Source organism: Amblyomma americanum, chromosome 2 (genome assembly GCF_052857255.1).
Source record: "Amblyomma americanum isolate KBUSLIRL-KWMA chromosome 2, ASM5285725v1, whole genome shotgun sequence".
Taxonomy (NCBI): domain Eukaryota; kingdom Metazoa; phylum Arthropoda; class Arachnida; order Ixodida; family Ixodidae; genus Amblyomma; species Amblyomma americanum.
In genome coordinates, this window is record NC_135498.1 from 141420095 (window position 1) to 141492183 (window position 72089).

Here is a 72089-nt window from a genome sequence, read left to right on the forward strand (position 1 = left end):
AAAATGTTTTCCTCTCTTTCATGGAAGGCACAAGTGTAAAATCAAAGGTCCGCGAACTGCCATCGACTCATGTTGCTTTCGCACTTCGTAAGATAACCTCTTTTCTATTGCTGGTTGTTATGTACTGCTTGTTTGTGTTAGTCTGCAATAATCAATGTTAGAAAATGTAATCGGTCTTGCTCATTCAGTAAGACCTTTGTTATTTGTAAAGCTAGTGTGGGATACAGAATAGTGTTGTCACAAATTGGGATAGAAGTGACCATTGATGAAACTAATTCATATCATTGGGCAGCTGCCCTCTTTGCATCCCCATGTGGAGGCATTTCTTAACTTTTCTACAAACTGAAAACACATCCAGATGAATGATCTTGTGCAGGTTCCAAGCTAGCACTAGATGCTGATGTACAGAAAAGCGGTCGTATTGCGGTCTTATTGAGAAGCGAATACAATGGTTCTCACTGCTTTAGATTATTATTGAGCCCTCTTTTAACTAAGGCATCCAGCTGTTATCAGTCACTGAAATAGTATGCAGCACTGATTTACATTGCTTATATTATAATTTCGCCAAACCAGGTTGCTTAGGTGAGTCATCTCTAATATGCTGGAAAACTATCAAGTCGAAGTGAAGCGCTCGTCCCGTCGTGATCGTTCTCCCTCGTTTTCCCCGTCTTTTTTGTGCTGCCACAAATTCTCGTATTACGCCAAACTGAGAAGCTTGCTTCGTGATCTCTCGCTTATATAGCTGTCGGTGTCCTCAGACGCTATCTGGCGATCAGGTGACTTGTCCAGGTAGTGCTTGCGCTGGCTAGTAAATACATATCTTGTACAGGGCTCTAGAAAAATCAAGGTTGATCATTTGATCTGCAAAAACAGACGGTGTAGGAGTAGATTAGTGTCGTTTCATTGATGCACACTGCGGCTGAACTGAGATTGCTGTTCTGACTTCTTTCTTCCGTTGCTTCTTGCTAATTTGCAGTTGTACACCTGTCTATGCTGTTGCTCTGTGTTTAAAAAAATGCAAATTGTTTTGATGCAGTTTTACTTAATGTTTTAATTTTTGCCACTGTGTATTGTTCTCTTTTACTCAATTTTATGGACCTAAACTACCTTTTGCTTTTGGCTCGGAAAGTTACTTTTGTAATTTTTCTACTGTCAACATACACAATAAATATGAAAACTGTCCCGCTGCTGCTGAGTTTGTGTAAACAAAAACTATGTGTGCCGTGACAAATAGCTGTCAACGACTGACAAGTTTTCACACCGTAGTACTCAACCGGAGTCTTCCGATAATTCACCTATTGTGGACGGGCTCAGCACCGACTTCATTACGCATAAGGTTCCCTGGGACGGTGGGTCTGCGGCGGCACAGTGCGTCTAACAACTGCTGCACATTAAAGAATCATTATTGTGACTCTCTTCGAGGGTTTGGCCGTGAAACCAAGCTGCACACCGTCTTTTATCTCCGACATATATATCCCCCTCCCTAGGCTTTCGTTATGTACAGTGAAACAGTCGTCGAATCAAAACGGTAAGAATACTTCGTGGAAAAGGAAAGGGCAAGGCAAGGAGAAAGCACTCAACACAGCAGTCATTGGAACTAACCCATGGACCACCACCAACGAACGGACCACGAGGATGAACACAAATTAGCATGGCCTATGAGATGCATTCACAAAATGTTAGAGATCACTGCTGCGTCCAGCATTGGGAGAATGCGAAAGCATTGACGCTTCCTCGGGACTCGTCGCCTTTCTTCACATTTACTCTGATTACATCCCATTCTCCTCAATCACACACTCTGGTTCTTCAAGTTTGGCGGCACTGCTGCTTTTCTGTCCCCCCACTATATCCCCGTCTAGCCTTCCTAATTAGCTATGTCAATCCAACTTTGTTGTTCGATTAATTATCACTCATCAAACACATTTGAACCTATATCAAACTTTATTTCCACTTCTTTGCTTATTTTTTCCACTATTTTGCCGTCCAAGGTTGTTTTGCCGTCCACTGACTTTATCGACGTCTGCGCTATTTCGGCGGTTTTTCGACATTTTTTACTGTAATCAATTAACGAATCATCCTATCGACATATTTTTCTGCATCATCCCCACATTATCCTCTATCGATTACAGCTATTCGTTTAATCCTATCTCTTCTGAGAACGCCAGAACTGCTGCGGACACGTTTTGATGACACGACCTCACCAACACTGCAAAGTATTGCTTTCGCATTAATAAATAAAGCTGCAGATACAGCTCTCGGATGTCATCTCTTTTTTTCTTGTGGAGCGTACAATCAAGTAAAAGAGGCCTTCCTTTGGCAGGGTACCAGCGCAGCCATCATCGCGGGAGCCGTCTTAACACTTGGCCAGCGCTTCTGCTTGCCGTGCATGTCATGGCGCAGCCTCTGGTGCCTCCTGGGTCGGAGACTGGAGCTTCTCGGGAACGATGAGATCGACGATGTTTTGGGCAGCATTTAAGACGGTTTTGGAAAGGTTGGTCACAAAGCTGCCGAGTGCTCCGAACACGGTGCCCTCACGATCTTCCAGCCAGTCTGCCGTGTGCGCTGCCGATGCTGTTGGGAAGAAATACGGTACAATAAGTACGACATTCATATGTATTCGTAGGATCAGTTTTAAAGTGGCGGATTTCCTCAAGCGTGAGTCAGTACTAGGGTTTGTTGCTTTTGCTTATTTAAGTTTTAAACAGTTTTGTTTCAAACAGCAGCGTAAATCAGTCAAGACTAAATTAAATCAATATAAAATTATAGCGCTAAATTATAACAAATGACAAAGCACGCTTGAATATTTAAGATTGCTCGTAGCGCTAACTGCTAACACTTTACCATGCCATGCTCTTTCAAATGTCACCGCCCGCTGTAGCAAGCGACGAATATTATCACAAGTGAAAGGAAGCCTGTACAAAAACGTTGTGCGTGTATTATACAAGTTGACAGTTTTCATTACTCTTTAGTGTGTTTAGTTTTGCATAGCCTACCTACTCGCCGGTCATTCCTGCCGATCTTTTGCCTCTGCATCAGAATCTACATTGCTGTCGAGCGCAAGCAGCAGGTCTGGCATTCTGTGGGTCTCCGTCAGTTGGAACCTATCAGAAGTTTTGACATTGCTTGTGATCCGAAACCTTGAACCTAACGTGGTGGGGCCCACCTGAAGCTGACGAGCCTCTGCCACTCAAGTGCTGGTGCCATGAGGCGTGCCAATCTCCGCCTCTCCTTGGAAGTAGTTCAAAGTACCAGATTTGACCTCAGAAAAGGAAAGAATAGGTACGCTGCGTTACAGTTTACATTGACGGCTGTGTATTCGACTCTTTTCGAGGTAAAGGCCGTCTCCATCCATGTTTAGCGATGCTTCTGATGCGGACCAGGCTAACTGGAGGGGTAAGGCAGAGGCATCTGATCTGCATTGGGCGTAGTTGGGCTGATCATAATGATTAAGATTTTTAGATCCCATGGTTCTACTTAGCATATGTGTGGTATTGGTCGTAAGTCGTTTAAATTGCTCCAGCTTGGCTAAATTAAAAGCTATTCGGTATTTTTGGATCATGAAAGTTCATCCCTCTTGTCTACCAGTTGTGGTGTCCCGCTAGAGAGTGTAGAGGGGTGCCGTTTTGTTTAATGCGTATATAAACGACATTGTAAATAAAAGTACTTCAGTGGACTTTATTTATTTACTTAAAAAAAGAATGAAAAGCAAAATACAGACAGTAAAAAGTACAGACATAAGGCAAAAATTATGATGCCGGCATTTGTTCGACGACATACTTGGTGATAAGTGGCTTGAAGGACGACGCGTCTTCAATGCGACCGATATTGGGTGGAAGGAGGTTCCACTCGGTAAGAAAGAATTAAAGGCACATTCGCTTTAGAAGTAGGGATGGCAACTTTATGCGGATGATCAACACATGATGATACGTATAAGGGTGTAGAAGAAAAAAATCCCTGTTTTAGTGTCTCATTATGAAAGGAAATTGTGTGTAAAAGTCTGAGGCGTGAAATATTTCTACGAACTGGGAGATTAGTCAGACCAAGTTTAGATTGCATAAAGAAACACTAGCCCTGCGAGAAAAATTGGAAAGGATGAAACGAGCAGACCGATTATGAACAGATTTATCGCCGATTAAAGTGAGCTGCGCGTGGCCCCATATTCATGATGCGTATTCTAACTTTGGCCGTATTAGTGTTTGATATAACAGTAACTTAAAAGGGATGCGGCCTGAGAGAAGTTTCTGCGACTGTAACCAAGGGCATTGATTGCATTGTTAATGACATTTTATTTGCGTGCGCTAGCATCAGTTGTTATGTGAACGCTCAGATATTTATAAGATAAAACGTTCTCTAATTAAACTTCATTATTCTTGTAATCGAACGTTTTAGATCGGTTGGACTAGAGTGAGATTGACATCATTTTGCACTTTGATGGACTGAGAACAAGAGACCATTGCTGGCATCAAATTAAGATGTTCTCAAGATCGAACTGAAGGGGGGAACTATCGTTAACGTTATGTATTGCACGAAAAGGAACACAGTCATAAAAAAAGCATAATTGAAGAGTTAATGCCAATCGGAACGTCTTTAATATATATCAAAAAGAGTAAAGGACCCAGAACGAAGCCTTGGGGAACACCGGATGTTAGAGATTCGTTAGCTGATAAGAAGTTGGTGCGGTTAGTCAAGAAACATTCAATCCATTTAAGACGATTAGGGTCAATATTCAGGGAACTCATTTTAAGAAGAATTAAGTGATGCGTTACCTTATCTAAAGCCTTAGCGAAGTCAACAAAGATGCAGTCGGTTAGTAAACCACTGTCTAAAGACAACAGTAAGATATTAGCGAAAGATAAGATTTGCCACGCAAGAAAATGTTTTCGGAACCCTTGCTGACAGGAACTTAAGAAAGAATTACTTGAGGAGAAAGAAGTGAGGTTAGAATATATAATGCGCTCTAGAAGTTTGCAAGGAATGCTTGTTAATGAAATAGGTCTGTAGTTAAGGGGAGAATTTGGATTGCCTTGCTTGAAGAGTGTAACCACCCTCGCTAACTTCGTCAGCTGGCATTGTGGCATGTTCGACAGACTGGGTGCAAAGGTGAATTGAAGAAATGCAGGAATAAACAGACCAGTTCTTCTAAAAACATCGAACTTATGTTGCCGACACCGCAACTAATTGACAACTTGACGCTCTGGATTAACGTCACAATGCGAACCAAATCGATGACAATGGGGTCCATTGGAAAAAAAACGTTCGTAAGCACTTCTGGAGCAACATCGAAGGAACAATCGAAAAACGATTTTGCAAAGGCGAGGTTTAAGGCAATACAACATTCAGCACTTGTTATAGTATTCCCAGCACTATCAGAAAGTTGAATGACTGTTCGTTCTTTGGGCCTGATAGTGTTCTAGAACTTAGAAGGATTTTATTTATTTACAGTATACTGCAGTATACTGCAAAAAGGCATAAAAAATACAGCAAATAACATCACATAAAAAATATAAATAATGGCACAGAACAAGAAACAAGCACTCTGCAACTGTCAACAAGCAATTTTGTCAAAGGCATTGATGTTGTTTAGTAGGTCGGGCGGGAGTTCATTCCACTGCGTTATTTTGCGCGGAAAGAATGAGTATTTAAAAACATCGACCCTAGCGTTGTGCGGTGTTAGTGACTCCAGGTGATGATTTTTTGTTAGCCGCGTTGTGCTGGGTTATTAAATGGATCAGGCCTCATGGAAGGTTTGTTATTTTTGAGTAAGATAGGTAGCTTCAACCTTTGAATTTTTCTTGGTGTTTGCAGTGTCTGTAGGTTGTGTTGCGCCATCAGAGCGGTTGGCGAGTCAGCGGAACGGTGTTTGTTAGAAATGAATCTAACAGATTTTCGCTAGACCATTTCCAACATGTCGATGTTACGTTTTGTGTATTAGTAGAAAGGAGTGACCGCATGCACTGTGTTATTTAGGAACACGCACTTGGCTTCTTTGATAGCTAGTCGGTAAGTTCGGAGAACATCACCGTATGCGGATCAACGTTCCGCAGTGTTTGCAGGCTTTGCGAGCCGAAAGAAGCGTTTTTGTATTCAAAAGGCGCTTCATGGCGACGGTGAGCCACGGTGATCAGGATTTTCTTTAAAATTCGGAACATTGGGACGCACTTATCGACTAGAGACGAGACTGTATTCTTAAATGAGGCCCAATTTTTGTCAACTGTTCTCTCGAAGAAAGTAGGCATGCAGTTATCTATGAATAGTGCTAGTTAGCTGCAAATTAATGTGCAGTCAACCCTGCTAAAGTCTCTAACAGTCTTGATGCTACTAACTTTCTTAGCAGCAAGCGCTGTTATTTTGATGTGAATAAGACAATGATCACTCAAACCGGCCATGCAAGTTGCACGATGTAGAAAATCAGGAGCAGTGGTAAGAATTAAGTCTAGCAGGTTAGGTGTACTACAACCAAACTTTGTAGGCTCTGAAACAAGGTGTGTAAGCTTTAACTGCATGCATATGATCAAAAAGGATTGTCTGACTGCGGAAGTACCTCTGACAGTTGGAAAGAGACCGGACGAATCTATTTGGGGAAAATCAAAATCACCTAACATAAATAAAGGCAGCGAAGGGAATTGTGTAAGCAAAATATTCAATACATCGTGCAAGTCATCGCAAAAGGATCGCACCGCGTTCGGCGGCCTATAGCACCAACAGATTAATGCACTTTGGTAGTGAAAGTTTATGCGGACACAAAGCATTGCAAGGGCATTAGAGAAAATGACGATGTCAGATGTGCGGCAATCGGCAACGGCAATCACTACACCACCACCTCCGTGTTTTGCAGTCCGGTCTTGGCGTTAGATGGTGTAATTTTTTTCACAGTTAAGCAATTTTGCATTGCTTATAGCGTTTGAAAGTGTTGTTAGCGTTGACATCATTTGATAGCATTGTTGTATACGCTGATGATAGTACATTTTTTGCTTAGGCCCTGATCTTAATGAGATAATGTGAAGTATAATGAACCGCTTACTAAAGCGTCAACGTAGTCAGAGGTGAATAAATTAAAGATAAATCTTACAGAAACCCAAGCTATATTTTTCTGTGGAAGTAATAAACAGTTCAATGCGAACTGCATGCTCAACTTTGAAGACCAGCAAACAAATATTGGTCAACCGCACACTAATTGATTAATTTATTTATTAGATCATTGATTTCCCATTCTCAAAGAAGCAGGAGGTCGAGGAGAAAACAGTAATGGAAGCAGCTTGAGGAGCCATCGATCCCTGTGCAAGAAACAGCAGTGGAAGACATAGGCACATAACTTCTGGAGCAGTTACACAGTTTAACAGATCATAATGGCTACAATGTACGGAAATCAAAAAGGTTTATACCGCAAGGTTCAAGATGATATGATAGCATCAAAATCAAACCATCGAAAAATAGGTGAAACTATCATTTCACATCAATGCAGCGCTTAAATGTCTTAGCGCGTGGTAGAAAACGCTGATTAGGGGTGACTCTTCAAGAAAATTTGAATTCTTATGGAATTAAGTTGCAAGTTTCTATACCTCTGTCACGAAAACTGCTTACAGGCATTGTTAAGCGATACTGCAGAATTTCCTCACCATAATAAGTACAGGATCAGCGAACTTCCGATATTTTTGTGCGACCAGTAAGTCGTGTAGTTTGAGACTGTTAAAAGTATGCTAGTTCAGCGATTGTCTTGGAAGATCTTCGATATAACATAGATAAAATTGTTTTAATATTATCTGAACTTTAGAAAGATTATATTTAAAAAGCAAGGTTCACTGTGCTCTGTATAGGCATATTTCAGCAATACGCAAGAATTTTTTTGTGAAGTAGCAACAGTTTGTTAATATGAAATTCAGTTGTTGAGCCCCTTATGAAATGGCAGCACTGTATATGGGAGGCGAAAAGTACATTAGAAACCAAGAGTTTTACTGATCTAGCAAAGGTATATCTTTTTCGACTCAACTGAACCACAGTACGGCTAAGCTTCTGGTTGATGAATTTTACTGACCGTTGGAATACATTTTCTCGACATTTAAACTGGTATGGTCATGTTGATCACACCTATAAAATTCTCTTCCGCGGCTATTTCGTGCTGCCGAGGCACTATACATTGAAGATGTAAATTAAAAGGTTATAACGCATTGTTGTTTTGCAACCCCCATTAAAACATTTTAGCATGGGCTAGAAACCCTAAACTTGCATAAGGTTTCTTTTACAAAAGAAAAATTTTCGAAGAATATCTACCTTTGATATTATGACCACCTCCTAAGATGCTTTCCAAGCACATGTCATGGTCCGCGCTCCCTATATGATTTTAAGTTGTTGCAAAAAATGTGTTTATCGACCTTCAATACCAACTTTACTCTGAACTGGCATTCATAACTACGCGCCGTTCTTACAGGCACTGCTGATACATGGGATATATTGCACTTTCGCACTAGTCACCAACAGCAAATGTTGTATAAGTACCGAGTGCTCTAAACGTATATAAACGTATAGGTTATAACAAAACGAAGGTACGAAAATATTTGACTGAACTATAATATCTTGTCTTCGCTCATACATAGAGGGCTGTTTGCCCATATATTACTTGTTTTTTATGTCTGTCTGAAGATTATTTTAATGTTTTTATATATTTATCCTCTTCATTATACAAGATCAATGGGCATTTTGCGTAAAAAATATTTTATTGAAGGTGGCTGTCGTATGTGTGACACGTCATATACTTTCATCTGCCAGTCGTGTGCTACTGTGTGTAAAGGTTTCCTGCGCTCAGTCAAGCTGCATAGGCAACTTTTTTTTTCTTTATTGCATGGATATACACATCAATAAAATATCGTAGTTGCCATGCCCCTTGGCAGACAACCGTGTCTAATGGACTTTCATTACAACAAGTTGGTCCATCAGACTTAATACATTATCCGCATTGTCCTGCTGCTGCTTCAGGACTTCTCTTAATTTATACATATGTTCGACAAAATAATCACATACCGATCGTGCATCCAAGTCACAATGTCTAAAAGCCATTCTACTCCTCCAAATGCTGTGAAGGCCCAGTAACATAATCTGGTCATACTGTGCAACATCACTTTCAGTGGTCAGGTACCAATTCCACGCGGTGTCAATGGCAAGTCTTTTTTTAGGGTTCTTTGCAAAACATCCCAGTAGAACACCGCATCCCAACATATGCAAAAGTTGCATAGGCATGTTTCCTGGCAATTTTTCGCCAGGAAAAGCTCCAGCTCTGCCTGGAACTGCTGACTGTGGACTACACGTCGTAACCGTGACCTTGCCCGCTAGATCCTCACCCCTACCCGCTTTCGAAGGCAATGACACACATGTCATCCTCATGCTAATCGAAAACGAGGGCTCGCCCGAACGTTCAATATGGGATACCATGTTTGAAGTGGACGAGGGAGAGCTAGCGTGTAGCGCAGACTTTTTAGATAGGTGGTGAAAGAACTTGAAAGGCAATTACGCAGAAGTATGTGACGAGGGATGCATACGCTCGAGAAAGCCTTTTGTGCATCTGTTCAGTTCAATGTAGAGGGTCGTCCACTCTAAGTACGAACACGGCGCAGCGTGGCAGCGCTCCGCGCAGCGCGAGCGCATCCGGGGCGGTCGCGCATCGAAGCTCTGCGGCGCAGGCGCACACGGGCCTGGAGGCGGTGCTTCGTGTCGTCTGCTACAGCCGGGGTGCGCGCAGTGCTTGCTCTGGGTGACGCGCACCTAACTTTTTGTCTGATTGCAGGGCTCGTGTGCACCAAGACAGCACGGCGGGAAAGCGCACTAACTACAGCGCGCTGTCGCTAGTTGCGGATACAACTCTGCGGCTTCTCTTCTCGGTGCCACAATCTCGAAGAAATGCAAGTATTGCTGCAAACTTCTCACGTCAGGTTTGGATTGATTTGCTGTATGGGGTTTAACGTCCCAAAGCGACATAGACTACAAGAGACATTATAGTCGAGGACCCCAGATTATTGTCGACCACAGGGGGGTTTTTAACGTGCGCTGACTTCTACATGTGGTCGACAGTAATCTGGAGTCCTGGACTATAACGTCCCTTGTAGTCTATGTCGCTGTCAGACGTTAAGCCCCATACCAAATCGATTCAAACCTGAAATGACAAATTTGCAGCAATACATGCATATCACCGAGATCGTGGCACTGAGACGAGAGGCCGCTGAGCTGTACGCGCAACCAGCGACAACGCGCGGTACTTAGCGCGCTTTCCCGCAGTGCTGTCTCGGTGCACACGAGCGCTGTAATCATGCAGAAAGTTAGGTGCGCTTCACCGCAGAGTAACACTGTGCGCCTCGCGCTATATCAGACGACACAAAGCACCGCGTCTAGGCCCGTGTGCGCCTGCGCCGCAGAGCTTCGAGCGCGACCGCGAAGGATGCGCTCGCGCTCCGCGAAGCGCGGCCACGATGCGCCGTGTTCGCACTTAGAGTGGACGACCCTGCACATCGCGTTTGCATTATTACTTTCCAGGAATGATATACGAAAAACTTTCAAAGAAATCTTCCTGCATCACCATTTCACAGTCACTGAAATTTTGGGCCCATGTTTGTACACTGGAGATAAAATATCCACTGTTTTCCCCCAACGTTGCTGTTCGACACCGATGTTCGGACTGGCACGCGACTTGACCCAATTTTCTGCTTCTTTTTATGTAAATGCACATTTCTCAAGGCTGGTTTTGCTATTCAACATTGCGTTTTTGGTTTAAGCATTTCCTTTCTTTTTTTTTATATAAGCACTTCGCGTAATGCCTTTATGCCCTTGCGTGTAACAAATTCTATAAATATACAGGGAGATTCAGAGGAGCTTCCTAAGTCCACGTGTTTTTGCGCTGTCTGCAGTTCAACTAGCCCAAGCGTCTCTTTTATCCTTCCATTGTAGCCTATTATTCTACAGCGTCTTTCAAAGAGAGAGCTCGCGACCGGCACCATGCACTATAAACAAGAATCCACCAAAATGAAAGTTTAAATGGTCGGCGCCTCCCTTTATACTCCATATGCGGGAACATTTACTCCACCAATATGGAGTAAAATTTGCTCAATTACCTATTTTACTCCCTGCCCTAAATAATGGGTATAAAGGAGGATTCTTCACCTTATAACTGCAATTTTTATATGGAGTTTGTGACACAGTGGCCGATTATTCTGTGATGACTCGAACATTCGCCGCGCAAACTAAGAAAACTCACGATCGCTTGGGGCGGCCCCAAAATCTTCAGCGAAGGAGGTCACATTATTACGCCATCGAGATGATGCACTGCTCGATTTATCGTCAACGAATATGCCTAGCCTGCGACCTTCACCAGGTGGTCGTCGACCGGCGATCTAAGCGGATCAAGCTTTCGACGGACGAGCGCATTCTTTCGATGACAACCATGAAACATCACGTTGGCCTGAGTGTTCTGGAGGAGCAAGTGAGCGTCCCAACCAGCTAAAACGTCATCGTCATCGGATGCGTCATGGAAGCCGAGTACATTGTAGCATCATGGAGGGGAACACGCAATTGCTTCGAGACCGAGGAATCGAAATCGCAAGAGGCATCGCACATTTCCGCGACGGACAAGCTTAAATGCTGCTGAAGAACTTCATCAAAGAGTACCGACACGCTTGTAAAATAACGACGATTGCTTTCGTCGACAAACTATCCTAAGTACGAGACGCCCTCTCAGACCGATCCAAGATGATTCGCCTAACGAGGATAACTAGACTTTCCACTCGACCCAGCTCTGCCCCGGAACAAGTAGTAGGATCAAATACGCAACCTTGTTGAAACTTGAAGCCGCCTCCTAAAGAAGGTAAAAAAGAACAATATAGACCCTTTCCTCCTCCTAAAGAAGGTAAAAAAGAACAATATACACCCTCTCCTCCTCCTCGAAAACACACTCGACAAGATCTGCAACACCAAGCACTTCTCATGGATGGACCTCAGGAGCGGCTACTGGCAAAAAGATGTTGGTGAAAGAGACCGAGAGGACCGCGTTCATCACAGCGTATGGTCTCTTCGACTTCAAGGTGATGCCATTTCGACTTGTGTTACCCGCCAGCAACCCTCCAACGAGTACTTCCAGGTCTGAAGAAGCAGATTTATCTCGTATACTTATATGACGCAGTTGTCTTCGCCTCGAACCCTGATGAACACCTGAAAAGGCTTCGAACAGTGCTGGAAGCATTCAAGTCGTCCGGGCTTACCTTGAAAACACAGAAGTTCCACTTCACCTACCAAGACCTGCTGTTTCTAGGCCGCATCGTAAACAAAGATGGAGTACCCCTAGACCCGCATAACACAGCCGCTATTGCAAAGTTTCCGCCACCGACCGGCAACGCTGTGTACAGATTCCTTGGACTGTGCCCGCATTACGGATGATTTGCCAAGATATTTTCGCGCATAGCCGAGCCTCTGGCCCAACTTGCAAAGGCAGACGCGTCATTTAAATGGGAAGCGCCGCTGGCAGAAGCCCTCAGTGAACTTCTGCGCTGTTTACAATCCCTCCTGTCCTTGGGCACTGATGAAAACGTCGAGACTGAAATTCATACCGACACAAGTAGCGTGGGCCTTGGTGCCGCCCTCGTTCAGAAAAGCGACGAACTGAAGAAAGTGATCTCGCATGCAAGCCGTTCTCTGTCGAAGCCGGGGCTAACTGTTCGATCTCATTTCAACAGAAAGAAAGGCAGACGCCGACCAAAGGTTTAAACATGTTTTGACAAAAACCTTTGGTCGGCGTCTGCCTTTTTTTCTGTTGAAATGAATTACTACCCGAACAGACGAGATTTCGTCAGACCTAACTATTCGATGACGGAGAAGGCGTGTCTCGCCATTGTGTGGTCTACGTCGAAGTTCCGCCCCTACCTGTACGGATGACCAGTCAAGGTGGTCAGCAATCACAACGCACCACGTTCGCTTTTCAATTTGAAAAGCTGGCCGCTTCGCTCGGTGAAGCCTGCGCATCTTTCCAGGAGTTCGACATCACCGTTGTCTGCAAATCTGGACGAATTGACGAAGGGTGGTGATTAGGGGTTTGTTTGTTCATCACAGGAGAGGAAATCTGTATCGCAAATTAACGCACGGATGACAGAAGAAACACAAGCACAAGCGCTTGTGCTTGTGTTTCTTCTGTCATCAGTGCGTTCTTTTGCGATGCGAATTTCCTCTTCCGTACCTGGACGAAAACACCGATGTGGACTGTCTATCTCAAGCCCCTGTCGACAAGCCACCGGAAGAGGACGCCTTTTTGGGACCGATAAGAACCATCGAATTCGCACAGCACCAACGCTGGGACCCCGACCTACAGCTTCACATTAAGTATCAAAGGCAAGGCTTTTTCCCCCCCCCCCCCCCCCCCCTCCAACATTCAAGTGTGGTTTGTTCTCTTTGTGTCTGCGAAATGAAAAGCCCGTGAAAAAGAATTTCGCCCCCAAAAATACCGCGTACCTTCGCGTCGTTCCGAACAGCTTACGACAAAAACTTATGCAGCCTTCGCTCGACGAACCAAAAATTGGACACAATGGGTTTACCCACACCCTTCTCGGCATTCACTATAAATACTACTGGCCCAAATTATCCGCCGACGTCGTACGTATGTTAAAGCATCCCGTGAGTGCCAACAACGAAAGACGCTGCCAATTATGTCAGCTAGAGTTCTGAAGCCCATATTTCCACCAAGCAAGCCCTGTCAAAAGATTGGAATGGATATTCGGCCCCTTCCCAAAGACAACATCGGGCAACTAGTGGATCATCGTAGCGACCGACTGCTTGACCCGCTACGCCGAAGCAAAAACCCTGCCGAGTAGCAGTGCGGTTGAAGTCTCAAAGTTCTAGAACGCTAGCTCTACTGGTCGCGTTTCGAGCCTCCGAGTTATGCTGACTCCACGCATAGAATTCAAGATGCCGACCCTCATAGCTACGATACTGTATCCCAGTGGTTGCCATGGTGACCTACATGGTTACATTATCGAATAAAGTAACGTCAGGTGGCACCGTCATGCCTGAGCACCAAAACTCAAAGCTAAACTGTCAATCCGTTATAGCAGACGTCAAAGTCGGGCCACTTAGTCACTACATCCGTGTAAAATTTGCGGGCCAACCGTTCGCCGCACAATGTTCCGGATGATGTCATGCGTTGTGTGCACCATAAACTGGTGATCTATGTACTTCCAATTTCACGTCTTTACTATTCTTAAATGAACATTGCGGCTCAACCGTTTGTTGCAGTGTTCGGGGTGGTGGCATACGATTTCGCGTTTTGTGCAGCGTGAACTAATTAGTGAAGTTAGAGTATAATTCGTTGCAGGGATTCGAACCGGTGACCTATGTTAGGTGTGTTAACGCTCGATATTCGATCGCCGCCTTAGTGTCGGCTCATTATTTTGTCGAGCAGATCCTTTTTCATTACGGCGCCTCAAAATTTCTCATCGCAGATAGGGGAGCAGCATTCACAGCCGAGCTCACTCAAGGCATTCTGAACTATAGCCACACAAGCCACCGGTGAACTACTGCGTGTCACCCGCAGAACAACGGTCCTGCGAAGCGTCTGAACATAACTATCGCTGACATGCTCTGCAAAATCTGTGCACGCCAAACACAAGACCTGGGATGCTATCCTTCGCTAAGTCGTCTTCGGCTACAAAATGGCCGTGCAAGAGACCGCTCAGATGACACCGTTCAGGCACGTCCATGTTAGGGAGACAACGCCACTCTCGAGGCTAAGCTCCCGAAGGTCACAGAAGACAACGTCGACGTCGCCGCCTATCTTCAACGCGCAGAAGCCCGACGACTTGCCTGATTGCGGATCAAAGATCAACAGTGCACCCCGCCGGTAGTTCGGCCCACACAATTTCATTCGTGGACTTTCAGAGCTTGACTACAAAGCGTCCCTCGATGGAACAACAGCATCGCAGCGGCGCCGTTCACGCCCAAAAGTTGTCCATCTCGTGCGCCTGAAGCCTTATTATGGATGTTAACGGACGCTCTATCTTTGAAGTGTGTTTCTCTCTTCTGTATTTGCTTCATGCACTTTGCATTCCTTTTTTTGTTGTTGTAAAGCATCCATTTGATGCTTATTTGAGAGGGATGTACTGCCACGCATTTTTGTACTCTTTGTTCTTCACGTTCGAAGCCTCCGGGAGACAACTTTATCATTTTGTTCGTGACGCGAGATGCGACCATACTTATATGGATTGATCGTGGCGACGCGCAACTGTTTCCACAATTTTCCAGATTGCTGTAGTTGACTTTGGTTCTTTATCTAGAGAGTTCTTTGCCAGCTTTAAATTGAACGCGGCAAGAACGGCAGGGATTCTATTCCACGGCCGCCGAGCATGCTTGTTGCTTTAGCCTCTACGGAGTCATTCAGTTCTTTGTAGGCGCAGGTCCACCCTATAGACATTTCGGTTGGAAGCCTTTTGGCTGTTTTCCTTCTCGGCGGACAGCCGTCTCCACTATTTGACAATATTAAAGGTGCTCAAACATTAAACGTTAATCACCTCAACAAAAAAATCCAATTTTAACTCGAAAGCCGGGCTTTATCATGCTTAAATGTTGTCTGCCAAGTGGAGTGTACACAATTATTTGGAGCAAGCAAAAACGACCGGCAGAAAATACGTGGACGCTGCTGTGATGATCGTATTTTAGACATAGTTTCGGGAAACATGAAATACATGAAGTCCGCATTTTATGCCGCTGGTTTAAGATAGAAAAATGCGAAAAACATTGCCAAATCTAAACTATTTAGTCCAAGTATTCTTACCGGAAATAAAACTGAATGCACCGATGAGGCAGAAAACCCAAATTTTCATCATCAGCTTCGATGGGAGCGCTCGACTGTGCACGGATGCCTGTTTGCCGCTGCCGCACAGGAAGGCTGGAGTGGTACGGTGCCTCCTTTCTCGTTTAGCCCTATAGTAACCAAGAAGAACGAGCTCAAGTGTTCCACTGCAGGCCACGTGACCTGACACGCGAGTCTGCATGTCCCTCTGACAGCGCTTGCTTCATCTTTCGCCGTTCGAACTACTGCTGGCAAGGGCACCTGCATTGTGCAGATTATACGCCAGGTGCCGTGGGCTTCACAAAGGGCGTGTGGGTGGGGATTGCATAGCTTTAGGCCCCGGGAAAAAGAAGCTTCAGAAACAGCTGTTTCAAGTTCGTCGCGATGCGCTGACGTCCTGAATACCCGTGGGTGCTTTTCTTCTTCCGGCCTGCTTTTGGTCTGAAGGAACAAAAAGCCAATTTGGCTGATCATGCAGTGGTAACCTTCGGAAAGACCCCAGTCCATATAGTTGAGCAGTGAGGCGGGATGTATGTTGATGGCCACCTTTAGGCATACCGTGACACCGAAGGTAGCATCTCTATCTTATTGCGTGTCTCAGAACATGCTGCTGGTCAGAAGTGTGCAAGGTTTCATAGGCTTGAAGAAAGAAACAGCATTAAGACGAGCGTTATGTATAACGAATGACTTTTACTGACAGCTGATATAATAATACGGTAATTAGGGGAATCAAATTAATTCCCAATCCAATCCACTGTGGTAGGCGGATTCTCTTTTCGAACTTTTTTTAAAAAAGTCTGTTTCGCTTGAACGACCCTTCTTGCATCCCACCTGAAAACTAGCTATGACGCACTTTCTAGCAAAATACTGCCGCAACCGGATATATATTATTACTTTTTATTCTTTAAAAGTGCCCTGACTAATACATACGTATCTGGGATCGAAATTTTCTTTTTGTAAAGTCGTTTTAAATGCTTCTCCTCTTCATGTAACGTCAGAACCCAACAGAATCAGGAATAAGGTCAGAGATCTAAAAAAAAAATTCAGGACAATAAAATCCTGAATATATTTCACAGATACTGTAATGATAACGATGCCTGTGACTTTACTTTCTTTGAGATTAGAGAAAATCCCACCAGTTTCGTGTTTATTTGTCCGTTCAGTCAAGTAGCTATCAGCGGAATTATCTAATAACAAGGCCACTGCTGAGCCCGTCACTGGAGTGCATGCTAACATATACGAAATAATTATTGTGGGGCTTCGACAGACCATTCTTAGAGCGTTCATAGTTGTTGCCTGTTATCTTGATGGAAAGACGCTGAATCTCCTACTACAGCCGCCACTGACTCCCTGCTATACGCCACGTGGGCATTTATTTACCGTGCTGCAAACGTTTTCTCATAATATGTTTTCTTCGCTCGTTTCAGTTCGCAATTATTCTGTGTATGGCTTTTTAATGCCACAAGATCGCCAAGCAAACATGACTTCCGAATATTAAGATGAAGCTTGCTATTTAGCTCCCTAGTGCGAAAGTGAGACTATGCAGAGTAAGGTGTCCTTATGTTCATAACTTTTTATGATCGTGAATGCCAAGAATTTTCGGCATATAGGTATGTTTGCGGCGATGTTTCTGCGTACTACATTAGCACAGGCCATTTACAGAAGAACGAAGCAAAGCCGAACACAAATACACATTCTTCAAAGTCTTTGAACGTTTGATGGATTAACAGCAAACTACAAAAATGTGTTTTTACAGCTTGTAGATTTTTACTGTGAGCGGACTTGAAAACTGGATAGTAATTCCACATATCACTGATGGTAATGCCAGCTGTGACGATGCTACCTTAATTATTATTTATTCTGAACAGATATTGTTCAGAATATCCGAATAATCCTACGCGCTTTGGCGTCATCATTACATTCCTACGAACTGTGCAAGATTTTTATAACTTGTGTTTCTCGCCGTCGTGCTATTAAGGGACTCGTATGAAAACTGTTACCATCGCAGCGGAGGTTAAGTACATAGTAGAAAACGCAATAAAGAATTTATGAACAAAATTTCTGAACCTTCATGCCAAAGGCACCCTCTGTGGGACATGTAAAGAATTTTTACAGTATACATGGTCACCGGGAGTAGGTGACAACATGATAATGCTTTGTGGGAGCAGTGCAGCACACAGCACACTTGATAATTGTACATGGATGTTGTTGGCCGCAGTGTTTGGATTGGTCTAGGCGAGACTATATGCATGCTTCGTCGTCTTTTACGCATGTTTTTTTTGCGCCAGGTTGTGTGTGCGTTAAGATTTGTTCTGGTCTCCATTTAACACAGAGTAAAGAAAAGAGAGCGACATGACATCTGTGCGATCCGTACCCGCGATCTCCGCATATCGTCTACTTTATCTTAGCAACGGCAGCGATCTAGCCGGCCGCTTTGTGAGGTAATTAAGCTGCTTGCCGTCTGAGGTTGAGAGCGTTCACCAGGGCCGCACACGGCACAAAACGCATTGAAGAACTAGAAATTGTATAACATCCTCAAGTATCATGTAATCAATTACTCGTGTAACAACAAACTACCACATTTCCCAATAAATGCTGCTGAGCCGAACAACCCATGTCTGTGGTTTCGCTGATAATGTAGCCCCCTCCCCCTGTTTTTTTCTAATTATCTTATTGGCACCCACCCTCATTCTTTATATTATAATTCGATTACTCCCGTCGTGCCATCTGGCGGTGCGGGCAGGGTACTTTTATTTTCTTTCTTTTCATAAGCCCTTTCTAACATGTATGTTTATATGTTGCGGCGGACGGGGTACATGAAGCATGGTTTCTCCTATATGTGGAATATGAAATCAATATCTTAGTAGGTCTTACTTAAGTCAATCAGTGTGGTGTAGCCGCCGGTATCGACATTTATTCTACTACTCATTCATGAAAAAATAATGAAAACATGCCACTTATGGGCCTTCTATCGTGGAAAGATTTAGCAAAGAAAGCAATGGCATGTGCCACCACACAGGGCCCCTATTCAGGGCTTGTGACTCCACTTCCTTCCTGCATGGCGCGGTACCGACAGACCTGCGTGTATCCGCTGTCCATGCCACCATTCCTCATTTGTTGCATTTGGCAGGACGTGTGATGTCGTGCCTCGTTATCGAACAAATCGCGCATACACGACGCCCGCCTGAATCACCCGTCAGTTCATTCTTTGAAAACATTGCGTACGTTCAAGCGCTCAGCGATTCACGAAGGTGCCTGCAGTCGATTCAGCCACCTGTGCTGCTATGGCGTGCCGGAGAAGCGCAGTTTTTTTCTTGGGCCTGAACAGGAACCGTACAATTGATGTTTGTTTCCGCGTGCTTTCCTAAAGGAGAGAATACAAAGGCTATGCTGCGGGCCCGCGTTTCATAAATGAACATTTGTGCCCGAGCGTGAGTTGCTCCGTTCGGCGGGGTCGACAGGCACACTAGGCCTTTTACTCCAGCGTAGCCGTGTCGCCAAGCGAGCTGCTCGTGTCACTTATTATACACACGAATCCTGGCTGTATGTTCTCTCCTGACACGAGCAAACACTGAAGTCACGCGCACTTGTCATTTTAACGGGCTGGTGAGAGTTGAAAGGGGCGCGCCTGCCAAGCCCTGTCAAGGTACGCATTTCAGCGTCCGAGAGGCATAGGTAACACGCTTCGTTAACAACTCATTTACTTCTATGGCAGCGCGCAGATCTTCGTCTGGATTTAGAACCCTTTCAGTTGAGGGACTTCTGTGTGACCGTGTGAATATGACGTTCACAACGCTGTCCGTACATACATGCCATCTCCGTGCGCTGCTCTTAAATGCATCTTGCTCTCGAAAAAAAACACGGAGACACCAGTGGAAAAGTTTGTGCCATCCACCTGGCACAACACGAGCATACAGGTGACGCTGCATGACGAATGTTGTGCAGCCGTGCCGGCGTGTGGCCGGAGTCAACGCGTGGACGGTACAGGAGACTCTCGTGATAAACGCGGTATCTCAAAAGGAAGGCGCAAAGCCGGTAGAAGCATCGCATTGCGCGGGGCCATCAATTTGAGTTTGAAATCATAGACTCATAGACTTCGCATCTCCCTGCCGAAAAAAAAGTTAGCAGAGTAGGTACGATAGCTCGCGCTTTGCTCTGCAGCCCAGACCCCAAGGCCCAGCAGGAAGGACATCATCAGCCAAGCTCTTGCTGCTGCTGTGTCCCAAGGGATTCCAGCCGACGGCTAGGGGCGACGAGGGGAGATGGACTTCTCTCCGGGCGTTTAATATTGACTGGTCTTTCATTGAAATTGTTTCTCTCTCCCTCTCTCTGGCCGAGACCCTGCCTTCTCTTATTTTTTCATTTACCTGGAGCCGCCAACATAGCGATTGTTGGAGATGATAAAAGGTGTCCAAAACGGCAAGCAAAAAAAATTGATGGTGAATGGTATACCAGCACGTCACAGCTAAACCACCGCGCTCCCTTCGTCTGTTCTAGGAACCCGGTGAGCCAGAGCGGCACAGAAGGGCTTGGTGTTCCGGCAGGTTTCATGACAGCCTGAGCCATTGCACAGGGTTCCTGAGCTCCAGCCGTCTGTGCGCGGTTATTAAGGTGACCCGGCGCAAAGCGGAGCGCTTGACTTTTCGATGTGACTGACGCGCATACGAGAGGCTAATTTTTAACGTTTCTGCCTCCGGTGTATCAGGCAGGGCGGTCGGTCACCCCAACGACGAATAAACAGTTCGTCCTGAAAGCGACGCCAAGTCTCGGGTCACACTGCTCGGATCCCTTCTCGTCACAGCGAATAAGACGGATGACGCAGCTGTGGGTGAAGCTCGAGAAACATGCCACAAAAAGTGCTGGAACGACGACAGCTGACGTGCAAAAAAGCTAAGCCTACCCTCTGCGCGCATTCTTGAGATCGGTATAGAATCCCAACGACGGTGACTGTGAGCAGGTCGGTGTGTTACGTCGGCGCGATTGTCGCTAACGATGGCTCTGTGCCTGGGCAGCCAGTATACACCCTCTCCATCAACATGTGCCAACTGGCCCGCGTCAGCCGTTTTCAGTAGCCGGTGATGCTCGATGTAAACAACCTTGGGTCCATGCTTGTGTACTCGACCGACTGCAGTCATTTTTTTACTGACTTGGACAGCAGTTACCCCACCTTTCGCCAACGCGCACGTGGGGATATTTCAAAAGAATGCCACGCAACAACTATGGGTGCTATGGTGCCGTTTCTGTTCCACACGAAGCAGCGCAAAATTAAAGCAGCTGCATATGGGTAGCGCTGGCAGTTGGCTGGTGTGCAGACAACGGATGATGTTAACCTGGCCTGCAGAGATGTTCGAAATCAACCAGGTTACCTAGGAATAGCTGTAAGCAATGAATTCTGCATCCGAAACAACGAAGTGATGCTGTCGCAAATCAACATGTGCACACAATGGCCGCTAGAATTACGCTCACGGCATAGCCATGAACGTAATTCCAAATCGAAGCCATAGTCTGTTTACTCTTCTGCGCCGCTGACAGCGCTCTGCCTTTCTTATAGTCGCTGTGCAGGCGGGTTGAGTAGCGTTTTCACATAACAGGGGCCCAGTTTTGGAGATGAAAACAGCCGCCCGCACTGTCTTCTATCAGCGTGAGCGACATTCGCTTCCGCTCGCGTCCTTATCGGGCGTTAGTGTCGTTTCCCCAAATCGTCCGCTGCGATCAATTAATCGTCCTCGCAAAGAGAATTTACATGTGCTATACTGAATGCAGAGGAAGTTCTAGAAAGAGCACTCCCCTGTCATTTAGCAATGAGTCCTGTCATATGGCAATCAAAGTCCTGCTTTAAGACTTTTTTAGTAGACTAGTAGCAAAGCTTGTGGTGCGCTTAAAAAAATCGGGGTTTTCGATGCAACCGCGAATTTTGTCACGCCGACTTTTCCTGGCGCAGTGGCGTTCACAACAGCTAACGTTGGCATTCATGTAGCAGGAAAAAAAAAATTTCTTTTCAGCTGTCGCTGTCATGTGACTCAGCCCACGGCCATATCATGACGACACATATGACGACAGCCTGCTGCGCTCAGGCGCAGACAACTGCCAACGCTAGCGAGCTGCACCTGCTTTAATTCTGCTCTTCTTCATGTGGAACACAGACGGCACGAGAACGCCCACAGTTGTTGCCAGGCATTCTTTCGAAATATCCCCACATGAGTGTTGGCAATGCTTTACTTTGCCGTACGCGTCTTCTCTCTTGGCTCCACGTTACATTTCTTTTCTTTTTTTATTACTCGGCAGCGTATACAGTTCGTTCGGTCGAAAAGCCGTCGGCGTAGTCAGCACCGAGTGGCTGAAATAATCGGAGGGCTGCATAAAAAAAATTGTGTCATGCCAACCGTTTTCCGCAGAATATTCTGGATGAACGAGTCAGCTTTTCGCGCAGCATAAGCTTAAATTAGAGCCTAGCTTGCGGCAGGGATTCGAAGCGGACACCTATAATCAGGGGCTGCGTAAAAAAATTGTATCATGGTAATTTGTAGTTCGAGTGACTAATGATTGATCGCTGCGGGATTGGCAATGAGAAGTCAATGAATCATCGTAATCAGTTGATTGATTAAAGAAATGAAAAATAGAAGAAGGGGGTTCAAAGGTCTCAAAATGCTCTGAATGAAAACCGAATTCTTGATGATGCTAATTAGGACAATTTAGAGTCAGTAATTTATCAAATAATTAACAGAAACAATCGAAAAAATGAAAAATGCGCCCAAAGGTGTCAAACTGTTCAGAGTAGAAAGCCTAACCCATTACGCTATCGCGTTGTAAGCTTAATGCGGAGCTTAAGTGTCCTCTCTATTTTTTTATTCTAATCTTTTTTTTTCAGGAGCACCAAAATCTGAACTGGAATATCCCACGCAGTTCTAAGTTGATTTCTTGAACGGCATCAGACATAGACACGCATACCTATCATAATAGATAAAGAGGACCCATAGTAAATCACTGCATGGCGGCCACTTCTAATAAACTGATTAAAGTAAGGAGAAAGTTAGCGGCAAAATGGGCTGGCTTGCGCTTTGCTGTAAAGATATTCCAACGTGTAATGAATTGATATGGCCAAAGTTCAGTTGTCTATAATTTAGGAAGCAGCTAGGTATAGTCGCTTCTTGTCCCAAATGTAGTGTCTTTGTTAGCCGCAAATAGCTTTCTTTCCAGGCACGAGGATGTAAGAAGACGTATCAAGGAGGTCATAGAGAAATGCTAAGAATATAACCATCCCCGGTGTAAAGCCCTCATAGATTCCGAGAAAGCATTTGATTGTATCAATAGATCAGCTGTCATGCAGGCATTACGGAAAAATGGCGTTCGAGAAGCGTATGTAGAAGTACTGGAAAATACCTTTTGCTATTACACAGCTTCTAGAGTCCTCTGTGAAAAATTGTTTCATACCAATGAAACACGGCGTCATGTTGGAAGGCATGATCTATTAATAGCTTTAAAACCAATAAAACACGGCGTATGTTGGCAGGCATAATATATTAACAACTTTCTGTGTTCTGGTTGGACATTAATCTTGAAAAATGGCAACGCAAATGAAACGAGGCTGACATCGACGAAAAACATAGACCACAGGACAAGCGCTGAACTACCAAACTTAATCTTTATTGACAACCAGGCCACACTTTACACGGCATACGCCATCACATGGCTAGTTATCAGGAACAAAATTGATTGCACATCAATCAACATCACAGCACTAATTATTTTATAGATGCGTCCGGTAAAAAAAATTGAATAGACGACTGCTACCAGCGGTCGAGCCAATGCAGTTCCTCCGAAAAAGCGAATGAGATGACCAAGCAATTTATTGAGCGGCAGGTCGCATCTTTTCCTAATACCAAACGCATTCCCCATATAGTAACAACAGCAGTGTCAAGGAACAGGAAACAACCAATAAAGACACCAACAACAAGTGAAAAGTAACAACATAAAGCACAGGTATAGTCACAGGTAATAGAGAGCTATAAGCACCGGTATAAGCACAGGTAATAGAGATTTTCCCAGAAGCAGTGTCAGGTGAAGGCTTAGATGAAAACATCCCCAAAAAACTTGCGTAAACTGACCACCAGCCTTCAAAAGTGGAATGTACTGATTGGAATTCATTGGATGACTTTTTAACGTCGGAGGCTTTCGTGATCATTACCAACAAACGAAAGTTTCGCACCTCGCACGCTCAATTGGAGCAGATTTCATTTTTTTTCCAAAAGTGAAATTCTCGTACTCCCTCAGATCTTATATCCTACCTTATAAGCGCTTTGAAGTGGACGCTTTCGCTCATGCGATTTTGGTACAGTTTTTACCTCGAATGCGTGCATAAAGAGCACACATTGCATTTATGGCCACGAGGGATGCGCCATAATGACGGACGTTTAGCTAAAAAATCAAAAGATTTGATTTACTATAGTGTAGGAGCTTGCCAAACACATTCACACGAATGTCTTTTTTTTTAGCCATCCTTCCAATCTTTACCAGAACACACAGTGCGTGTGCTCATCTGCGACTTGAACTTTGTCTAAGTTACTGAGGCACCACAAGAACGACGACGGAGACGTAGAAAGACTCGTCCTTGTGGCGCCTCAATAACATAAATCCGTACTAACGCGCCCAATTTTCCATAATTTTTTCCAAATGTGTGTTGTATTCTTTGCGTGATGTAGGCGACGCAGACCAAGGGGCGTCGACTTACCATGACCGCGAGCATAAATTTTCGGTCGGGTACTTCAGGCTCACGGATGCGTGGATTGCTGTGAACGATAAGGACTTCGTGGTTACTTGGAGGCGACGCCCCTCCGCGAGCCGCCTTGATCGCATCTATTTGATGTCCGTGTTCCTATCGTGTCTAGATTCCTGGGGGTCCTCAGCTTTCCACCAGACGTGTTAGACATCAGCGACCATGCGCCTGTCTCAGCGCGATTGAATGCAACTCCCGCACGGTCACTTGAGCAGAGCAGACGGCGGATCTACCCCGCACTCCTGCAAGGTGGCTTTAGCCTCTTCTATCTATCTGGCACTACCGGCCACTGTTTATAAGGTTGAGCACCTGTCCACAGACGGAAGGGATTGATTAAAAGCTCGTTAGAGCGAGGAAGAGGTTAAGGGAGGCAAAGCCAGACGTGTCCGAATCCCGAATGACATGATTCGACTAATGCGCATAGCATAGGCTGGCGGAACGCTGTCTCTCTTCGTGAGCAAGCACCCCCATATGCAGCGCACGCGGTTCTACAAGTTCCTGTTCCAGAGCTCCAGTACATCGTCTGATATGTCAGCGTCCTCTAACACATCGGCAGAGGAGCTACGCAGAGTCCAATAGCAATATTCTTTCGCCATTCGGTGTTAGCTGACGGCCGGGACTCAACTGCCCCATCACACAAAGCACATGCGTTCAAAGCTCACTTTGTGTCGTTGTTCGCCGCAGAACAAGACAATAATGTGACGAACCTCCGGAGTAAGGGGCAGGGGTTGTGTTGCGCATACGCCTCATCGGCAATAAACGAAGAAGCGCTCTGCGGCGCTGCAGAGAAAGAGAAGGTACGTGTGGCGCCGGCTTGGATGAATGCGACCTCGGTTCTCGGCCCAGATAGAATTCTTACAGGATTTCACTCCATATTCTTTGACGACCTTGGAATTGTCTTCAGTGAACGAGACAAGAGGGGCGGGCATTTGCCCTCTTGAGAGGCTACGACGCGAGCTTTGAAGAAAGTTGTTCTAGACCTGTTGGCCATCCAAACCTACATGGGCGGATGCTTGTCTCTGTCGTGGCTGGGCACGGCGAGTCGGCCTTTCTGTCAGAGCGACATATGGGGCCACAGGCTTAACAAGCAATGTCCTTTTCAAGCGAAGGCACTACATAGATCATCGGTAGCAAAACCAAGTATTATAGTTTGGACGAAATGGTCCGAAAACTTGAATGACGTCATCAGCACAGCTGTCTTTGCAACCACAAGAGAGTAAACAGAGGGTCCAATGTATACATACTCATTGGCTTTTTCGTCAATGGCCTATAGGATAAAGACCGGTGGTTCAAAAGCCTTTACACACACTAAAAACGTTTGAGAAACTCGTACTGGTTGCTGACTAGTACTAGCTAGTAAACAAATGGCCCACGATGAGACATGCTTTCACATTCACAGCACATAAGAAGTCTTAAATTCCCTCCGTAATTTTGTAAGGTTGCAAATGACGCCCCTTGCGCGCATCAGTGCAGCGGTCGCCGTTTTTGGCCTTATTGAAGAAGAGGCAGCTATAAGGTCTCCTTCAAAAGGGACAGCTTTTGTGACCACTGTTTTGCCAAAAGAAATCCAAGTCCGCGAATGATGCTTCGGCGGAAAGTATTTCCGAGAATGCCTTGCAGGGTGGGACGTCGTGCCCAACTCGAGCTTCCCGAAGTACAACGAACTTGAAATACAGCGGCAGGCCCTCGAAAAATGCTTCGTGGCTCTGAGTTTGTCGCTGCTAATCTATCGCATCTTTAGAGTTCGCCCGCGACAGCGACATTCGTGATGTCGCTCAGTGTTCGAGCGCTTTCTGATCACAGTAGTGATGCACAATTTTTGTCCGTATAGTTTCGAGTCGAGAGTGATATATTTTCTTCTGTAGAAATGATTCCTAAAAACAAGTGTTGTTGCGTATGTGTAGTGCCATCTTTTCCGGCTAACCTGAGTTATTTATGTTATTTCCTCTGACAGCCGTTCGATGACAATACGTAGAAAAATACGTCGTCACTAGTCGTCTGTGCATTCTACTGTGAGTGAACGTGGATAGATGGACGTCCACCTCGAACAGCGTGTAAACGTAAAATTCTCTGTGAAGCTTGACAAGACAGCCAGACAGACGTGTGAGCTCCTTGGTGACGCTCACGGCAACGCGACATTATCGCGGGCGCGAGTTTTCGAGTGGCACAAGAGGTTCGTTTCGGGGAGAACTGCGGTGGAAGACGACACGAGGCAGGGGCGCCGTTCAACCTCACGGAATGAAAACAACGTGGCTCGGATCAGGCAAATCGTAAAGCAAGACAGCACCATTATCGTCCACATGCTATCAGGTGCTCTCGACATTATTAAGACAACATGAGACGAAATTTTGCGTGAGAACTTGAGGAAACGAAAGCTGAATGCCAGACTTGTGCCGCACTCCCTCACACAAGACCAGAAGGACACGTGGGAATCAGTGAGCGCTGATTTGCTCTTCGAGGCAGAGAATGATGCTGCATTCGTCGACAGCATCATTGCTGAAGACGAAACATGGTGTTTTCAATGCGGTCCTCAAAAAAGAGGCAGAGCGCAGAATGGAGGTACACAAACTCTCCGGCGTCGAGAAAGGTCCGGCGACAGAAGGCCAAAACAATGACCATGCTGATAGTTTTTATCAACGCCAGAGGTGTCATACACCCCGAGTTCGTCCCACAAAGGCAGACGGTGAATCAGGAGTTTTATATCCGCGTGATCCAACACGTGCCTGATGGACTGCGACGCCATCGCCGACTTATGTGGACCTGGACAATGGAGCCTTCTCCACGATAACGCATGGCCGCACACTGCTCTCAGCGTGACATTTATCCCCAAGCACAGTATTACTGTACTTCCCCATCCGCCATACTCGCCTGACCTCTCCGAAAGAGATTTTTTCCTGTTTCTTCGTGTGAAGAAAGCCCTAAAAGGTCACTGGATGGGGAGCGTGGCGGCCATTGAAGACGCCACGACAAAGGAGCTGACAGCCCTGCCAAAATAAGCGTTTTACAACTGTTTACAAAACGACAAGATGCGTTGGAAGCTGTGTATATACTGCAAGGAAGACTATTTCGAAGGTGTGCGGCATAAATGATTTCAATGTTAAACGCATTTTTTTATTGGACTCAGTGTCGGAACTTTACGGACAGAAGTTGTATGTTCTTCGGAAGCGGAGAGGCTTGGCAGAAGTCCGCGCCATGTTCCCGCTCCTGACAAATGAATGGCTCGTCATGCAGACCTTCGTAGATGAAGAGCTGTCGGTTGGTGGCGAGGTTCTGGTTGCGGCGCTGGTCGACCGCCTTCATTTCACAACTGGGGAGCTGAGCCACGGTGTCACAAATGCAATACTGAGGGGGGTGCGCTTTGTATTTTCTCAACCTCACTTAGTGACACTCTTTCAAATAAGATTGGCGCGTCTGGATTTGTAACATGTACCGCCCCCCCCCTTGTAGTGTGGGCGATGCCGGTTTTCAGTGTTGTATGAGAGTGGAAATCTTTCTTGCTCCGCGCTATCAACCTCCTCCCCTCTTAGTTCTGTCAGTACTATGGCCGGACAAGCTAGAGGGGCACATTATTTTTTGCTCCCTCTGTACCATTCTCTGGTTGTATTTATTGCACATAAGTAATAATAATAATTGGTTTTTGGGGAAAGGAAATGGCGCAGTATCTGTCTCATATATCGTTGGACACCTGAACCGCGCCGTATGGGAAGGGATAAGGAAGGGAGTGAAAGAAGAAAGGAAGAAATAGGTGCCGTAGTGGAGGGCTCCGGAATAATTTCGACCACCTGGGGATCTTTAACGTGCACTGACATCGCACAGCACACGGGCGCCTTAGCGTTTTTCCTCCATAAAAACGCAGCCGCCGCGGTCGGGTTCGAACCCGGGAACTCCTGTTTTACTTTTCGGCAACAGTCACGCCTATTCGGCATGGTATATTAACGTATATCAACGTATAGATAATGTTTTTGTGCAGAAGATGATGACCCAGAAAAAGCAGATGACTCGTGAAAACGAAGAAGATGGCCCTGCGCGTCAGCCGTATTGCTATCGCCACGTGTGTCTGTGCCCGACCTGGTCGCCCTCGGATTGTTTTCGCCGCTGCTCCCTTCCTCCCAGCTCTTTTAAATAAACCCCCGCCTTACATTTTGTTTAATTTCGTTATAAAAGCCTTTAATGATTGCCTGTGCATATGTGTAACTTGTATTGGAGTGCCAAGAATTTTGTTTTGTAGCCATTGAATGCATTCCTACATTAAAACCTTACCGACGCAATTGGAACTCGAGCCCGCGGCGGCATAAACACATCACTTTCGCTGGCGGCTTTAAACCACTGCACCATCGCCGCACAATAGCATCCGTAGTGTTAAAAACTGCCTGCCTCTCGCGCTGTGCTTTGGATGTCGCAGTCTTTATCACCTGCCATAAGTGCACAAGTCAATCCAAAAGCAGGAGAACGGGGACAATTACATGTGTGAGCCGAATTTCGAACGCGTGATCGCCTTGTTTGCAACAAAAAAAAAAAGAGTCGCATCTCAGCGCCATCTGACGAGTATGCAACAAAACACACATCAGCGGGAAATATGAACCCAGAACTTCAATTATCATTGGTGTGACTGAATTGATGAAAAAGAAAACTAATGCTATTGCATTGTCAACAGGTTGTGCTAATTAAGCGACCTTGAAATTTTCTGCTTTAGTTTAGTTCTTTGTTTACTTCAAATCCTAACCTTTTTTCTCATTATAAGTTATTTCCAAGCTATAAGCGATATTTTATTTGTGTGACGGTTCGCGCAGTTTCTTCATTCTGCTTTTACGCCACCAATAACCTACCCTTCCCTTGCTCGTCTCTCTAGTTATGTATTGATGTTGCTTTCACTATCTCTAAAAGACAGAGCTGTTGGAAAGCTCAGCACACCCTCCTTGATATATGGATGTATAGCTTTATGGTCTACCGGAACATGCCTAATGTCTTCTGAAAAAAAAGTAATTATCAGCGCCGCACAGCAGAAAATAGAGCATGTCGGCGACAACAGAATAAAGAACCAATAAATGCGCCCGCTGCCGTCCATTCTGTGGCTCAATGAGTAGCACTACTTTTTTGAAAATGAAAGGCAGAAGTTATAATTCCGATTCATTTAATTTTCTTCTGTTTTGTTTTCTTGTTAGTAGTGACTGGTTCTTCGGTGCAATCTTTGTTAAAAATGAAAGAGAGGAGAGCTGCGCAGCGCTGGGAAAGAGCTGGGCACCGACCATCGCACCTTATTCATTACACTAACCACATCTTGGTGCAAAGATCTAAGGGGGTGGCAGTAATCACGGATTGGAATGCCTTCCGGGAGGCCTACAGCGAAACTATCATAATGAATTTCGAGAAGTCATACTAAATACACTCAGAAAATCGTGACATCAACGCCAAAAAGATCAAAAGAACGGAGGTGACATCATAAGTCGACCACCACCTCCTTCACCTCTGAGAGGTGCGACGAGGGCACATACAAGGAGGAGGACGAAGTACATTGGAGGTTTCGCTTCTGCGTAACACAGATAACGGAACATGCAGAACAATATGCACTAGCTGTGGCCCGAAGGAACGAGGGCTATCTTTGCCATTCGCTGCAAGTCAGCCTGGAAACGGCACGTACTTGGGCTATCAGCAATTACTTCACTGATTGCGAGAAGAGCAACTCAGAAGAAATTAAGACACTCCAATGTTTATGATTAGGGTATGAAAAAGCCCTCGTGGAAAGGCTCATCGAAAAATACATAAGGCAAGGAAGCCATCCGGCATGTGCTAAAGCGAAAGAAACGACCATCTCGACCGATCCATAGCAGAGGAGGAAGTCTGCACCGATGTCGCATCCTCCACAAAGAACACGGTACCAATCGGCGACAAGATCATGGGCGCCATTATGTGTAACCTACGCCTTACGCAAACCTCCAGCATCGGAGAATAATTCAGCCGCCTATTTAAAACAGGCAAAGCGGCACCAAGAGTGGACACACGCGGATATCTCCCTGATACTAAAGCCTCGAAAACTACCCGGCCTGGGACACCTTAGACCAATTTTCCATCACTTCCTGTCTGGGGAACTCCATGAACTAGTAGTCCAAAATTGCTACAAGACTGCTAAGGCGAAACGATCCGCTATGTCACACGATGTTCTGGCCCAGCCTCACCTCTCAGCGCAGGACGTGCGACCGCAGCTCAAGGAAGAAGTTCTGCCCCTCATCCCCCTACGTGGGAAGAACATCACGCTGGCTGTCGACCTCAACGGAGCGTTCGGCAACGTTAGCCACGAAGCCGGACTAACCGGCGTGAACACCCTAAACAGCGGAAGACGGAACCGCCGTGGTGGCTCAGTGGCCATGGTGATCGGCTGCTGACCCGAAAGACGCACGTTCGATCCCTGCCGTCACGGTCGGAATTATTCCAATTCGGCCATGCAATTTATCACAAGCCTTGTAATGGCCTCACAAAGGTGGAGGAACGCACACTCCTCCGCCTTTACACCAAAACGCTGCTGTGCCCGGCAGTTTTAAAACACTTTGATCCTGCCTGTACAGGAGAATGCCCACACTGTGCGGAGAAGTCTTCGGACATCTTTCACATGGTGTGGGCATGCCAGTCAACCCCGAACCTCGCCCCCAAACCCAACCCCACCCGGGAGGACTGGGAGGCAGCCCTGCTCGGCAGCTCGGACCTAGCAAGCCAGAAGGCCCTGGTCCACCGAGCCCGAGTCGCGGCGGTCGCCAATGGGCTCCTGTAATGAGGAGCCCACCTAGAGATTGCGAGAGGTTGCTCCGGCTACCTCAAGCTTCCTGCCTGAAGTAAAGTTTTTCACAGACACACACAGTCGGATTTCAATGGAGGTGACATGCCAGAGGGCCATGTACTGTGCGATGTAAGTGCTCGTTATAAAACCCAGATAGTCGAAATCGGGCGCCCCCTCCACTCCGACGCCCCTGATAACCTATGTTGATTTGGGACCATAAACCCATAAACCATAAATAAAACAACAGAAGACAGATTTATGACTTCGTAATGGCCTTCTACTTGAAAGGGCGGACACGATCGAAGTCGGGGGCTAATAATAATAATAATAATAATAATTGGTTTTAAGCGAAAGGAAATGGCGCAGTATCTGTCTCATATATAGTTGGACACCTGAACCACGCCGTAAGGGAAGGGATACAAATCCTTGATGCCTGATAAAGGCACTCCACAGCAGTCAACGATATCGACCTTCCTATTCAACATCGTCCTGGCTGGTCTTCCACCCCTCCTTGACGCCACACAGAGGATAGGTCACGCGCTCTACGCGGACATCGCCCTGTGGCTCAACAAAGGATCCCAGGGAGAGGAAATTGGCACACTCCAGTGGCCAACACTTGCACTTAGCACTACGTCCAGGAGTCCGGATTACCCTGCTCCCTCGAGATACCTGTAGTCATCTGAAACCATCGCCGCAAATACAAGAGAAGCCGATCCCTCAACATCACCACTTAGGGGCAAAAGATACCAGAAAACTCGACCATAATAATTTTGGCGGTGTGCATTCCGTCAGATCGCAAGGTCGCAATGAACATGGACCAACTGAATCACCGAAATATTACTATTATGCTCTAGTTTCCTGCCTTGAGTTCTTAAGCAGCCCGAGAATACGGGTAAATAAATCCAATTGCGGTGCCCTGAAGTAATGAGTAATGAAGAAGGATTGAGTTGCTCATCACTGCCTCTGGCATACCAGCGCCCAGTAGAGCCGACCCGATTTGCACGAGTACTAAACTGCTTAGGTAAACATTTTATCTAGGCGCAATACAGAACAGAACCCCGCAGGGGCCTCTGCTACATGCAGTTGTTGGTGCGTTGCGACACCACGGGTTACTGACCATCCGCAGGGACATCCCTGAAGGGGGATGATGGTGACAACTGCGTCCCCACGCACCCGAGCACCCGAGCTTAGCCCTGCGTGGCATTGCCGTATCGAGGGAAAAGGCTATCCTGGTGGTTGAGCCGATGCCCGGCGTTTGGACCTTTAAGGCCCCTCGGTGAAGGTAACACACCACTTAGGCCCCAGCTTCCTGTAGACGGCACCTCCGGCCTTACCCGACCGGGGAAAATTGGCAGTCGCCTTTTCCTGTCCTCCTCAGCATATTTTACTTTCCTATCTTCCTTCTGACTACTGCCATGTCTCCTTCTCGTTTCCCGGTTTTTTCCTTTCTTCATAGGCGGCTAGGGTTAACCTTGTGTGGAGTAGCTACCCTCAATTGCGCCATATTTAGTTATAGTCGCGGTGTACAGCTGGCGAGGGCAGGACTTTGTTAGAAGTCCCTGTTCCGTCCCCTCGTTGGGCTCCATGGTGGGTGGCTGCCACCATGGCTGAATGAAAACTATTTTATGGCTACTTCCCTTCTTGCATCCGATCGCCCTCCGAAACGAGTGCGCACCGATGTTACTGCAAATTCCTCTTTAAAAAAGCGCAAGTAACTTTCCAAGGTTCCACGTGCTCTGCAGCGAGCACGCGGACATAACTCCACGACTGGTGTCACCCTTCACTGTAACAAGAACACTAACTGAAAGCATCGGACAAGGCCACAAAATCAATACACTTGCAAATGGCGACCTCCTATTGGAAGTCATTTACATTAATCAATACGAGAGGTTGTCAGCAGTGAAAAGATTAGGAGAAATTGCAGTGAAAATCAGCCTGCATCGTTCATTGAATTCTGGGGTATGGTTTATGGAGGTTTAACGTCTCAAATCGACTTAGGCTATGAGGGACGCCGTAGTGAAGGGCTCTGGAAATTTCGATCACCTGGGGTTCTTTTACGTGCGCTGACATCGCACAGCACAAGCGGCTCTAGAATTTTGCCTCCATTGAAATTCGAGCGCCGCTGCCGGGATCGAACCCGCGTCTTTCGGGCCAGCAGTCGAGCGCCGTAACAACTCAGACACCACGGCGGCTTCATGGAATGCTTTTCACGGAGTAATTTCTGATGATGACCTGAAGTAGCAAACAGATGAAGAGCCCCGAGACGGACTTAAAGAACGAAACGTATCAAATGGTTACAGAATAAAAATAAGGCGCGACAACACGGAAACACCAACCAAGCACATTTTTCTCACTTTGCCTCTAGATATTGAGACAGTCATCGTGATAAACACTGTGCGCGTGGCCGTCCCACTGATGCGCACTGAGATATGCGCTATGCCTTCCTTTCCCTCACCCAGTTCTCCCATAAGTCACGTGACCGTTCTCGTTGTATATATTGCGCAGTGGTGCATTAAAAGGGATCATTTCTTGGTCACCCCCCCGCGAGCGTCTGTCTGACTGGTCTGAAATCGTGTCAGAAGTGGGATGAAGGCCGGCTGTGATGAGGCACCGCAATAGCACTGTCAACAAGGAGATGACCAGAAGCTCCTGCAACAGGAGCAAGTCGTAGCGGTGGCAGGCGACAGGCAACGCTTCGTAATGGGGGGAATCAAGTCTCCGAGGTCCTTCGAATTCCAGAACGTCGCGGACTGGCCCGCCTAGATGTACGAATTGGACGACTTTAGATTCGCCTGCGGACTACACGAAAAACCAGCCAAAGTTCAAGTAAGAACTCTTCTCTATACAATGGGCAGAACGTCGTGGGAGATTCTTCGATCACTAAATATAAAAAATGAAGACATGAAGGACCTCAGCTTCGTAAAGTCGAAGTTTAAGAGTCAATTTGTCAACACCAAAAATGGTCTACGAGAGTACTCGCTTTAATCAATGCCGACAGCAGCTGGGCGATACTGCAGACCAGTTCGCAATCGAGCTAAGCAGGCTAGCAGACAGATGCGAATTCAAAGACATGAAGGCCCGCCTAATTAGAGAGATTCGTAGTCGGTCTACGCGATGAGGCTCTATCGGAAGAACTACAAATAGATCCGAAACTCACACTGAACACTGCTTTGGCAAAAGCGCGCACGAGCAAAATAGTGAAGAAGCAGCAAGCTGAGCTAAAAGTCAACGACTGTACGGTTCCGGAAGCTTGTGTCGGCGCAGTAAAGTCTAGGAAAGCCGGGATAAAGACAGCATTTTCACGTGGACAGAAGGATGCTTATCGTCAAAAGAGCTGCAGCTTCGGCGCCAGTCAGTCTCATCCGAGAAGCAGTTGCCCAGCGCTACAAGAAGGTTGCAAGTTCTGCCGATAGTTGGGCCACTTCGAAACAGCATGCTGAAAAAAGCAGGCAGACGGGAATCTCGACGGCATTGCCGAACCTGATAAGAAATTTCTTGGTACGGTCGAGCAATCACAGAACAGAGCGTCTGCGCACTTCGTCAAGGTACAGATAAACGACCACTAGGTTGGCATGAAACTAGATAGCGGAGGAAAAGTGACTGTCGTAGGTGAAAATTTTCCGTTCCTTCCACGTTACCTGAACCGAGCAGGTGTTCTGATCGGGCCTAGCAATGCAGGCATCTGTACAATCAGAAAATTTGATGCTTAAGTAGTTTGGAAAGAAAACCGTTCGCAGCAATTTACGTCGTGCACAACTTGCGCACGCCCTTGTTGGGATTGCCAGCAATCAAATCCCTAGGAATCGTACATTTCATAGATGAACTGCTAACTGCTGACGACAAAGTAATTAGGTATCCTAAGGTATTCCAAGGGACGGGCTCCATACCTGGGGAACATACAATACGCCTCGTGTCGAATGTAGTCCCGTACGCGGTGTCTACACCCCGGCGGATTTCTATACCGATGAAAGAAAGGGTTAAGGAAGACCTGGACAGGCTAGAACGAGAAGGAATGATAAAAAAAGGTTGAAGAGCCGACAGAACGGTGCGCTCCTATTGTTCCCGTAATGAAGCCGTCTGTAGCAGCAAGAATCTGCGTTAACTGAACGCAACGGTACCAGTTTGTAAGACGGGAGCGCCATCAGCTGCAAACGGCGGAGGAAGGCATGGATGGATGGATGGATGGATGGATGGATGTATGTATGTATGTATGTATGTATGTATGTATGTATGTATGTATGTATGTATGTATGTATGTATGTATGTATGTATGTATGTATGTATGTATGTATGTATGTATGTATGTATGTATGTATGTATGTATGTATGTATGTATGTATGTATGTATGTGTGTGTGTGTGTGTGTGTGTGTGTGTGTGTGTGTGTGTGTGTGTGTGTGTGTGTGTGTGTGTGTGTGTGTGTGTGTGTGTGTGTGTATGTATGTATGTGTGTGTATGTGTGTATGTGTGTATGTGTGTATGTGTGTATGTATGTATGTATGTGTGTGTGTGTATGTATGTATGTATGTATGGATGGATGGATGGATGGATGGATGGATGGATGGATGGATGGAGTGGCGTTCCAGAGGAGCGCTCTCCAGGCAACCTTGCCAGACGCCTCCTGAACGCCGATCTGGAAGTTTTCCACCTAAATGATATTTGTAGTCTTTAATCGACCTCTTCACCACATATCAGTGACAAAACCAGCAACACGGCGCTAAAGGCTTTCGCCTCACCGAACTTTAAGTCATCAAAGTGGGCGCCTGAATTTTTTATATGGCTTTTCTTCCCTGAAATTTTTAGACGGGCCCGGGTTCCACCCCGACCGCGGCGACCGCGGCGCAAAGGCGCCCGTGTGCTGTGCGATATCCGTGCACGTTAAAGGTGGTGGTGGTGGTAGTGGTTTTATTAAAAATAATAGTAAAAAGGAAGGAAAAGATTTTTGCTAGCTCCGGCATCTGCCATCGATACTGAAGCACCTGAGCTGGGGCAGCGGAAATAAAGGACAGCAGGCAGAATGGAGAAATGAAATGAAAGAGGTGAGGGGACAGGAATAGAGGACAGGGGGAGAAGTAATATGTACAAACTATTTACACAATAAGTAATGTGTCCAGGTTGTGCGCGTGATTAGTTCATTTCAGAGGAATTAATTCACACACGCGCACAGCACTGTGTAGGTTACAACTGGAGTGGGGCGTCCAGTTATTAATCGTTCAAGGTAGAACTCGCGGAGCGTTCGGTCACTGCGTGTAACTACCTGACGGAGAACAGACGGGACGTCAAGCCCGTGTGTTCGAGGAATGCACAGAGGCTCACCAAAGTTCGCTCACGAGTGCGCGCACTGCCTGCGGCCACAATAGCGTCTTGATGGAGTCTGGTAGTATGCCCTGCGCCCTATAGGCCGCGAGCATATCGCGACGAGCATCGGCGAACGCGGAGCAGCGAAGGAGCAGATGTTCTAGTGTTTCCACTGCACCGCATCCGTCACACACATCACTCGTCGCGATTCCGTGACGCACCCGTCGTTCCCCGGGCCACACGCAGCCAATGCGCGCGCGGAGGATCATTGCACGTTGCGACCGTGTAAGTGCTTGACAGCCGGTGACACTGTCGATGCGCTCACCTCCCGCAATGCGTGGGTCGGGGTGCTGCTTTCGGAGATGGTCGTGAATGGCCGCACGCACGTCCTCCAGCGCAAGGGGCAGATCGCTGGCAGGTAGTTGGTGTGCAGCGGTCGCGAGGTCGTCAGCTTCTTCGTTGCCGGCGATGCCGCAGTGACCGGGCACCCACTGTGCACGCACGGCACAACCTCTCTGCGCGAGGCGCTCGATGCGCGAGCGAATTTCCCGCACTAGTGGGGTACCGCGGCCGTTAGATTGCAGGCGGCTGAGGGCGGCGCGGGAGTCGCACAGCAGAGCACTCCTGGGCGGCGGATGGCCGAGGGTGAGCAGCAGGTCCAGCCCGAGCCGGATCCCCATCAACTCCGCCGTGGTGGAGGAGCCCAGGAAGGTTGCGTGTTGCTGGCTGTGCAGTCGCAGGGCGGGGATGGTGGCCGCCGCAGCAAGGGAGCAGCTGTCGCGGGCCACTGAGCCGTCGGTGTACACGAGGAGATGGTCCTGGAGCTCCTCGTGTATGACGGCTCTAGCCAGCTGCTGCACAGCGCAGAGGGGTGTGCTCCGCTTTCCCGCGATGCCGACGATCTCTCGCGGTACCTCCGAGGCAGCAGGCCAGGGCGCGCAGGAGCCGTAGGGGGGTGGGCCTTGGGTCAATTGCTCATACTCGAGCAGCGCCACGCCCATTCGTGAGCGCGGGTGCGAGCGCATACGCTGCAGCAGCGAGCCGCCGTCCGGTGCGCGATGAAGCCGGTCGATGTGATTCAGTGCCCTGCGCGCTGCGTGGAGCTCAAGGGGCCACGCTCCTGCCTCGGCCAACGTTGCGGCGCACTGCGAGTTTTTCGGCAGGCCTAGGCACACGCGCAGGGACTTGCGGTGCTGAAGCTCTAGCTTCTTCCAGCACGGCTTGCGCACCGTGACGAGCGGCAGCGCATAGAGCACCGCCCCCAAAGCTGCGGCATTGTATAGACGCAGCGCGGCTTGCTGGGAGATGCCCTGGCCTCGAGCGGTGAGCTTGTGCACGGCGGCGGTGATCCTCTTCATCTGCAGACAGGCCTTGGTCGCCGCGGGGCGGAAGGAAAGGCGCCAGTCGATGTCCAGGCCAAGGTACCGCACAGATTTACGCCAAGGAATCGGAGTCCCGTCCAGTGACAATGGCGCAAGGTGCGCGCGCGAGCGCGAAACGCAGGCCATGGCCACCGATTTGTCCGCGCTCAGCGACAGACCAAGGCCGCGCAAGCTGGCATCGATTGCGGTCAGGGCTCCCTGAAGGCACCCCCGCACGCGGAACGCCTCGCCCGGTGGTCCCCGGCACCACAGAGTTATGTCGTCTGCATATATGGACATGTACACATGGTGTCGCCCGCTCGTGGGGAGGGAGGCCGGCACCACCGACATGGCCACATTAAGCAGAAATGGTGATAGGACAGAGCCCTGCGGCACGCCCATGTCGACCGGGCGAGGCTTGGAGAGCGTACCCCCTACTCGTACGCGCATGGTGCGCCCGCTCAGGAAGCCATGAATGTGTCGCAAAAGGCGCCCGCTCACACCGGCCCGCTCACACCGGGCCCCTCAAGCACCGCGAGAATTGGTGCGCGGTGAACGTTGTCAAAAGCGCCCGAGACGTCCAGTAGCAGCAGCAGCGCAACCTGGCCTGCTGCCCTGGCATGCTCCAGCGCTGTAACAACGTCCGATATATAATCAGCCGTGCACCGCATCCCACGGAAACCCGTCTGCCACTCGTCAAACAAATCAGCCTCCGCAGCCCGCTCGTTCAGACGCTGCAACGCCATATGCTCCATGAGCTTACCTGCCGCCGATGTTAATGCCACTGGCCGGTATCCGCTCAGCTCCGTAGGTGGGCGCCCTGCCTTTCGGATGGGACAAACGACCGCGGTTCGCCAATCCTCTGGTAGCTCCCCGCGTTCCCACACCAGGTTGATCTGCTGCAGGAGGATCTGTCGTTGCTGCGCATCCAGGTTTCGCAGCATTTGGTATGTCACCCCGTCCGGTCCGGGCGCCGAGCGGCGGCGGCAGCGCTGCCGCGCATTGTTCAATTCCGCCGCGGTGAACGGCGCATCACAGGGACCTTCCGAGGCGACGGGCGAGGGACTGGCGTCGCTTCTGGGGCTCTCAGGAGCAGCTATGTTAGCGGCGTTTGCGGGGCTGGGCGGCGCGAACCGATCGGCAAACCGCTCTGCCAATTCTACAAAGCTGAGCCCGCTGGAGATTGCGAGGGCGGCCAGCGGTTGACGGTTTGCCTGTGGTTCGGTGATGCGCCGCAGGGTGTCAAACAGTCTCCGCGAGCTGACATCTTCCTCCATCCTTTGGCATAGTGAAGCCCACTGCCGGCGGTATAGCTTGTTGGCGTGGCGGCGCGCTGCTGCGTCCAAGCGGTTGTAGACAGTCCAGTCGGCGGCTCTGTCAGTCCGTCGCGCCCGTCGCTCTGCGCGATCTCTCTTCTCGCGCAGATTGAGCAGCTTCATATCAGGTGTGGGCTGCCCTGCCCTTACCTCTGCTCGTTGGGTGGCTGCGAGAGCGCTTCGGACTAGACTTGAAAAGAAATCTGCGCCAGTGGCCGCCGCCTCGTCGACCGCCCGCCTGAACGCACTCCAGTTGGTAATGGAGTAGGCACGTTTGGGGCGCGCCTCCATCGCAGTGGGTTCAATTAGGATGGAGTAATGATCCGAGCCCCAGAGATATGGTGATCGGCGCCATGTCGCCTCGATGCCTCTGGATGCGAAGGCAACGTCGATGCAGGAGCCGGTTGTTCCGCGTCGTCGAAAGGTGGGCTCGCCGGTGTTCAATGGGGTGAGTCCCAGCGGCGTTGCTGCGTCGTGCAGGTCATCTCCCCGCGCGGAGTGGCGCGCACTGCCCCACGCACTATGGTGGGCGTTAAAATCACCACAGATGATTTGGCGCGGGGCACAGCACGAAGACACAGCACGAAAACACAGCGCGTTCCACGCGACAGCTGGACGCACATAAACACTGGCCACCGACGTGTCAACACCACCGACGCGCACTGTCACCACCACGCACTCCTGGGCGTCAGATGTCGCCGCCGCCGAGCCAACGAGGGTGTGCTGGACGTCCTGCCGCACGTATATCGCGCACCTTGATTTCCCGGGGCGATGTGATGTGACACATCAGGGCACTGCAGCACAGGTGGGTTCCTCGCACGTGGTGGCTGAGTGGTAGCCAATGTAGCCAGGTAGCCGCATCTGGGGCTCCCCGTCATGTGAACGTACGTACGTCTCCTGCAGCGCGATAACTTCCGGCGAATCCTGTGCGATGCGAACTCGCATTTCGGCGTACCGCGCCGCAAGTGAGCGCACGTTCCACTGCAGGATGGATGGTATGCGGGAGGGAGCCCGGCGGCTAGCCATCATGCTGGCTTATCTGTGCGGGAGCACCCGCTGCTTCTAAGCAAGCCCGGTGTCCATCGGTGCCCTCCGGGAAAAGTGCGCTGAGGGCGCGCAACGCCAGCTTTAGGCGCGCGATCTCCGCGTCCCGTGCGTCAGGAGGCTGGCCGTGAGAAGCGGCCGCAGGCTCTGGTCGCGCTGTACGGGACGCCGGGCAACCGGATCGCTGCTGCCGCTGCCGGCGCTGCCGTTGCTTCTGTGTCTGCTGCTGCTGCTGGGGTGTTCCCCTGACGACCTGCGCATAAGAAAGAGCGCGCGGCGTCTGCTGATGTTGCTGGGCTGGGGCCGCTGTCTCAGCCTGGACGACGGCTCGGACAAACCGCCTGGACATCGGGGCCATGGATGTGGCCATTAAAGTGGCCACGTGACGCTCTCGCTGCCAGTGCGGGCACGCTGGGTCAATGGCTGCGTGCCGCCCCCCGCAGTTAATGCAGCGGGGCTTGCTCGCGCAGGTACCAGGCTCGTGTGGCCCGCCGCAGCGCGTGCATCGGGCAGGAGCACGACACACCTCAGTGGCATGCCCCAGGCTGGCGCACTTGGCACACTGGAGCGGCCGGGGACGGCAGGGGCGGACCGCGAGCCTGCGCTTGAATATGGTGATGAACGCCGGGGGTGTCGGCGCCGCAAAACGGAGAGCGAGTGTGCTGCCCGACAGAGACGCCGACACCATCGGTACCGTTGACTCCGCCGCCGCTAGCAGCTCCTCCGCCGTCCTGCGCCCGTCCACACCGAAGACCAGGCCGGAGCTTTGATTCCGAGGAGGAGGCTCCTTGGCGCAGACCGGCACGCCGCGGAGGACGGCCGTGGCTAGCAGGGCCTGGAGAGCATCGCTGCTCCCCGCGTCCACTGCCACCACATTCCGCCGCATGTTTACCCGGACGGCGAGGACGCCCGGGCGGGATCCGATCTCCTCGGCCAACTCCCAGCCTTGTTCCCTGGTGAAGGCGGTGCCCCGGTTCGCCGGCCGAAACAGCACCGTCCCCACCAGGCTGGACGGGACCTCCACGGCAGCCGCGGCTCGCTCCAGGGCAGCTCTCCGACGCCGCTGCGCCTTGGTAGTGATAATGCGCCACGGGACCAGGCTGGCCCCAGCATCAGCGTCGCCGCTGCCTGCGGGGCATTGCTGCGGCGCGCCGCGGAGTTGGGCGCGCTCGCTGCCAGCAGACGAAGCCCCAGCTGCAGCCTGGTCTCGTGCGGCGGGATTTGGTGAGGTCGCACCCGTTTTTCTTCCGGACGCCGTCGCCCCACCAGCAACAGCAGCAGCATCAGCAGCAGGCTGGAGGTGGGCTCCATGGGGCTCCTGCTGGGAAGGCCCTGCTCCTTCGAGCGTGGAGGGAGAGGGAACAGTGACGGTGGGGGGCCTTCGAGCTTCCCGCTTGGCCACCGCGATGTCCCTTTTGGTTTCCGAGTCCCTCTCTTCCTCGGACCCCGTTGAGCGTCGCCGTTTCTGGAGAGCAGACTCGTCCATTGGGGTGCACATGCTCTCCTCGGCTGCAGGTGTCCGCGGTGAGCCCGCAGCAGCAGCATCAGGGGGAGAGGGCATCACAGCCGGTTCCCCAGGAGCAGCAATGGCGGCAGGAAGCGCAGGGGTGGCCAGAAATGGCGGGGAGGGTGCCGCCATGGAGTTCTGCGTCTGGTGAGCGAGCGCCTTGGCGTCCCTCAAGGCTAGAACGCGTGGGTCCGCCGGCGACACGTCCAAGGTCCCGATGACGGACTCAAGGTTCTCCGAGGTGGTGATGAGCGCCGCCGTCAGGCACCTCACCGTGTCCCGCTGAGCAGCGATCTCGGCCTGCATTCGCCGAATGGTGCTGGACGACCTTCCTCTGGACGGCGTTCGTCTCCGTGATCGTGAGCGTGAGCGGCCTGCCCTGCGTTGCTGATTGTCACCGCCGAACACAGGCCTTCGCTCGTTCACGGTGTCTGTGGCCTCCATGGGGAGACCCCGCAACGCCGCGAATCCTTAGGCCCAGCGTCCGATGGAGCAGAGAGCTAAAAAACACGTCCGCTCGCTTCGAACGCCCACCGAAGAATCCCGTTAAAGGTCCCCAGGTGGTCGAAATTATTCCAGAGCCCTCCACTACGGCACCTCTTTTTTCCTTGCTTCTCTCAGTCCCTCATTCATCCCTTCGCTTACGGCGCGGTTCAGGTGTCTGCCGATATGTGAGACAGATACTGCCTCATTTCCTTTCCTCAAAAACCAATTTTCATTTTTCTGATTCCCGAGGAAGGCGTGTCCTGAAACATTCACTCTGACACTCATCACGCACTCTCTCCTTAGAGCCTCTGTGCATTCCTCGAACACACGGGCTTGACGTCCCGTCTGTTCTCCGTCAGGTAGTTACAGGCAGTGACCGAACGCTCCGAGTTCTACCTTGAACTTTTATTAACTGGACGCCCCACTCCAGTTGTAGCCGACACAGTGCTGTGCGCGTGTTTTAATTCCTCTAAAATGAACTAATCACGCGCACAACCTGGACACATTTCTTATTCTGTAAATTGTTTGTATATATTATTTCTCCCCCTATCCTCTCTTACTGTCCCCTCACCTCTTTCATTTATTTTATCCATTCTGACTGCTATCCTTTATTTCCGCTGCCCCAGCTCAGGTGCTTCAGTATCGATGGCAGATGCCGGGGCTAGCAAAAATCTTTTCCTTCCCTTTTACTATTATTTTAATAAAAACCCACTACCACCACCTTCTTAGAGAGCAGGCCCCCGTCACGTGTTTAGCTGGAGAGGCAGATGCCATCTACGTCGAGCATACGCCGGAATGTCCGCGAGTGGCGTTCCCACGGTTCGCAGGCAGTCGCACGTGTTCCTCATCACTGCATGGCCCGGGTCACGCACAAGGCCACGCGGGGTAGGAAAATTGCTCGCCGGCAGCTTACCCCTTTGAAGACGCATGCCGCTGTCATGCTTGACGACTGGGCCCCTCTGACCCCAGGATCCTCTCGGGACGGTCGATTACGGCTGGCCTTGGCAGCTCTTCGCTGGCGGCTTTCCGGGGCGACTTATACCCTTGCCACACGGGCAATCTCCATGCCCGTTGAGTCAATGTCCATCGAAATTTTCAAGGGTCATTCAGAAGCACCGGTGCCACACGGCAGATTTCAATGAGTGTTGAATGAGTAGTGGGCATGCGATCAGAGAGATAGCACAAGGTGAAGAAACCTTGCAACAGAAGTGGAGTAATTCAAGCCAATTGCTGGAGTAAGCGCTATTCTGACTGAAACTTTTATCGAAAAAAGCTGTTCAAATAAATAACAGTTCGGCACAATCCAGAGACGGTGATGACAAGGCTACGATGGGGAGCAATCAGCATTTCCTTTCAGAAGCATTCACATTTCGCCGGCTAAGCTGCCACAAATGAGTGACCGTCTATGTCGTAATAGCTACTGTCGTTTTGTGGCACTTCATTGTCTCGGTTGTCGCAATGCGCGCTTAGATGCGAAAAAACACAAATACAAACGAAGCAGAACGTCGCAGACGCTCAACGAGATCAGCTTCGCTCTGTTTACATTTGACCGCCGGACGTTCTGCGGAGCTCTCATTATTACTCCCGAATAAAAATTCCTCGTTAAAAATAAGAACTTCGTTAACTGGATACTGCAGTAAAAGTTTTTTCATTCAGTCAAAAAGATTTTTTTTGTTTATTTCGAGTTTTTATACGTTGTTTTTAAAAGCTATAGTGAGTGCGAGGTTCTTCTCAACGGCCCTTGAGATTGCAATGGCCATTCGCAAACCTCCATTGAGTCGTTCCCGTCCCGTTCAATCGTCATTGAAAACCTCCGTGTGGGACTGGCCAATTCCCATTGAGCCTAAGGTACATTGACTCAATTGGCATTGAAACTGCTCGTGTGACAGGGGTATTACTGTCGCCGCTGCCGTGGATATGCCGGAGCGGGATGACCCCTCGTCGCCTTCACTTACTCAGCGGGAGCCCGTGGAAAAGTCCGCTGCATCCTCGCTAGTTTTTTTCACATGACGAATGCGAAACGTGACGTCCTCCTGTGGAGGCGAACATGCAGTGGTACATATTGATACGTGCCACTGTAGAAGAAGTAGAAGCGCCTGCATTCGTAGAGGAAGAAGTTGGTTCTCTCGTTCGCGCGCTCGCGCCTCTTAAGAACGCCGCAGTTTTGCGTCTCTGCTCAGGAGACGCTTGTCACAGTTTGGTGGAGAAGTGCTACGTACGCTTCCGGACCTGCGCACTCCGTACAGCATCACTACGGACCTCACACTTGTTCACCAGCGACCCAGCCGCCGTATCTGCGGTGAGTCGCCTGAATTTGGGCCCCTTCCCCCATCCACAAACGACTCAGCCTCAGCTGCCGAGTCCAACTCATATGGCCACTGATACGAGGCACCCGGCGCCGATCCAGACTAGTCCGTCAACTCCAACTACCGTGGCCGCTGACACTCGGATCTTGGCGCCGATCCTTTGCCACCCACTGCGAACACCGCAAGCTTTTCAGGCGACGTGTTCGAAGACGATGAGGATTGGCTGGAGACCTTCGAGCGGGTCGCCCGCTACAACGGCTGGAGCGGCGAGCGGAAGCTCAATAATGTATGCTTTGCTCTGGAAGAGTCTTCCAGGACTTGGTTTCAAAACCACGAGACTACCCGCCTCACCTGGTAGACGTTTTGCAGAATTGCCTGGCCACATTCCCCAACGCCGACCGCCGGGAGAAGGCTGAAGCTGCGCTGCACTCCCGAAGCCAGCGCACAAACGAAAGTGTGCGCATGTATACCGTGGACATGACCTGGCTTTTCAAGCGCGCTGACCACAACATGATGGAGGAGAAGAAGCTTCGCCATCTCATGCGTGGGGTTAAGCAGGAGCTGTTCGCTGAGCTCGTGCGTAGCCCACCTCGTAGCGTGGCGGAATTTCTTACGGAAACAGCCACCATGTAGACGACGCTCCAATAACGGTCCCGCCAGTGTAATCGGTACATCAACAGCAGGGCGGCCGAATCTTTTTCTTCGTGCCTCGGCAGCAGTGCAGACACATTGCGCGAGCTGATTCGCTCAGTTGTCCGGGAGGAACTCTAATGGATTCGTCTGCCCCACGTTGCGCCTGCGCCGCTGGCAGCGCTGACCGAAGTCGTCAGGGACGAGATGTGGAATGTTGCGCAGGCACCTCCTGTCACCGAAGCGTCGCCCCGGTTCAGTGACAAACCCATGTACGCATCCATTGTACGTCGCACAGAAGGCTACGGTCCCACTACTCCGATGCCTGCCGTGAGCAACATCGGCACAAGTCACGCAACCACACCTTACTACGGTATTACCCCGACATCTCTCGTGAGCAGCATCGCCCCATATTATGCAACTGCCCCTGATACAGCTCAGCCACGTCCTCGGAAGTCAGATTTATGGCGTACACCGGACCGTAGGCCTCTGTGCTACCACTGTGGGGAGCCCGGTCATCTCTACCGAGCCTGTCAGTACCTCCAAGTGGGTCTTCGCGGTTTCCGTCCGGACGCACCTTGTCTTCAGAACAGCGAACCACCGCATTAGATTGCGGAGCATCTTTGGACGCGCCAGAACCCTGTCTACTCTGGAAGTCACGAGTGCCGTTCGCCTTCGCCTCGCTATTGCGCTTCCACCCCGGCCGCCAGAGTAGCTCCACTGGCCACCGCTCGCCGAGCCTGCGTCGGGAAAACTAACACCAGCGACCTCTGGCGGCAAGGCCGCTGACGTTGGGACGTGTCAATATGCTCCATCGCGAAATCCTCGAGCCGACGATACATGGATATAGAGAAGCAGCTACAGTATCCGATACGCTGCATCCGATTAGCGTGTGATAATTGATAGCATTGAGATTACCGCGCTGCTCGATACCAGTGCTGATAATTCTGTTATGAGCCGTGCCTTTGCTGGAGAATTTCAAAAGATTCTGACACCATGGACGAGGACGCAGATTCGCACCGCTGGTGGCCACCTAATTTCCCCTGTGGGCAAGTGCACGGCTAGAGTTGGCATTCATGGTTTCACGTACGTTGGTCAATTTGTTGTACTCCCCGAGTGTTCCAGACTTGGCTCTGGGGATCGACTTCCTGCAGGCGAACGGCGCTGTGATTGACTTTCAGGACGCACGTGGTACGTTCTCGACCAAGCTAGCCGTGGCCCGATTTCCCTCCCGAGATCCCTGACGCAACGCTCTGCGCATTGTCGAGAATGGCGTCACGGTGCCGTCGCGGTGCAGTGTCCCGGTGCTCGTGCGGAACGACCTGTTTTACGACTACGAGGGCCTGGCGGACGGCCATGCTTCACTGCTGCTTGAGCGTGGCGTTGTTGCCCGAGGTCTCGTCCAACTACGTGACAGCCGTACCAAAGTCTTCCTGACCAATTTTTCCAACGAATATCAGCACCTCGTCATAGCACGGCTATTGCCTTCCTTGACGACGTTGCTGAGGGCCTAGGTTTGGGCAGCACAGTAGGAGGATCCACTCCATAGAATGCTGGCCCACACCACGCTCTTCAGTCAGTCAAAATAAATCCGGCCTTGCCATCTGTTCAGAAGGATCTTCTGTCGGACCTCTTGGCAGACTTTGCGGACTGTTTCGCTACGTGTTCGAAGGTCGGCCGAACTCCACTCGCCAAGCACCGTATCATCACTGATGCGACTACGCGACCCATCTGCCAGAGCCGCTACCATGATTCGCCGATGGAGCGAGAAGCCATTCAAAATCAAGTTGCCGAAATGCTTGCAGACGATGTCATTCAGCCGTCCACGAGCCCATGGGCATCGCCTGTGGTTCTTGTAAAAAAAGGACAATACTCTGCGTTTCTGTGTTGACTATCGAAAACTTAATAACGTGACCAAAAGGGACGTTTACCTACTGCCCAGGATAGACGACGCGCTCGACCGATTGCGGGACGCCCGATACTTCTCGTCCTTAAATCTTCAAAGTGGGTACTGGCAGATCGAAGTACGGACGAAAGAGACCGGGAGAAGGCAGCTTTCGTGACGCCGGACGGCCTCTATGAGTTTAAGGTGTTCCCATTTGGTCTGTGCTCAGCACCGGCCACGTTCCAACGCATGATGGACAGCGTTCTCTCCGGCTTGAAGTAGCAGTCCTGCCTGGTGTACCTGGCCGATGTCGTTATATTTACGACCACGTTTGACCAACACTTGGAGCGGTTGCGCATTGTGCTACAAGCACTCAAATCCGCAGAACTCACCATCAAAGCCGAGAAATGCAATTTTGGCTTTGAAGAACTTCGCTTTCTTGGTCACGTTGTCAGCGCACAAGGTGTTCGCTCGGACCCCGACAAGACCGCTGCCGTCTCAGGTTTTCCACGCCCAAGTGACAAGAAGGCTGTTCGCCGGTTTCTGGGTATGTGCTCGTATTATCGGCGCTTTGTTCAAGATTTCTAGCGAATCGCCGAACCGTTAAACTCACTGACTCGAGACGACACGCCCTTCATGTGGGGAAGCGACCAAGAGGCTGCATTTGTCGAGCTTCGGAACCGATACTCCGACACTCGCCCATTTCGATGAACACGCTGCCACGGACATCTACACTGATGCCAGCAATGTCGGCCCTGGTGCTTTACTGATCCAGTGGCAAGTCGGTGCAAAACGGGTCATCAGTTATGCCAGCCGAACACTTACGCGCGCCGAGATCAATTGTTCTACGACGGAGAAAGAGTGCCTTGCAGTGATATGGGCCATCAGCAAGTTCCGACCGTACCTATACAGGCGACCATTCCGTGTGGTAAGCGACCACCACTCCTTATGCTGGCTGGCGAGCCTCAAAGACCCCTCAGGATGCTTGGCTAGATGGAGCTTACGCTTACAAGAATACGACATAACAGTCGTCTACAAGTCGGGCCGTAAGCATCAGGATGCGGATTTTTTGTCGCGTGCGCCTATCACAATCGGTCCCGAGGAACCCGCCGATGATTTTTCTTTCCTGGGCGCTATTAGTACCACCCAAATGGCAGAGCTTCAGCGGGCGGACTCGGAGTTCGCGCCGCTCATCGATTACCTCGAAGGAATCGACGCTCGCATCCCGCATGTTTTTCGTCGCGGGCTCCGCACCTTCACTCTACAATCTGGTGTTCTTTACAAGCGCAACTTTTCCAGCAACACAGAAGCGTTCCTGCTTGTCGTACCATCACAGCTGCGGCCAGAGATTTTGAGTGCCTGTCATGATGCACCCACCGCCGACCATCTCGGACTAAGACGTGCACTCGCGCGCATTAAGCAGAAGTATTATTGGCCCAGGTTACTCCCATCAGTGCGGGTCTACGTAAAAACATGCCGCGACTGCCAACGTCGTAAGTCTCCTCCTTTGAAACCAGCCGGATTTCTTCACTCCGTCGAACCACCGAAGACCCCTTTTCACCAAGTGGGCATGGACCTCCTTGGCCCTTTTCTGAAGTTTTCATCTGAAAAGCGTTGGATCGTCGTTGCCACCGACTACCTGACACGGTACGCTGAGACCACGTCTCTAATCAATGGCACTGCTGCTGAAGTGGCACAGTTCTTCGTACACAACATTGTCCTGTGTCATGGAGCCCCCGCCGTCGTTGTTACTGCCCGGGGAACTGCTTTTACTGCTCGCTTAACCCAGTCCGTGATGACTTTGACGCGCACCAGCCATCGACGTGCTACGGCCTATCAATCACAGACAAACGGATTGGTAGAGCGACTCAACCGCACTCTAGCCGACATGCTTTCTATGTATGTTGACGTCGAGCATCGAACTTGGGATACCATTCTTCCGTACGTAACGTTTGGCTACAACACCGCCCTGCAGGAGACAACCCGACTGTCCCCCTTTAAGCTTGTCTTCGGTCGGCAAGTGACCACTCCGTTGGATGCTATGTTGCCCATTGACCCCTAGTGCGACTATGACGCTGACCTAGATGCAGACACCTTCGTTCAGCGTGCTGAGGAAACGCGGCAACTGGCACGCCTCAGACTTAACCGCCAACAGGAGACTGACGCCGCTAGGTACAACCTCAGAGGTTACTTCGTCAGTTACGCGCCTGGCGACTTGGTGTGGGTGTGGACACCTGTTCGTCGCCGCGGACTTTCTGAAAAGTTGCTGCGCATATACTTCGGACCTTACGAAGTAGTGCGCCGCATCAGTGATGGGACGTATGCAGTTACTCCCGTCCAAGTGGCTTGCTCATCGCGCCGGTCGCACCGTACTGAAGTCGTGCACATTGTTCGCATGAAGCCTTACCACTACAGACTCCCTGACTGAACAGCGGTTCACTGCAGCTGTATTTTGCTGCTATTTTCCTCGTAGCCGCATCGTGGCGATGCGGCAGAAGAGGGGGCAGTGATACGTGCCACTGTGGAAGAAGAAGAAAAAGCGCCTGCATCAGTGAGGAAAGATGTTGCTCTCTAGCTCGCGCGCTCGGACCACTTAGGACTGCCACAGTTTTACGTCTCGTCTCTGGAGGTTCTTCGAATTGCTCGTAAGAATATTTTCGACTCTTTTCTGAAGGTCAACATACACGCTTGACTGCCTTTTCAATTCTGCCAGAACGTCATCGTAGCAATTTTACAGAGGCTGTAGTGACTGCTCTGTTTTGTCAAGTGTGAGTTTCATCTGTAACAGTGCGTCTACCTGGATTTTAGTATCTGAAAGTTTTGTCACCACGTGTCTCACATCGACCAGCACTTTTTCATAACCGAACGTTTCTCCCTGTTTGCTTTTGGGCACCCTTGAAACTTCTACCGACGGAAATAACACACGTTTCACATCTCCGATTATGTTTTTCTTTCTCATCCTAGACTTCAAACGCAGATTTTCTAAATCCTGAACAGGAGCCATGGTGGCATCCATAGCTGCATTCTGAGCATACAGCAAGCATGTCATTGTCCGGAAGTGTTGCGTTGCCCACAAGGCAACCATATCTGTTGGACATCTTGGGGTAAAAGCCAAAAAAACTAAACGTTTAAGGGCGACCCACATGGAGCGAACTTGCCATGCGGATTTTGAGCGGAACGCCGACGCACCGCCGCCATGCAGCACAAGCGGCGGAAAACGGGTGGCTGCCGTCAGGATTTCAGTGTTGCTAGAAACGGCGTCTGTCTATTCTAGGTAAAATGCAGACAAAAATGTTTTGAATTTACGATGAATGAATTATTTATTCAATGGCAGCAGGGGAGAGTCGTTATTTAAAGATCAATGTTGACATGACCCTTAATATCTTTTTTCTATTAGAACATTCACTGAAGGACGTGGAGCAATCGCTTCGGCTGTTGGCACTGAGCAGGGGTAATTGCGATCAGTGCCAGCCGAAGCTACCGAAACTGCAGACGGCGACGGCGTGCTTCTGTGCGAGGTGTGGCACTTATTTGTGTGCTGATACATCGCAATGGAACGCGAGTGGCGGATTCTGCTAAAGCTTTTGGCATTGAGGAAAAGAAGAGGAACAGGAAAAAAAACAAGAGGTTCTGGGTGCGTTGGGTGTGGCAAAAAATATCTGAAGGAGAGTATCATACTGCTGTGAGTACGTCTTTGCGTAAATAGTTTGATGCATGTTCATATTCAAGTGTCAGCGAGTTGAAATTTACACGAAATTCGCTCTCGATTGGCTGCGTAATTGTTCATGATCTATGTATTTTTTTACTACTCCCAATTTCCTCGCCACTGTTCTATAGTAGCAATGAACTAATTCTTTGCGAGCAAGTGACGAGTATGAGCTCGCCGGTGACTCGGTGAGTTCACACTCACGCATGAAGTCGCCGAGTCATTCAGTTTTCGGCGCTTGCGTAGTGTAGCGTAGTGTTGCGAAGGTATTAATCCGTCTTTTTTGCATTTCAATGCTGCTGTGAGTTAGTGCTCGAAGTTAAAATTTACGAAGTGACTCGGAGCCGGTACGCCGGACTGGGATCCACGACAGAGTGGTTCAGCTACTTATCACTTCCCACTAGCCAAGTTTATTGCTAATATAACGGCGGCTGGAGAAGCAGCTGGGAGCTTGAAAAAAATAAAGCCAGCACTCAGTTTACTTTGAGCACCCAATCTGAGGTCAGTGTACGAAGAAATTTCGGTTTTGGCTATGATTTTTAGCTACAGCAGCCTTAAAGCTACAAACAGTGTGTTTTTAAAGCCCTAAGTGGGAACAAGAACACAATGCTCACAAGAGCTCACGGTCTCCTATGCTTCATTGGGATAATTTTGACTAATTCTAGAAAACAGTGAAAGTAATTTGTGGAATTCACGAGATTAGGCTTCTTCAACAGTGTCTCTTTTTCAGTTACAATGAGCACAGCATTTCCACTCAAGAAATTCTTAGAGAAGCTTGCATTATGATGCAGTGTGTTTTTTAGTTCCAGGTGATGAGGCAGGATCCTCCTTTATTCTTCAGATTTTATAAAAAGATGCCAGAGAAGTTCGACGAGTTGCATCCCATCATGAAGAAGCCCTTAACAAAGGTACTCTTTTGACGTGAGCCCTTGAACTCTGAAGAGAGGCTAGCCATCACTCTCAGGTTCAGTGACAAGCTTTGCAAAGTTATCATTCCTCAGTAATTAATGCGTGTAATATTTTTGTGTCGGTCTGCAGGTACCTTTAGTCTGGGAGCCCAATCAAAGATACAGCCTTAGCTTTAAAGATTGGTATAGAGACATGCCGAACAGTGCTTCATGGTACCGGTCGAGTGGTGTGAAATCACTCGAAAGATATCCACATGCCGTTGAGTATATAGCTCCAGGCACTCTGTTTTGCACTTCTGGGCTTTTAATATCTGAACATTATTTATGGGGGCTTAACGTTCCAAAGCGATTAAGGCCATGAGGGATGCCGTAGTGGAGGGCTCCCTAAATTTCGACCACCTGGGGTTCTTTAACGTGCACTGACATCGCACAGTACACAGGCCTCCAGAATTTTACCTCCATCGAAATTTGACCGTCGCGGCCTGGATCGAACCCGCGTCTTTCGGGTCAGAAGCCAAGCACCATAACCACTGAACCATCGCGGCTGCGCGAATGTTTGAAGAATTGTGACTTGCCCGGCCATTGAAAATTTATTACCAGAAAGCCTAGGCCCCAAAAGATTTGAAAAGTGCGTCCAATAATTTCGGCTTCGTCTATAAAAGGAACATCGAAGTTCCATTGCGATGTCTTTCCATGTTTTACGAAATGTGGTCTCCTGTTATCTTGCTTCTTTTTCCACATAAACCGTTTGAAGTTTTCCTTGCTTTGTTGTTGTTGTCTAAGTTATAGATAATGTTTAGATTTGCTATTTACATATCACCACGAGAATTATGGATGTACAGTACACATTTTGTAAGGGGGTTCTCTGTCCATCCAGGTGCCAGGAAATGCTGAATGGCAAGATATTGCTAACGGCTTTTCCAAGCGGTGGAATTTTCCAAACTGCCTGGGTGCCGTTAATGACAAACATGTAGACATTATGGCGCCACTAGATTCAGGAAGCAACTATTTGTTCCTGTGTATGATAAGACCAAATACAATGAGCATGTTCTAGCATAAACAGAAGAATGACCCAGCCTTTCTTATATATTCAAGTGACAAGAGAGTAATCACTCATTATCATCCGCCTAAGTGCAGCCATACGGCTGCAATAGAAAGCTGTACAGCTTCCTCAGAAACTTTGCATTTGACCGAAAAAAGTTTGTTTCAATTATTACAATGAGTAATTACTACGATAGTACAAATTTTCTTAACCTTTTGGCATACCACTAAACATTGAAGCAACAATATTCAAGTGACGCATGGGCTTCAGGCACTACAGGCTTTTAGGGAAAGTACACAGTTTGGAGTAACATGGACCAAGCTGCTCCTACCGACAACAGTCATTGAGCAGTCGCTGAGCTGCTGATATTATTACGCGGTAAGTTCAGCAGCAGGAACGGTAGGCCGTACACAGAACACACACAAGGAAACGGGTCACTCAAGCACTTACGGCAGCGTCCTCGTCTTTGTCGACTGCCCACCGACACAACAACGTCGTCTTCGCTTCGCGACTGCGTACCGTAACACTATCCCCCCCCCCCCTCCGCCCCGCGGGAGAAGGCACAGACCCGGAGAGGCCTAGGGTGGTGAGTGAGAGTGGTAGGGTTTAAGACGGGCGACGTGCACAAGCTGTGTGGAGGGGACAACGGAAGGAGAGTGGGGGTGCAGCGGCGTGAGTTCATAGGTCCCATCGCTCAGTTGCCTCAAGACGCAGCAAGGACAGACGTAACGAGGCAGGAGCTTCTCACACAGCCCCACACGGCAGGCAGGGAGCCAGAGGAGTACCAGGGAGACAGGAGGGTAATGGACGTCACGATCATGAAGTTCGTAACGACGTTTTTGAGCGGTCTGAGAAGCGTGGAGACAATCCCTAGCGATTTGGCAGGCGACGTTAGCACGGGCAATGGCGTCACAAGCATAATTGCTAGTAGAAGGATCAGAAGGCAGTACGCTCTCAAAGGGTAGCAGCGCGTCGCGGCCAAAAAGCAGGTAGAAGAGGGAGTATCCCGTGGTATCATGGCGTGAGGAGTTGTAGGCGAACGTCACGAAGGGCAAACTGACGTACCAGTCACGATGGTGGTCGGAGACAGACATGGACACCATGTCCGTCAAGGTGAGGTTAAGTCGCTCAGAAAGGCCGTTAGTTTGGGGATGGTAGGCTGTGGTGAACTTGTGGCGGGTGGAGCTGGAGCGGAGAAGGTCATGGACCACTTTAGAAACAAAGCAGGGGCTTCGGTCTGTTAGCAGATGACGAGGAGCGCCATGAAGCAAGACGACGTCATGGAGCAGAAAGCCGGCGACATTGGAGGCACACCTGGTCGGGAGAGCGCGCGTGATAGCGAACCGGGTAGTACAATGGGTCGCAATGGCAATCCACTTGTTCCTGAAAGTTGATGTCGGAAAAGGCCCGAGCAGATCGACACCAACACGGGAAAATGGCTCAGTCGGAATTTCGATGGGCTGAAGCGGGCCACTAGGCGGGACCGGGGCCTTTTCCGGCGCTGACATTGATCGCAGGCAGCAACGTAACCGCGGAAAGAGCGGAAACGGCCAGGCCAGAAGAAGCGCCGGCGCACGCATTCGCACGTGTGGGACACGCCGAGGTGCCCTGCAGTAGGTGCGTCATGAAGCTGAGCAAGGACAGTGGGGCGGAGATGCGTCGGGACGACGAGCAAGAGGTCGGCGCCATCAGCGTGCATATTTCGACGGTAGAGAACATCGTGCTGCAGCACGAACAGGCTCAGGTCAGGATCGGAAGTGCCGCTTCGGAGGCGGTCGATTATAGGGCGCAGAGATGGATCACGGCGCTGCTCGTCGTCTATGTGTAGAAAGTCCGAGATGGAAAAAAAAACAATCGTCGGCATCATGGTTGCTGGATTCAGGAGGATTGACAGGATGGCGGGAAAAAGTCAGCGACTTGGTGCAACTGGCCGGGCTTGTAAACAGCAGTAAATGTGTATTCCTGCAAGCGAAAGGCCCAGCGACCCAGTCGGCCTGTGGGGTCTAAAGAGAGGAGAGCCAACACAAGGCATGGTGATCCGTAACGACGCAGAAGGGCCGCCCAAACAAATAAGGGCGGAATTTTGTTTACGCCCAACAAAGTGCAAGGCACTCCTGCTAAGTGATGGAATAGTTACGTTCAGATGGAGATAGTAGGCTGCTGGTGTAAGCAATCACACGATAGTGCTCGTGCTGGCGCTGCGCAAGGATGGCCCCAATACCATGTCCACTGGCGTCGGTGCGAAGTTCCGTAGGCGCAGAAGGGTGGAAATGAGCCAGCACAGGTGGAGCAGTGAGGGCCGCAAAAAGTGCGGTGAAGGCTCTAGCTTGGTCAAGGCCCCAGGAGAAAGGCACATCTCTCTTCAGGAGGGAGGTAAGGGGACGGGCCGTGTCGGCGAAGTTCGGGATAAACCGGCGGAAATACGAGCAGAGCCCGAGGAAACTGCGCACATCGCTCGAGGAACGGGAACTTGGGAACTCGCGGACGGCACGAACTTTGTCAGGGTCGCGCTTGACACCATAAGTATCGACCAAATGGCCGAGGACCTTGATTTGATGCTGGCCGAAGCTGCACTTCTTGAAGTTGAACTGGAGGCCGCCGCGGCGGAAGACGGAAAGGATAGTAGAAAGACGGTGTAGGTGGCTTTCGAAAGTGGGGCAGAAAACGACATCGTCGTCTAGGTAGCACAAGCACGTCGTCCATTTGAATCCACGCAGGAGTGAGTCCATCATACGCTCAAAGTTGGCAGGAGCGTTGCAGAGGCCGAAAGGCATGATTTTAAATTGGTATAGGCCATCGGGGGCGGCAAGGGCTGTCTTCTGACGATACCGTTCGTCAACAGCAATTTGCCAGTAGCCGGAACGGAGATCAATAGAATAAAAATAGCTGTCACCGTGTAGGCAGTCGAGGGCATCATCAATTCTCAGAAGAGGATAGACGTATTTCCTTGTTCTTTGATTAAGATGGCTATAGTGGACACAGAAGCGCCAAATGCCATTTTTATTTTTGACCAACACTACAGGGGAAGCCCATGGACTGCTAGAAGGCTCGATAATGTTGTTCGCCAGCATCTTGTCCACATCCGTCTGGGTGACATGGCGCTCAGGAAGGAAGACACGATAGGGCCTTCTGTGTATGGGGCTGGCAACCCCGTATTTATGTGATGGGTAACGACGGTAGTTTGGCCGAGAGGATGATTGCCAAAATTGGAGACGTCATTGTAGGAAACTAACAGGGTGGAGAGCACGTTGGCGTGGTCAGGTGGCAAATCCGCTGCGATCATTGTAGAAATAAGGTCCGGACGCGAAGCTGCCGAGCGGGGATTAGGGAGACAAGTCGGAGGCTCAGCTGCGAAAGCAGAAACTGCGCATTCGGCCAAAGGAAATAGTTCAGCGAGTGCGATTACACAGGGTAAAACTTGTGTAGAGAGGCTGATGTTTAGAATCGGATGGTAGGTGCGGTTACCGATGACGGTCAGGACGGTGTGTGGAAGGATGACGTTTCGCTGGAGGACAACGTCCTTGATTGGGTAAGTGACGTAGGCGCTATCAGGAATGGGGGAACCGGGGATATTGAAAAGTAGACTGCAGAATCGCGCGGGAGGCGAGTAAAATCAGCGGCACGTAAGCGGGGCGGCTTGGAATCGGCGCTTTCGGAGCAGACCGGCAGGTCCAAACGAAGAAGGTCAGTGGAGCAATCAATTAGCGCCGCGTGGGTTGTTAAAAAGTCGATGCCGAGGATCACCTCCACCATATATTACGAGCTGAGTTCAGCAGCAGGAACGGCAGACCGTACAGAGAAGACACACCAGGAAACGGGTCACTCAAGCACTAACGTCCTCGTCTTCGTCGACTGCCCAGCGACACACACAACAACGTTGTCTTCGCTTCGCGACTGCGTACCGTAACAATATTGTGAAATTTTAGTTTATGTATTATGCTTATTTTCAGCAGAAATGTATCAGCAGAAATTACATTTCTGTTGAGTGAGTAACAAATCCATATTCAACCCTTAAAGCGAACAGTGCGAGGTGAGCGAAATGTGGATTTTTTTTTCTGACAAAAAACTATCTCCATTATCTTGATGGCAGTAGTCAATGCTAATTACAAGCTCGTCATGGTAGATGTAGGAGCCCCAGGACGCCAGAGTAATGGAGGGGTTTTTTAATTATCCGCATTTGGAAAGCGCCTCGGCGGGAATCCCTAGACATTCCAGGTCTGGCAAGACTGCCGAACTGCACCCAGGTGGCCTCTTGTGTATTTGTGGCTGATGAAGCGTTTCAGTTGAGACGAGACTTTATGCCGCCATTTTCGGGAAGGCATATAGACTACAAACACAAAGTGCTCAACTACAGATTGAGTTGGGTAAGGTCATATACACCCTCATTCTTTGGTTCTCACCTTTAGATTTAAAGTGCTTTTGGTGTTAACTCTCACACTGTAAATGCGCCAAAAGTTAACTCATCATAACTTATTTAAGTATGGCTGCTACAAAAGTGTATTAATTTGGCACTAAAATCTTAACCTTACTGCTTCGGGGCTGATTGAAATTGTTTTCAAGTGTCACCTTTCCTTATCTTTTGCTGTTTACTGTCTCTTGCCTCACTTATTTGTAGTTGTGAAAATTCTTCTGTAGTATACAAAACTGACTAATTATTTGCAGACGCATTGTGAAGAACGCGTTCGGATTTCTTGCATCTCTCTGGAGAGTTCTGCTGATTCGTCTGAACCTTCGGCCCCACAATGCTGAGTTTGCCGTCCTTGCTCGTTGCGTTCGTCACAATTTTACGTGTTCAACGGCAGAAGACTATGTGCCAGCTGACTATGCGGTCTGTGAAGACGAATTCGGGAACTTCGTCCCTGGGCAATGGAGGGCGGAAACAAAAAAAAAAACAGCTCATTGAGCTAGAAAGGACGAAGTCGAAAAAATGTGCTCAAACTGCACCGGATGGACGCAATATTTTTGCCGAGTGTTTCATGCACGAAGGTTTCGTGACATGGCAGTTGACCCATGCAGGGGTTCAGGCACCAGCAAACAATTGATATGTATGTTTCGTGCAGAATGCTCGGAACTTTTAAATACAGCAATAAACTGAAATCGCCTTTTTAAATTTGCATCCGCCATTTCATTGTGTTGAAATGTTCCCTCGCAGTTTTCTATGAGCCTTATCTACCATAGCTCCACAGTTCCTTGAAAAAAAGCCTGTTTTTTTGTTTGTTTTGTGCACTTCAGAAGGCATAGCCAGTAGGCGAAGATGATACCAGAGCTGAAATCATTCTAATTGTTTTTCTTATTTCAGTATCTTGATCGCGGATGAGGCATTGCAGCTGAGGGTGATTTCATTAAAAAGGCCAAACATCAAAAATACATATCCTCAAATTGTTGTAAAAAGCATTAAAAGATGCATTTTTTGCGGCATCAGTCAAAAGTTTCCAGACGCGTGCTGTCTGGACTGAAAAAGATTGACAAAAAACACTTCCCTTAAAGGGAGTCTCCTGACCTGCAAAAGGCGATCATTTGGGATATATAGGAAAGTGGTTTCATGTATTTTTTTTTGTAAGTTATCAAAGAACATGAAAAGCTTATTTGGTTCGACAATTCTCGTTTATTCTGCAGTGTACTTTGCCAGTGCAGTGAACACGTCTATTTCAAACTGCAGCCACAAACTTTCTGAACACGCTCGCATTCTTTTCCCGATGAGTTCGCCAAAAACCGCAGGCTCTACTTCGTCTGTCTTCAGTATCCCTTCCAGCTTCTCTATTTCCATTTGGTTACGGCCTCTTTTCGCTCTTTTTTGTGAGCGTGGTGGGTTTTGCAGCGGGCTGCTATTTTTTTTTTAATTCGAGAAGTGTGCCATGAGGCATAAGTTGAAAAAAGGAAAGGGGGGAAGGAATGCACGGGATTAAAAGTTAAAAGAAGGAGTGAAGAACCGTTGCGCTGAGGTAGTCGCAGAGGTTGTTAATGAAACGGTTGTCCATTGTCCACTTCACGTAGTCACTTTCGCGGTTCCACTACAGACCCACCTCCCTGAGGAGCCGTTTTCTGATAGCAGCCGTCGCTGGACACGTCCACAACAAGTGCCGCACATCAAAAATGTCCGGTGCAGCGCTACAGTGGGGGCACCTGTCAGGTGCTGGCAGATCTTTGGCACGCCACCGATGACGGACAGAAGGTGTCAGAGCCGCCCCTGCCCGAATCCGGCGCACGGATACCTCCTCCTGCTGCTCAGTAAGACTACGGGGGAGAGGGTGCGAACACGAAGGAATTACAGCGCGTGTTCGATGGAGCAGAACGTCGGAATCGGAAACACGGGACAGGAACGGATCTGGGGGAAGAGGGGAAGGTGGCGGATCGTCTAATGTATGAAGATGAGTCATAGCATCCGCTTGAATGTTATGTTGATTCTGGGCATGGCCGCGAATCCAGTGTATGCGCACAGGACATGGATACTTTGCGCAGAGCACATGAATAGATTGTGAAATCTGGAACGTTCGTCGAACAGCCTTAAGCTGTTTAAGGGCGGCGCGGGAGTCGGTGTGAATATGAACTGTATTGAATGTTGGAACGAGCGGAAGGGAAGCAATGGCATTATAAATGGCTTGAAGTTCCAATGCCAGGGGAGTGCACGTATCCGCAGTATACGTCGCACGAGAGTTGAGATGCGGATGAGATGGACTATACACAGCAGTAGCTCCCCTCTCTGCAGAATGTGATGCATCCGTGTATAATATGCACCCTTCAGGCAGATACGCTGCTGATACCGACGGGGAAACAGTGGGGCGATTGTCACTGAGCTGGCAATAGGATCACGGTGGAAGTGTCTTTAAACGATGAAGTTTGAGAGACTGTTTTCGAGCTCTATTTGCCACCCGTTGGTCGATGATTTCACTGAGTGTATTAAGTTGGGCGAACTCCTGTAGCACAGGTATGGGGTTAAACGAAGCAGATATGTTATGACGCGCATGGCCTCACGATTGATAGCTTCAAGGGAGTCCCACTGTCTTCGGGTGAGACGTTGAAATTGTACCTGATATACTATCCGTGGCTGAAGGATAGAGCGCACAAGCTGGCGGGCCTTGTGAGCACGTGCGCCACCAGAGCGCATAGCTATGCGACGCATCAGACCTAGAGTAGCGTGAGCCGATTTACGGGTGGCTGTCAGCCACGGGGTGCCAGTCCCAGATGTATGGAGGAGAAGACCAGGAATACGAACAGTTTCTACCTGAGGAATCAGAGAAGTATGTACCGTAAAATTTAAAGGGGGAGCTTTCCGTAAGCCGGCTTTATTTCCAATTCGAATGAAACATGATTTAGTAGGAGAGAGTGTTAGACCCAGAGGTAGGAGGCGAGATGTCAATACATCCAGCGCGTGTTCAAGGACCGACTGATGAATAGACGCATCTGGATTACAGCACCACAAGGTGCACGCGGATAGAAGGGATGGTCTCTAGGGCTCGAACAAGAGGAATTAAAGCCACATTGAATAATGTGGGGGCGAGAACGGAGCCCTGCGGCACTCCTCTATTGGATGAAATTACCAAAGGGCTTTCCGTGGACACGCACGCTGAATGTTCGATTTGCTAAAAAGGCGTGAATGGAGTGGAGGAACCGGTGAGGGAGACCAAGAGTTTGAAGGGAGGCAAGAATGACAGATGGACGCAGCGATGGCGTAGAGGTAGAACATCCGCCTCGCGTGCAAGAGGACCGGGGTTCAAATCCTGGTGCCGCGCAATTCTACACCGGGTTTTAAAAAAATCCGCGTGTCGATGGAATTGCATAACCAGGCCTGGAGTGCGGCCTGATCTCGGTAACCAGAACCGACAACGCACTCTCTCACCAGAGCAGGATATGGCCACCCTGGTGAAGTACTTGGCCACAACCTTCTATGATCAAACCAATTAACCCTCGGCCCTCAGTCCCCAGCGGCTGCAGAGCAACTGACCACGGCGGCGGTCAGACCTGTGACGCAGCGGAGGGTGCTAAAAATCTCTGGCTCCGGACAGGCCACCATTGGAATCTGAACCTGCAACGTTTAACGCTAGAACTTTAGCTAGTGAGGCTAGCCTAGCAGTGCTGTTTGAGGAACTAGCGGGAATTAAATGGGATGTGATAGGGCTTAGCGAAGTTAGGAGGACAGGTGAGGCGTATACAGTAGTGAAGGACGGACACATACTGTGCTATCGCGGGTTAGGGGATAGACGAGAACTAGGTGTGGGATTCCTCATCAATAAGGATATAGCTGGCAACGTAGAGGAGTTCTACAGTATTAACGAGAGGGTAGCAGCTATAGTAATTAGGCTGAATAGGAGGTACAAGTTGAAAGTGGTGCCGGCCTACGCACCCACATCCAGCCATGATGACCAGACCGTTGAAAGTTTCTATGAGGACGTAGAATCGGCAATGAATAAAGTAAAATCGCCGTACACTGTACTGATGGGCGACTTCAATGCGAAGGTGGGCAAGAAGCAGGCTGACGACCACGCGGTTGGTGACTATGGGATAGGCTCTAGAAATGGCAGGGGAGAGTTATTAGTCGAATTCGCGGATAGAAATAATTTACGGATCATGAATACGTTCTTCCGCAAACGACAAAACAGGAAGTGGACCTGGAAGAGCCCCAATGGTGAGATTAAAAATGAAATCGACTTCATACTATGCGCTAAACCTGGCATCATTCAGAATGTGGCCGTCCTCGGAAAGGTGCGTTGTAGCGACCACAGAATGGTAAGGTGTAGAATTAGCTTAGACTTGAATAGGGAACGGAAGAAGCTAGTGAAGAAGAAGACCATTAACGAATTAGCCGTAAGAGGGAAAGCACAGGAGTTTAGGATAGCGCTGCAAAACTGATATTCGGCTTTAACTGAGGAAGATGATCTTGATGTTCATTCAATGCACGATAACCTGACATCAATAATTACGGAGTGCGCAGTAGAAGTAGGCGGTAGGACAGTTCGAAAGGATACCGGGAAGCTATCTCAGGTGACGAAAGATCTGATTAAGAAGCGCCAAAACATGAGGGCATCTAACCCTACCGATAGAATAGAACTAACGGAGCTATCAAAGCTAATAAATAAGCGCAAGGTAGCCGACATAAGGAAGTTTAATATGGAGAGAATCGAGCATGCTATAAAGAATGGAGGTAGCCTAAAAACAGTGAAGAGGAAACTAGGCACAGGTAAAAACCAGATGTATGCATTAAGCGACAAGCAGGGCAATGTCATTAGCAATATGGATAAGATAGTTAACGTAGCCGAAGAGTTCTACACAGACCTGTACAGAAGCCAATGTAATCAGAGAGTTAATGAGAAAGACAGCAGTGCACAGCAATGCGTCATCCCGCCCGTAACGAAAGATGTAAAGAAAGCCTTAGAAGCAATGAAAAGGGGAAAAGCAGCTGGGGAGGAACAGGTAACAGCAGATCTGTTGAAGGATGGAGGGGACATCGTGCTAGAAAAACTAGCCACCCTGTATACGCAATGCCTTATGACCTCGACTGTACCAGAAGCTTGGAAGAATGCAAACATTATCTTAATTCATAAGAAGGGAGACGCCAAGGACTTGAAAAATTACAGGCCGATCAGCTTACTATCCGTTGCCTACAAAGTATTTACTAAGGTAATCGCTAATAGAGGCAGGGCAACGTTAGACTTTAATCAACCAAATGATCAGGCAGGCTTTCGTAAAGGATATTCCACAATAGATCATATTCACACTATCAATCAGGTGATAGAGAAATGCGCAGAATATAACCAACCTATATATATAGCTTTCATTGATTACGAGAAAGCATTCGACTCAGTGGAAACCTCAGCAGTCATACAGGCATTGCGTAATCAGGGAGTAGCAAAGCCTTATGTCAAAATACTGGAAGATATATATAGCAACTGCAGAGCTACTATAGTCCTCCATAAAGTCAGCAATAAAATTCCAATAAGGAAAGGCGTCTGGCAAGGAGACACGATCTCGCCAATGCTGTTCACCGCATGTTTACAGGAGGTATTTCGAGGCCTGAATTGGGAACAGTTGGGAATAAGAATAAATGGAGAATACCTAAATAATCTGCGATTCGTTGATGACATTGCCTTGTTGACTGACTCACTCAGGAGGTGAACTGCAAATCATGATCAATGAGTTAGACAGGCAGAGCAGATCGATGGGTCTAAAAATTAACATGCAGAAAACCAAGGTAGTGTTCAACAGCCTAGCAAGGGAACAACAGTTCACAATTGGCAGCGAGAGCCTAGAAATTGTGAAGGAATACGTCTACTTAGGGCAGGTTGTGACCGCTGATCCGGATCATGAGAGGGAGATAACTAGAAGGATAAGAATGAGATGGAGCGCATATGACAAACTCTCGCAGATCATGAGTGGCAGTTTACCAATTTCCCTCAAGAGGAAAGTGTACAACAGCATAATCTTACCGGTACTCGCCTACGGGGCAGAAACGTGGAGGCTAACGAAAAGAGTTCAGCTTAAGTTAAGGACAACGCAGCGAGCCATGGAAAGAAAAATGATAGGTGTAACGTTAAGTGATCGGAAGCGGGCAGAGTGGGTGAGGGAACAAACACGGGTTAATGACATCCTAGTAGAAATCAAGAGAAAGAAATGGGTTTGGGCAGGGCATGTAATGCTAAGGCAAGATAACCGCTGGTCCTTAAAGGTAACGGAGTGGATTCCAAGAGAAAGTAAGCGGAGCAGGGGCGGCAGAAGGTTAGGTGGGCGGATGAGATTAAGAGGTTTGCAGGCAAAGGGTGGATGCAGCTGGTAAAGGATAGGGTGGGAGAGGCCTTTGCTCTGCAGTGGGTGTAGTAAGGCCGATGATGATGATGATGAAGAATGGCAGAGTGAAGGATGTTATCATATGCCTTTGTTATGTCTGTAGCGATTACTGTTCGTACAAGGTGACTCTGCGGAGAATGGTCAAGCACGTCAGCAGCCAAAGTAGCAAGGCCGTCCTCCGTTCCAACTTGTGGGCGGAAACCAATTTGGGAACCTGGGTAACAATCATGGGATTCCAGCCACCACGACAAGCGTGCGGCTAGAATGTTTTCATAAAGCTTGCAGATGGTAGGCGTAAGGGAAATTGGACGAAGGGCAGAGAGAGATACTGGAGGCTGACCTGACTTGGGTATTGGAACCACAATAGAATTCTTCCAGTCTCCCGGCATGACGCCAGAAAGCCACACTTTGTTAAAAGTACCAAGTAGGGTTTGCAAAGTCCTCCCTACCAAGTTACGGAATAAGGAGTTAGGTATGCCGTCGTGCCCGGGAGTAGTAGTAGTTTTTAAACATTCAATGGAGGCCAGCAGCTTTGCCATGGTGAGGTCAAAAGTAATCCCATCGGGGGGCTCTGTTACCGATAAGTCAGGTGGAGACGTAGCGGTGCAGTCATGGTTTAGTAAAAATTGACGGGCCGCTTGTTGTGCAAATGTGTCCTCATCCACATTTAGTGCGAGGCGAATGCTCTCTGTGTAATCTGCAACCTGAGAAGGGCGCTCCATGGCGTGAAACACTCTCCAAAGATGTCGATTGCCCTGCGTAGAACACAGGCGGGCACACCATGCAGCCCAGCGTTGCCTGCCTAGTCGCTTTGCATAGCGCTGCGCCTGTGTGTGCGGTAGCGCGGTGAAGAGTGGGAAGAGCCGAAGGGTCATCGGGGTGACGAGTAGCGTAAAGATCCGCCTGTCGACGAAGAGCCCACAGATTCATGAGATGTCCGGGTATGGGTCGTCTTCATTTACAGTAGTGGTAATAGTGTGAGTAGCGATAACAGCAAAGAGAGTAGACAATGCTGAAGAGGGGTTGAATGTAGAGAAATGTTCTGAACGTAAAAGCGCAAAAACACAAGGACACAGACTAAGGCAGACAACACGAGCGCTTACTTCCAACTGATTTTATTTCATGCAAGAAGCGAAATTTATACTCTTGATAAGTGTCTGCACATGCTTACAGGGCAATTACCATAGCGTTATGACTGATACCAGTTATCATGAAACACATATGAAAGATGTCAGATATGCCATCTCTTTTTGTGACAGCAGAATTGATGGAGCACTTATGCAATCATCCCCAGCTCGCGCTATCTCCAAAGCTTCATGCAGTGTGTGCGCCGTTGAAATCACCACCAACTAGAAGAGGGATACCCGAGTTGGTAGAACGTAGAAAAGGAACCCATCCGAGATTGGGAGATGCGGAGCCAGGACGACTATAAAAAGAAACTAGAATAAGGGGTGTGCGTGCAGGTTTTACGAGAAGGGCGACAACCTCTTGACGTGTGTTGCACCACCGTGAAAGGTCGAGCGGTGTGAGCGGAACTGATCTGTGAATATTAATTGCAGATTTACCTGGGCTGAGGGAGGAGGCGGTGCAACGGTGATCAGGAATAGTGGGTGATTGGTATGCGCAGACACCTGAAAAGCGTGGGAGTGCATTATGCTCTTCCAGTAGGAACGCCCATGCCCTCAGCATTCCGTCGCGAAGGCGGATGTTCACTTCAGAGGCCTTATTAGCGAAACCTCGACAGTTCCACTGCACCACCACCGATGATGATGCGCTATCCATGACGAGGCCGAAGAGCTTCCACGATGAGGGATGTCACCTGCTTCATCAGCGCTAATATCCTATCCACTGTCGGGGTAGTCACGGCTAACAGGTGGTCGGCACCTGATTGTGGCCCAGTGCTTACCCTAGTTGATTCCTCTGATGATTGCTCCCGAGTTCTTAGAATTCTTCGAGAGGATTGAGAACGACGCTGTTGCCGGCGCTGGGTGAGTTCGTCTATTCGGCGGCGAGCCTCCGCGATTGCATTGTCTAAAGCTGTGTCTTCAGCTGTGGTATTCACATGTGATGGATGCACTGGACGTTTTGGCATACCATTTGATCAGGGAAGGTGAGCCGCTTGTGCATATGTACGCTGGTGAGGAGACGTATGGTGAGCAGCGGGCTCAGATAAAGGAAGTTCAGGGAAGTCGTTGTCGTCACATACGAGAGCTGCAAAGCTATTAATTGTAGGAACATCCATATTTGCAGGCGACTTGTGAAACTTCGCTTGCTTCTTCTTTGGACAAGCGGGGGAGCGAATGTCATGGTCCGGCGATTTGTACAGGGCACAATGAACTGTTGGATCATTCATGTCGGCCACAGCTGCTGGATTAGGGCAGGTATTTTGCATATGCCCTTCTCTATGGCAGTGATAACAAAAAATACGGCGAGGTCGGAAGGGCTGTGGTTTGACGATCGTCCCGTAGTAGGTAAGGTACTTCGGGAGAGTCAACGGGCCTTGCAGGATGAGCAGGTATGAGCCTCGGCCACCTATACGCCGTGCTTGCAGTACAACGTGAGTTGAGCAGCGAATATTTGCGCGCACCTCCTCGGGAGGGCTCGTGCTGTTGTGCTGTTAACATGATAAACCATGCCGCGGAGTGTGTCAGGACCAGATGCAAAATATATTTGCACCGGGACATGCTTGCTGTCATCCAGGGGGATCCGCGTAACTGCGCAGAGTTTCTGGGCGTCCATCAAGGCTGACAAGTTACCGTGATGGTGTTCGATGGGCGATGGACGACAAACCCGCAGTAGTTCGAAGAGCCAAGAGCATGGTCAATTGTGGCTTGAACATTCCGGGCAGGGATGGCAGTCATATCAAAGCGCAATGTAGGCTTGATGGTAACGCGGAACGAGTTCGCAGCAGGCGGAAGAGAGCCTTGACTCACGGGAGACATCTGTGGAGGAGGCTCAGACGCTGGTGACGGCCCTTGGTGGGAATACTGAACTGGCGCGACGGGCACAGTTTCTTGAGGGAGTGCCACGGGCACGGAGGCGGTAGAGCAGTCCATGTCACAGGCCAAAGTCGTAGCATCGGAAGACGGCGCAGGCTGGAGGCCCAGAGGCGCTGACGATTGCGTGGACGTGGAGGCTGCGTCAGGCGGCAACACAGCGGGCATCCGCGTAGCTGTCGTTGACAACGCAGAATCCATGCAGACGCGTAGCGCGGCCTCGCTCGGCAGCGCCGAGCTAAGCCTAGCTTGCCCGTCAGGGTTCCGGTTGGGTTTTCTCACTTGAGAATGCGCCCACCATGCCGGGAATTTCTCCGCCGGGGCCTCGTCAGCATTCGGTCTCACGGAGGGCATTGTAGACTGTCAATAATAACCCTTCAGTGGTTGCACAGGCTTGATCCCCACTTCCTCAAAAGTCAATTCTTGTGCTAATTTTAGGCAAGGAAAAACGTTGTGTTGTTCAGTCAACCATCTGTTCACTGACTGCAACAAACATTCTTTTTAATGCACTGTCTCTTTTACCTACCAAACAACGACACATTTTTCTGATGAAAGAGCTCATGCTTTATTGATAAACGTACTACTCCTGATAACAGGGGTAGTCGCCTATATATTGCCAGTGTTCTCTTATGGACATGTAGAGATGTGTTGAAGAAAAAGGCACAAACCTGCCCACTTCCACCTGATCCTGTAAGAACATCAATGGCCAAAAATACGGCCATCTGATGTCCTGGCAGTCACTGGCGCCAAAACCGCTCGGTGTCCCCGCCTTCCATTTCTTGTATTTGTTTGTAAAAGTCTCCCTCATGCTCTTTAACCTGGCCTGTTTATTTGAGCCTGGTATGAAGCAAAGCCAGCAGCAATAAATGTTCATGATCAAACTGCGCGAAAGAAACAGGGACAAAGGCAAGAAAGTAAGTACACACACAGAGCGCAGACTTCCAACTTTTATTCAAAAAACGCTTTCGAGCATTTCTTCTAAATGCACCAACCCACCACGTGAAGTTGGAAGTCTGCGCTCTGTGCGTGTACGTGTTTCCTTGCCTTTGTAGCTGTTTCTTTCGCGCAGTTTATTCATGAACGAGAAGCACCAACTAGCCCGCCAGACAACCCTTTTTGACAAATAAATGCACATATATGCCATGCATGTTCCACCTGAGCCACCGCTGAGGTGTTAGCACCTGCTGCTGGATACCATATCGGTTCAATTTACATGCCGAATGGCACAGATGTAAACGAAGTACATGTAAACGAAGACATATTCTGTACTATCGAGAAAACTTGTTAGCAGTTATAATTCAATATCACATGCTCACACACTGGCGCACATGCACCATATCACACATTGGCCGCTTCTCCAGCTCGTCGCTCGGTCAACACTGACGCCGTTTATAGCTGACACTCAAAGAGTTCGAACCTGCAGACACGCCGCATTGGTTTTTCAAAGTTTTGGGGGCAGGAACTGCCTCACGTTCCCCACGACTGCGACGCTGGAATCGCCTGCCCAGCTGTGCGCCGGAATGCGCACTTCGTCGAGACATCGTCCCCGACTTATGGAGAAGCTGCTGGTCACCATCGATCGTTAAAAAGAAGGGTACCATTACAAGAACGAAAACAATGACAACGACGCTCCTTATGCGAATCCGTTTTTCTGCTTCAATCAAGCACTAAAGCGAAGTCCCAGCTAGGCAGCATACTCGTCGAAGTACTTTATGCTAGCTTGCAAAGGCTTTCGCCGCTGCAAAGAGGTACATCTATGCTCTCCAAACGACAGCGCTACAACAAAACATGTCACCTGAACAGTGCTTATTGCGATTTGCTTTAAAAATGTGCCGAGAAATGATATAGTGTAGAGCACCGGGCACCGACAGAGTTCGCGCCGATGTAAACGCCGCACACGTTGGCCCGGGCACTGCGAAGGTGAAATGGTGTGTCAGGCGGCGGAGACGCGTCATTTAGTCTAGACATCCACCAATTATTGCGTCACTCCTTTTTTCATTTCAAGCCATAATGAAAGGTATCGGCGCGGCATGGCATACACGCCGCAGCACCTATGAACTGCCCGCGCTGGTGTCAACAAAAAAACATGCATGTCAGCGAAGGCGCCGGGGTGATCGTTTGCTTCCCTTGAAGAACCACTCCGATCACCACAACTTCCTGCCACACGGTGACATTTTTTCTACTGTCCTTGTATGCGGCGGCCGAACAGTCACATAAAGCCGGTCCCATCTGCACGGCTTATATCAGCTTGTTGTACGCGATGCGCGCAACTTTCGTCGCCATGTTCGACTTGCTAGCAAAGCTAAATGTGGCGGGCGGAAGTCATGCGCGGTCGCGCCCTGATTGGTCCGCGCTGACAGCTCACGTTGACAGCTCAGCGGCTGACCGCCGGGCGAAAATATCTAGCCCGGCTTGATCGACGCCAACGGCCGTCCGGCGGCCGGCGTCCGGCGTCCGGTCGCCGGCGGCCGTTCGCCAGTTTTCCGCAAGAAAATCGCTCAGTGCGGGTCACCTTTACGAAGAAAGCAACAGCAGTGGTACTCACATTAGCTGCAATTCAAGATGCGTCTGTTAGGGGCACATTTCAAGACTAACATTTGGATGCCATACCCAGTGTGCCAGCAAGTATAAACACACTTCCACAAGTATTCGCCAGTACTTAGAAAAAAAGTACGGAACGCTGCAGAAAACAACGCGCACAACTCGATGGCAACGGCGGCGGTAAAACGCAGTGTTAAACAGGAAAATAGTCGAATTCACCAACCTTAGGCGAAACTAAAGAAACGCCAATAAGGAAAGCGACCTTCCACCACCGCCGCCGCCGCCGATGTGAACGTTGCAGTTGTCTCGTCTGGAGTGCGGTTTCATTATGATCTTTTCAAGCTGCCGACAAGCCAGCAGTGAGGCTGCCTTCATATGGGCCGCGCCGTCTTTCACGCGACACAGCGAGCATGAACGGGCGCAGCCACCAGCGGCAGTATGCTCTGGTTCTCTTGGCGCTTCTTGAGTGTGTGTGCTCATTCCGAGGCCGGGCCCCAACAGCCTTGAAACCAATACCGTCACCAGTGTTATTTTCACCCACATTTTACACTGTCATTGTCGTTAGGCATTACCCCACAAGATTGGAAAGTGGGTAAGATGTTCAAGTTCCTGAACCAGGCTCTACCAATTACCGTGAGATATCATTAACCAGGGTCTCAACCATAATTATGGACCATATCATTTATTCTCAAATCACAAATTTCCTCACGTCTGTCAAGTTTTTTTATCCTAGCCATCATGGATTCCAAATATAAAGTGCATGTGACACTCATCTCTCAGAATTTCTTGACAACTTAGACACTAGTGTTGACCTTTACATACCTGTTGATGCCCTCTTTATTGACATCGAGAAGTCTTGTGACAAAGCGCCTCAACCAACCTCTGTCGTTAAAATTTTCACAAATAACCTTTAACCCGCTTCTCTTCAACTGAATGCAGGATTTTCTTACATAACGCCAGCAATTTGCAGGAGCTAATAAATATTCACGGGCGATCAATGCGTGCATTGATGCGTAGGGAATGCGTTAGCATCTGTGCTAGGATTTCGTGAGCGCTTTGTGTTGACAAACTGAATTCACTCACACCAATGACATTTTAAGTTGCTTATTGGCTTGCTGTGAGGTTTCGTATCTCCCCTTTTCCGTGTGAGTTACTCCGCGCTCGTCAGATGACACTGGTGCGACTGTGGGAACAAAATCTCTCCGCTTTTATGTCTGCTGACGATATTGTACTGCTAGCAGATAGCCAGGAAGAATTTTCAAATTCTGGTTAATTGTTGTGGAGACGAAGAAGCTGCTTTAGGTTTAAGTTTTAGCGCAACTATGTCTGATGATCTTCAACGATGCAACTGACGAGGTTATTCCAATACAAGACCAGGAAATACCATTAGTGGCTGAATACAAATATCTTGGGATATGGGTAAACGAAGGAGAGATCATCGCGGAAAAGTACGAACATTCTGATAGGAAAAAATCGTGAAGATAGGCCGGGGTAATGAAACATAGGGCTTTAGAGAGGGGGTACAATAAATATGAAGTACTGAGCGGTATTTGAAAAATAATAATGGTGCCAAGGCCGGAATGCGTTTTTGTGCCTAAGGGCAGAAGTTCAGTCGAGGTTAGAAATATATCTGAGAGCAGTTGGAAAATTAGCACTAGGTGCCCAAAGCAAAACCACAAATGCGACAATGCTGGGCGATATGAACTATATGACAAACTCCTGAGGAAGTTACGCGCTAAAAGGAGGGCAGCTATGGTATTTAAATACTTATACAGAAAGAGCGTTCACTCACAGTGGGGTAAAACGACTAGGAAACTAACCAGTTAGTATACAAGAGAAGGGAAAAGAGGTGCACGTTATGGCACCAAGATGAGGCATTTGGGCCACCTAGGTCACGTGACCGTGCGGCGTCATTACAACCTGCCCACCGGATAGTGATCAAACTGCCAACCCTGGCAGGTGGCAGCTAATGAGTGGTCGCTCGGGAAGAGCAACCTAGGCCGCACGAGGACCACCGCTGGCAGCACCTGACATCGTAGGGTAGTGGCGCATCGCTTAACCGCTGCAACACTGCGCCAGGAGGGGTGTGAGGACTGCCAGGGATCTATTAATGCTTAGTAGAGAGTGACGTTCTGCATATATAGAAATTAACCCATACACTATCGCGTCATATCCTTAAGGCGGAGCTGAAGTGCCTGAAATTATTGTTGCTTTCTCAGAAGAGGCTTGCCACCGACAGACTGCCGCCGTTCTTATTCTAACGCATTAAAACTGGGAGAACTTGAATCGGGCCATGAAAGTAGTATTCCAACTTGAACACGCTGCGATGCGTAGGATTGGTGCACACCACGAAGCGTACTTGTCTGACGCTCGTATGTTAGACCCACTACGTGTCCAGCGATGTGGCCAGTCGTAGATGAGCCCGGTACGCTCCCTGGGAGGCCAACAAGGCTTGAGCATGACCTGCCCTAAACGGGTACAAGTACTCAGTACTCATCTCCGGTATGGTGATCGACCGTTGTATGGGTTTTGGTTTTACGATGGGGCCCGTCCTTTACTTACGGGCTACAAACTTTTTGAACCGGAGCATTGGCTTTGTCGTAGAGCATCCGCCTTGCATTGGTAATGTGGTGGGTTCGATCTCCTGAGCTTCCGGGTACCCACTGGTTTTCTATCGGTACCAAATTTCCCCCGGTCTGGTGGTCGGCTGTTCTGTGCTGAAATACTTGGAAAGGGGCTTTACTCATCTCACCCCTCCTTGACAGATTATCCATCCTTGAAGGACTGAAATCGGCTTTATGTGGTGGAGATCATTGGGACCTTTTTGTCTTTTGCCTGCACAGGGTACGGTTAAAAGGCCTATTTTTCAAGCATTTACAAGTAGAGACGCCTAGCACCCGGCCAAAGGACGCCTGCGCACATTCAATCATCCATC

At 49.1% G+C, this 72089-nt stretch overlaps 1 protein-coding gene and 1 pseudogene across 1 annotated transcript; one reads left to right on the forward strand and one right to left on the reverse strand.

Annotated features, from left to right (window-relative positions):
* Nucleotides 1-1931: 1931 nt before the first annotated feature.
* On the reverse strand, nt 1932-16042 carry LOC144119125 (uncharacterized). Its single transcript, XM_077651830.1, has 2 exons — nt 15791-16042; nt 1932-2571 (listed from the first exon to the last, which is right to left on the reverse strand). Exons 1-2 carry the CDS (start codon nt 16008-16010, stop codon nt 2390-2392), a joined length of 402 nt encoding a protein of 133 aa, XP_077507956.1. The 5' UTR covers nt 16011-16042; the 3' UTR covers nt 1932-2389.
* Nucleotides 16043-34050: 18008 nt separating this feature from the next.
* On the forward strand, nt 34051-34916 carry LOC144120103 (uncharacterized; annotated as a pseudogene).
* The last annotated feature ends 37173 nt before the right edge of the window (nt 34917-72089 follow it).

Coding starts and splice junctions, on each gene's coding strand:
- LOC144119125 (XM_077651830.1), bottom strand. CDS start 16,010: ATGCAGACTCGCGTGTCAGGTCACGTGGCCTGCAGTGGAACACTTGAG. Junction 2,572..15,790: donor TGCATTCAGTTTTATTTCCG/GTAAGAATACTT, acceptor TCTTCCCAACAG/CATCGGCAGCGCACACGGCA.